This window comes from Manis javanica, chromosome 1 (genome assembly GCF_040802235.1).
Source record: "Manis javanica isolate MJ-LG chromosome 1, MJ_LKY, whole genome shotgun sequence".
NCBI classification, from domain to species: Eukaryota; Metazoa; Chordata; class Mammalia; order Pholidota; family Manidae; genus Manis; species Manis javanica.
Genome location: NC_133156.1, coordinates 150,545,216 through 150,600,676, shown reverse-complemented (window position 1 = coordinate 150,600,676; position 55,461 = coordinate 150,545,216). Strand labels below are relative to the sequence as shown.

At 55.8% G+C, this 55,461-nt stretch overlaps 1 protein-coding gene across 3 annotated transcripts; it reads right to left on the bottom strand.

Annotated features, from left to right (window-relative positions):
• Positions 1-6,514: 6,514 nt before the first annotated feature.
• LPCAT1 (lysophosphatidylcholine acyltransferase 1) lies at positions 6,515-45,757 on the bottom strand. Of its 3 annotated transcripts, none has more exons than XR_012132053.1 (14): positions 45,503-45,756; positions 31,729-31,871; positions 25,185-25,399; positions 23,613-23,725; positions 22,405-22,465; positions 22,047-22,105; positions 20,381-20,415; positions 19,138-19,192; positions 18,120-18,202; positions 14,690-14,815; positions 13,923-14,076; positions 11,777-11,915; positions 10,134-10,275; positions 6,515-8,747 (listed from the first exon to the last, which is right to left on the bottom strand). XR_012132053.1 is itself a non-coding variant. In XM_037015510.2 (14 exons), exons 1-14 carry the CDS (start codon positions 45,647-45,649, stop codon positions 8,563-8,565), a joined length of 1,617 nt encoding a protein of 538 aa, XP_036871405.1. In that variant the 5' UTR covers positions 45,650-45,754; the 3' UTR covers positions 6,515-8,562. The 3 variants fall into 3 exon arrangements, 2 of the variants coding, with proteins under 2 accessions (XP_036871405.1, XP_036871406.1); XM_037015510.2 differs by having other exon boundaries at positions 11,777-11,875; positions 45,503-45,754; XM_037015511.2 differs by lacking the exons at positions 6,515-8,747; positions 10,134-10,275; positions 11,777-11,915 and adding an exon at positions 11,928-13,616 and having other exon boundaries at positions 45,503-45,757.
• Positions 45,758-55,461: the final 9,704 nt, after the last annotated feature.

Below are 55,461 nucleotides of genomic sequence, written 5' to 3'. Positions count from 1 at the left end.
GTCCATCAGCATAGTAAGATGCCACAGAGTCCCTATTTGTCCCCTCTGAGCCACACTGACCCCCCCTGACTCCACACACACCATGTGCACCAGTCATGTTACCCCATAATCCCCTTCTCCCTCCCTCCCTACTTGTCCTCCCCCACCCCTCCCCTTTGGTAACCACTAGTCTCTTTTTGGAGTCTGTGAGGCTGCTGCTATTTGTTCCTTCAGTTTTGCTTCATTGTTATACTCCACAAATGAGGAAAACTATTTGGTATTTGTCTTTCTCCGCCTGACTTATTTCACTGAGCATAACATCCTCTAGCTCCATCCATGTTGTTGCAAATGGTAGGATTTGTTTTCTTCTTATGGCTGAATAATATTCCATTGTGTATATGTACCACCTCTTCTTTATCCATTCATCTACTGATGGACACTTAGGTTGCTTCCATATCTTGGCTATTGTAAATAGTGCTGTGATAAACATAAGGGTGCATATGTCTTTTTGAATCTGGGATCTTGTTTTCTTTGGGTAAATTCCTAGGAATGGAATTCCTGGGTCAAATGGTATTTCTATTTTTAGTTTTTTGAGGAACCTCCATATTGCTTTCCACAATGGTTGAACTAGTTTACATTCCCACCAGCAGTGTAGGAGGATTCCCCTTTCTCCGCATCCTCGCCAGCATTTGTTGTTCCTAGTCTTTTCTATGCTGGCCGTCCTAACTGGTGTGAGGTGATAACTCATTGTGGTTTTAATTTCTTATTTCTTGATGATTAGTGATGTGGAGCATCTTTTCATGTGCCTGTTGGCCATCTGAGTTTCTTCTTTGGAGAAATGTCTGTTCATATTGGTTCTTTGCATTTTTATATGAATTTTAGAACAAGCTTTCCAATTTCTATAGAAAAGCTTGCTTGGATTTCTTTAGATGGACGCCACACTGTCTTTGATTTCTGACCTTCATTCTTTTCTAATGTAGGCATTCAGTGCTATAAATTCCTTTCTATAGCCTACCTTCATTGAGTTTCATGTTTGATATGTTGCTTTTATTTTAATTCTGTTCAAAATATTTTCCAATTTCCCTTTTTATTTCTTATTTGACCCACTGTTATTTATGTGTGTAATTAGTTCCCATATACTTGAGGATTTTCTGGATATAGTTCTTTATTCCTTTCTGGATATAGTTCTTATATTGACATCTAATTTGTTTCCCTTCTTATTAGAAGGGATAAAAACCATTTCACACTACTTGGCACGCTCACTGTATGGTGCAGAATATGGTTGGGCCTGGTTAGATTTTCACATGTATTTGAAAAGAGCACTCTGCTATCACAAGGTGAGGTAGTGCACAAACATCAACTAGGTCAAGTGATTCACACTGTTTTCCAGTCTTCTGTATCCTCACAAAGTCTTTGTACTCTCATCCCATCAGTTGTTTGGAGAGAGGCACTGAAACGCCCCACGTAGCGTGTGGACCGCCTGCTTCACCAGGCCTCATTTATGTTGAAGCTGAGTTGTCAGATGCACACAAAGTTGTCATGGCCTCCTGGGGAACTGGGCCCTGGGCCTGAAATGACCTGTTTGGACCTGCTAATATCTCTGCTCTGGAATCAACTTCGGTATGAAGACAACAGTCCACCTTTCTTTTGGTTGGAGTTAGCACCCATTCTCTTCCTTCTGACCCATTTGTGTCTTGGCATTGAAAGTGTGTTTCTCATGGCATCATATTATTTCTTGCTCTCTTGTCCAATGTGACAGTTTCTGTTGTTTCTTGCAGGGTGTCCAGATCATTTATATTTAATGTAATATCAAGATGGTTGGATTTAGAGCTATCATCTGCTATTTATTTTCTATTTTTCCAATGTGTTCTCTCCTTCCTTTTTGCTTCTTTTCTGCCTTCCTTTGGGTTCAGTAGGTTTTCAAGAAACATTCCGTTTCCCTCCTTCATTGGGTCATGAGCTACACCCCCCTGAGGTCATTCCGGAGGCTGCTCCTCCCAGCATCCATCTGCCTTCGGGTGACACCACTTGTGCACACGCAGTGTGAGGACATTGGTGCCCCTTCTGTCAAGCAGCGTGCCTGTTCATGTCCTGAGCCCAAGGTCACATGATCAGTTTTGTTTAGTCGTCCATCTTTTAAAGAGATTTAAATAATGAGGAAAAACATGTTTATATTTACCCACAACATTACCATATCTGGTCCTCACTCCTTGTGCAGACCCAGATGTCAAGATGGTATCGTTTTCCTTCTGCTCTAAGGACAGCATTTCTCGCAGTGAGGATCTGCCACTGATGAATTCTTTTAGCTTCTGTTTCGAAACAGCCTGATTTCTGCTTTGAAAGATATTTCTCCTGAGTAAAGAATTGTAGACTGGCTGTTTTCTTTTTGTTCCCGACTTGGTAGATGTTGCACCCCTGCACTCTGGTTTGTATTGTTTTTAACAAGAAACCTGCCCTCCTGCATATCTTTGGCCCTCGGTATGAAGTGTGTCTTTTTTCCCCTCTAGCTGCTGATTTTCTTGTTGTCGTTTGTTTTAAGCATTTGGTTCTAATCCTCCCAGTGTGGTTTCCATTTTGCTTCTTGTTCATGGAGCTCCTTGGATCTGTGGTTTATTGTTTATAACAAAATTGGAAAATTTTATTTTCAATTTTTTTGTTGTTTGCTCTTTCCCTTGGGGATACCAATGGCATGCACAATAGGGGGTGCTCAGTTCAAATTTGTTTTTTTTCTCATTTGTCTTTATTCTGTTTTGAATAGCTCGCACTGTGCTACCTCAAGTTCAGTTGCTGTCTCTTCTGTGATGTCAGATCCCCCCTTGCTCCCAAACAGTCTTCTGCATCTCAAGCATTGTGATTTTCACCTCTAGAATTTAGATTTGTGTCTTTAAAAAGGTTCCTTTCATGTCTCTACCAAGTACAGTCTACCTTACGTCCAGGTAGCTTTTTGAGTGAGCTGATGTGGTGATATGTCATAGTGATTGTCACTATGTAGCTCCCGTCTAATTCCAACACCTGAGTCATTGCTGGGTCTGCTTTTGTTGACTATAGACCAGCTTTTCCTGCTGCTCTGCATCCTGGTAATCTGTGATTGGATGCCAGACACTAAATTTTACCCTGCTGATTGCTGGATAATATTGTATTCCTGCAAATATTCTGGAATGTTGTTCTGTGGGGTGGGTGAGCTACTTATGAACAGCTTAGTCATTCTTCCAGGTCTTGCTTTTTAAGCTTTGTTTGGCTGGACCAGAGCAGTACTTCACCTGGGGTTAATGTTTCCTCAAGGCTGAGGCAAAACCCACTGGAGTTTTCACCTGGCCACCTGTGTCAGGAGGAAGGTAAAGCCGGTCTCTGTACCGGCATTTTGACCAGCAGCAAAATTGTAGGCTCATTAACTTTTATTAAGTTTAAAAGAATTAGTCGGGACCTAAGCAGCTCTTGACTATTTATGGCAGCGACTGACCCTTCCCATCTTGTGGTGCCTTTGCTGTGTCCTCAACAGACCTCTCGGCTCCCAGGCAAGGAGGTGGGCTCAAGCTCAGTCCTGCCCTGGGAACAGGGGCAGAATTCACATGCTTGAGCCTCACTGGGATGAGGGAAACGTACTCTGTAAATTTAAACATTCTGACATTTATTGACATTTACTCTCCAGCCCAACATATAGTCTATTTAGTCAGTCACTTCATGTGTACTTGAAACAGCAATTAAGTCGATTTGGTGAATGTAGTTGTTTAAATTTTCTATGTAATTACACTTCTTTCCCTAGTGGTGCATTGATTACTGAGAGAATTGTGTTACCATCTTCAGCTGTTTGCTGATTTATTTCTCCTTTTAATTCTGTCAGTGTTTGCTTAATATCTTTCATGCCATCATTGTGTAAAACACCTTTTGGATTCCTGTGTCTCCAGTCGCACCACTGAGCCTTGGTCGGCTTGCAGTGTCTGACACAGGTAATTCTCCTCGTCTTAAAGGTCATTCAGTGTGATGCTAATCTTGCCTGTCAACTTTCTTACAGTTTTGTTTGCATGTTAGTATTCCTTTCAGCCAGCTTTGCTCTTTGACCTGGGCCTCCTGGGGACTATACCCTGCCACGTGCACAGGCTCGCTGGTGTTTGCTTCCCCATGTCTGTCCCCGTTGCCCCATGCAGGGTACGGCACACATGCTGGATGCCGGCGGTCAGCAGAGTGCATACTTCACAAACTCACATGCAGGGGCCCTGGGAGGAGGGACAGCGTGGGCCGTGGGGTGTCCCTGGGTCCCACTAGTGGGGAGGGAGCAGGTCCGGTGCTCAGCCCCTTTGATGCAGCTTGGTCCCAGGCACCCTCCCCTCACGGGGCAGGTGATTTGTCCTCGTTTACTGCCCTTGCTGAGACTGGATTTGTCTTCCAGCGCCATCTGCGGAGTCACTGGCACTATTCCCCACCGCCTGCTCCACTGTGGAGGGATTTGCCTTAGCCAGGGACTCAGGGCTGCAGGCATACCCTCATTCTGCTTAACAAGCTCTTGGCAGCGACACCACCGGCCAGTGATGGAGGAGGAACTCTGTGGCCTCACTGGTGCCACTGCATGGCCCCTGTGTGGGTGCTGTCCCGGTGGTGGGGGGGAACATTCCAGGAAGGAGGTCTTTGAGCCATGGACCAGTACCTGGTGCTGCCCCACGCAGCAGGACACGTCTGTGACTGGGCCTGGGGGTGGCTCCTGTCACCCTCACCCCTGGGGCATTGCTGTCGGTGGCCGGGTTCTGGGCTGTCCCTGGCAGTGGGACCCCTCTTCTGCAGGGCAGGTGTCCCTGCTTATGGAGTTCAGCTGCCCCAGGGTCACTCTGGCCAATGAGATGGGGGTGGGGCTGATGGGTGTTTGCAAATGATTCACACTTAGCGCGGGTCCATCCGCTCCATCTTCCCAGGCCATTCATCAGGCCGCGTGCCGGAGAGGCTGTGCAGTCGGGTGGATGGCGAGGCAATGCCGGGCAGAGCAGCAGGTGACCTGCCTGGGACAGGTGACGAGCACACACCTTTGCTGACCCTGAGCCTGTGTCTCACCCTTGTCACCCAACCTGTGCCTGAGCCTGTCCGCACATCTGCAACTTCGCACTCTGCTGCCTTCAAGGTCTTGGGGGTCCCAGGACAGAGCGCCCCGCCCTGAGACACAGTTGGCCCAGTGCCGCACGCGCAGGTGGTCGGGCTCTCTGGGGCTCCCCTACCCCCAGGATGAGGCGGGCTGCCCATGCTAATGAAATGTGGAAGGGGGTAGAAGCTGAGCATGGGCTGCGGCCTCTCACCTGCTGCGGTGGGGCGGGGGACCTGCCCCCTGCCTGGAGCGTGTGTGCAGAGGGCACGCACATAAACTGCTTACTGTCTCCCGCTTCTCGGCCTCCCCCATTATTTTATCTAGGGGACATTTGTGAAGTTTGTGACGTAGGTCTTTCAGGTTAGAGAATGACACTCAGGTAGCTGGAATCAGCATCGCCTGGGGATGGACGTGAAGGCCGTGGGCTGCCACTTCATGGAGGACATAAGGGTCTGGGTGAGTGACTGCCCCATGCCGCTGGGAGGAGGCACACATGCCCAGAGCTCACACACTGGCACAGAGCTCAGAGGGCAGTGCTGGCTGCCCAGCCCACGGGCTCTCAGCGCCCACCTCCGGCTGGGGCTTCCCTGACGCAGTGTCTGGTTGGGCTGGTGGGGGTGCAGTGGGAGCCCGGCAGAGGAGGGCTGGTGGCTTCTGGGGCACCTTCGCTTCCCCGGCTTGCTTGGCACAGCCTGCTTCCTATCCAGAATGCGGCGGGTGTCCCTGCAAAGCCACTCCTCCCGCTGCCCAGCGCAGCGGGTCCTTCTGTCTGGGAAGCTGGGTCCAGCTCTGAGCATGAAACACCCAGATCCTCTCTGCTTTAGCCTTTTACATGAAATACTTAAATTTAGCCAACTTCAAAGGCAATACCCATTTATTATGTTAAAAGGGCAACCATCACGGAAGCACAAAGAAATTGAAAACCTGTTTCATGAAAATGTCATTTTGGTTCCCACCCTTCCCTCCCACTGGGGGCGTCAGACCACCCTCGCCCCGTGGGTCCCTGCCTGGTGTGGTGGACAATCATCACCTACCATTTGACCCTCGGAGCCAATGGCTACATAACCTAGACTTTTTCATTGCAGTTTTTGGTATGGTAATACATCAGCTGTTTCTTTTATTTCTATTTCTAAATCTTTCACTGACTTTAACAGGACTGAACGCAAGATCCGTCTCTCTCTGCTTGACGAGGCTTGTGTGTGGTGTATGTGTCTGAGAGGAAAACAGAAATCAGGATGCCAGGCAGGCAAACGGCCACACGAGTTTGCGTTCTGCACAATGCCAGGCACTGTCCATGTGACCCTGAACACCCCAGGCCTCCTCTGCAGTCCAGAAAGCTTTTCCTACAGAATTCCAGTTAATTTTCCAGGTGCACTAGAAAAGCACAAAGGGAAATCTCTTGATTGGCTCCCTTTATCAGCCCAAGAAATGCCTCTTGAATAAAACACACACAGCAGCCACACCCTGGAGTGCTGAGACTTTACATTTATTCATTCCACTGCAAAGCCAGAGTTGTCTGGGGAGCAGACACCACCGCTTGGCCCTCCCTTCCCTGCAGGGCCGCGTCCTGCACCTCACACAAGAGGGATTTAACTCCGGAACTATATACATTCACAGTTCTGAATGCCCGCTCACTCTAAGGTACTGTCAGAAAGAGAATCAGGAGAAACAAACGTCATCAAAGTCTGTTCATCAGGGACTTTCTCCTGAGAATGCACAGAGGCATCTCATTCAAAAGCCCCTTCATCCACAGACATGGAGGCCGGGAGCCCCCACCCAGGCCCCGCCCCCCAAATATCTTAGTCTGTTCACCTCCTTCATTGGCCATTTGTAGGTTTTTCTCTTCAAAATGCTCACACGCATTTTACAATCATGAGATTGGTCACCCTTAGCTCCTGAGCTGCCTCTGCCCGTGCTGGGTGTCCATGAGCCGGGAGCCTGGGAACCACCTGCAGCGGCCCCCATGAGCGGCGTGGCCGCACTGTGCACGCTGGGACAGGTTGGAATGTTCAGAGCTGACGTTAAGGGGTTTCTTTTGCTAAAATGTCTGTGGGTAGAAATGCACACCATGGATACCTCAGGAAGTCAGTGAACTTTTTCCCTGGTGGTCATGTTCTATGGAGATGCCCCAGATAGAAATCCCAATTCACCTTAGAAATTAAAAACAAAATTTTTCCCAAACAAATCCAGAGGCTGAGCCTGTGGTTACTGTGCTTTAAGGACAGCCTCATCATGTCCCATGGAAATGGTGAGGCAGCACAATCATACATACAGGTGACACCAAAATGCTTCCCGTGCCGGGGGCAGTGACCCCGCCCAACTCTGACAGGGACCCCACTGCACATTCTCCTTCCCATGGCGGAATGGATGCAGCGACGCGGGAGGCCACACTAGGCGGGGGCTGTCTGCACAAAGCTGTCACTGGACACCCTCGCTGTCCGCTCGCCTCCACAGGCTTCCCTCACAGCAGCTCCTCTGGCCTGGGGGCAGGTCCCCACACCTCGGCGCACGGAGTGGGCAGCGGCCTCCACCAGGACCTGCCTGCTCCGAGTTCTGCAGCCTGCTCGAGGCGCAGGAGCAAACGCTCAGCAAGAGGCCAGGGGCTTGCAGGCTGCCACCACCCAGCCCACCCCACCGGCCTTCGGCGCTTCAGTTGGCATTTATGCTACAGTGAAGTAGACCGTGTCACATTCAACAGAAATACGAAGCTGGTAATGCTTATAAAAAAGAGAGCAGGATTTGAAAAGCATTAAGGAAGCAGAAAAAGTGGTTCTGGGCTGTGTGCTTGTGATGGGCCCAAACAGGAGAAGGCCTAGTAGGGAGAGGCTGGGGAGAAATTTAAGTTAAAGCTCCAAACAGCCTCAGTCTATCAAAAAAAAGGGCCTATAAATAAATATCCTCTGACCCTCAAAGGAAAACTGAAGTAGAAAACGATTTTCTTTTTCTTAAAAAAATGCTGAATGTTTCCTGAAGTATCTAAATGAAGTTTATAAAATACTCATGAATTCCCACAAATATAGAAACATTTAAAAGTCACGGCTCTGCCAGGCTGTGACCTGAGGTCGGCAGTGGCTCTGTGCTGTGATCAAGGCAGACGACACGCCCATTTGTCACGCGGACGCCCCCCACCGTGAGGTGCCGAGAACTGACCACAAGGGGGATGTCAAGAAAAACTGTAATGGAAACTCAAAATCAAGATTCTCTGGGTGAAAACAAAGCAGTGCCTGGCACCCACCCAGGCTCTGGGTGGCAGGCCGCTCCTCAGAACCGGCCATGGGGAGGCCAGGCATGGGGTGGGCCCACGGGTGCCACTCCAGGCGCTCTGCACAGGGTGCCCCCCACGCTGGGCTCCTCACACAGGGGCGGTGAGGAGCTGTCCAGGTGTCTTAGCCCACGGCCTGGGATGGCAAACAACAGCCCACGGGGGCGCATGGCCAGACACGGTCCCAGCAACAGACTCAGCGCGGGGAGGCCCCAGAGCCGGTAGGGGCCTCCGCTCCCTGGGACCTTCCGTTCTAGTCCAGTTTCTTGCAAAAAGGCTTCCTCACGGTGTCTGGATTCTCAGGGCTGAAGTCAGCACAGAAGCCGTTGGGGCTCGGAGCTGGGGGAATCTGTGCGCAGCTCTCAGAGCGTGTGTGGTGGGGGTACAGATACTCCTCTGCGAAGTTGGGGCACATTTCCACAAACCTGTCGAAGTCGGCTGGAAAGACAAAGGCATCTGGGTCACAGGGCCCCTACCCGAGGCCTGCATAGGTGGCGACCTCGCTCCTGCCCGGGAGTCGGGGGCGCCCCAGGTTCCCTCTGTCGCACGTGACCGCTGTGAAGGCGAAGGGCAGGCGACCAAGCACTCTCAGCCCACTTTGCTTTGGGGAGACCCGTGGACATGTATTTGAACGCAAACTGGACAACACCTTTGATGTCCAGCATGTGTGAGGGACGTGCTGCCCACAAAAAGGAGCTGGTTTAGGGGTGGGATGGAGGGTCTACACGATGGCTGGGTGCTCCACCAGGTGCTACCGATGGACACATCTGTGCTGGGGACACCAGGCACGCATGGAGGGTCACCCTCTGCGTGGGTCATGGGGCCAGAGTGGCTTTGTGCCCGTGCATCCCCAGGTGGCCCTCGGACATGGTGCCAGACTGGAGTGCACCCTTGGGTTCCCGCTCAGGGTGCCTGAGGGCCTGGTGGTGCTCCGAGGCCCTGGTGCAGAGTGCACACTGGCGGCTGTGGGAAGATGGCCAGTGTCCCCAGGGGAGGTGGGGGTGGCTTTCCTGGGCAAGCTGCACCTGCCAGTGCTCACCACGCCTTCAACACCGGACTCCCTCTGGGATGCACTGCCTCTGTTAATGCGGGGATGCCTCCAAACCAACACCCCTCAACCGACACACACACCCCTAAACACACACACACCCAAACCAATACACCCCCAATCAACACACACACCTTAACACCCCCCCACCACATACTTGCTCATGTCTGACATTTGGATGCAGTTAAAAAAAAACATCCCAGTGAGACTTAGCCAGTAACCTTCCTGAGCAAACGCCTATGCTTTTCAGTGAGCAGAGGGGTGTTGCCCCGGGGTCCTGCTGGCCGTGGCCCTCCTCCTCGGCCTGTGCACGGGCGTTAGGTCTGCCTAAGGGGCTTGGCCAGCCCACACAGTGTGGCTACAAGTGACAGAGCCAAAGCTCCCAGGAGAGGAGACCCCCCCATGGTCAGTCCTGACGGGAGGCCCAGATACACGACTCCCCTGGGGTCCCCCGTTACAGACCCCAGGCTGCTGCAGCCCAGCCTCAGCGCATGCCGCCTGCATCCCTGGGTCAGCATCTATCACAGGGCTCCGAGCTTTACAGCCAGGCTTGAAATGTGGGGTCATTAATTGTCTGCAGAAATCAGATTTGAAAGCTCCAAGTCCATGTTTGCCAGGTTTCAGAAAGAGCCTTTCTCTGGAGAATTCTGTGCGGCACAGGATGATGGGAGCCTGCGGAGCCCAGGTGGGCAAGGCTCCGTCTGTGTCCCCCAACCTCCACACTGTGCACACACTCTTGTACAACTCGGCCACCCCCTGCTCCTGGGGCCACTCACCAAATGTGATCCTCCCCTTCTCCTCCTGGTCGATCACCTTGAAGAGGTCAGTCACGGGAAGTTCTGCCACCCCTAGGGCAGTCTTGAGGATGCTGGACAGGGCACCCTCATCGATGCTGCTGTCCTCCTGAGACCCATACATCTGCAGGGCAGGGGTGGCATCACCCACGTGCTCCCCGCCCCTGCCAGCCTGGGCGGCTTGCGGCATTCCCGGGTCTCTGGCAAGCCCTGACCTGAGGCTCCAGAGCCCCAGTGCCGGAACTCAGCCGCCAGCCATGCATGCGGAGCATAGAGCCTCCTGAGTGGGCACCCGCCCTCCCACCGGAGGCAGGACATTCGTCTGCCTGGGCGGGGATGGTGCCTGGGGCGTTGCCTGGCACACAGGGGGCATTCACAGCAAATGCTCAGCGACAGGAATGAGCTGCCACCTTGCTTGGCCTTTGGGGTGACCTGCTGGCCATGCCACTGTCCACGGCCTCTGCTGGTTTCTCTCAGGCGGCCGAGTGGTCACTGCAGGGGCAGTGGGTACTGCTAGTGAGAGCATGAGCCCTGGAGGGGGCTGTCTGTGAGACACTGGCAATGCGCACCCCGCCCCTTGAGGTGGGACCAGCAGTATGCATGGGGGCCCCACCCTGGCCCTGGTGCCCCTCCTTCTCGGCCTGGTTCACCTGCCCCTTGGGCCGGGGCATTGGCAGGCCGCCCAGCAGCACAATCCGTGCTCTGACATACAAGCCACGGGCCTCCTGCCATCACAGACTCTGCCAGGTGCCGTCAGAGGAGCTGCTGGGGGCCGATGAGAACAGGGCGCCGAAGGCAGAGCCCGCCAGGGGGCCGTGAGCCCTCAGGGCCTGGCCAGATGTGGGCAGGAGGAGGCCTCCCTAGACTGGGGCTACCGAGTGTTGACATTACCCAGCTAGTTCCCGGGGGGTGACCCACGTAAGCCACCTTGACCTGAGGGGTTTCCCAGCATTGTTGAGGAGAGGGCCTGTTGGGGTAGTGAGAAAAGGGGGTTCTCCAAGAAGTGAGAGGAAAGCAGCTTCCTGACTTATACATCAGGCTCCAGTGAGTCTGGCTAATGTGAGCTGTGGGAAGCGCCCCCTCGGAGACCCTGACACAGCTATGTCTCCAGGTGGGCGAAGTGGCCCAGCTCCTCCCCAGGTGACAGTGCCCTGGCGAAGCTCGGATTGAGGGTAGCCAGGTGACCCTGCAGGTGAGCTGGGACCCCACTGTGGGCCTTCCCCCACTCCCAGAATCCCTGCACCGGTACAGCCCAGCCCAGCTCTGGCTCTTCCTGTGGTCAACAGGCTGGCGCAGAGGCAGGGTTAGGAGAGCTGATGAGGCGTGGGGCGGGCAGACATGCCGCAGGACCTGGCACGTGGCGCTCACCAGCGCCGTCCAAGTGCCCTGGGACTCCCAGAGACCCTACTCCATGGCCTTCCTATGGATGTGGACTTCTGACTGTAGGAGGAAATTAATTCAGGGAGGTTTGGGGGCATTTTTACAAACAATGGCAAGTATAAGGTAATGTGCAAATAGCAGGCAAACGATAACTTACAGTATAATGAAACCGGAAAACCCACCACAGATCTGACCCGACTCATCTCCCTGTCCCTACAAACAACTCATGTGACTCCACGACTTGCCTTGAACGCCAGCTGGACGGTGTCTAGAGTCCGGGCCGGCCGGCAGACGACAGACAAGGCCACGACATACTCCCGCAGGTCTATCCTGCCACCTCCGCTCTGTGGAAGAGACGCTCTCAGGACGAGGCTCAGCAGTTTCCTGAGTGGGCGCAGGGTGGGTTTAATCCTGGCCTTTACAAGGGCTTTCAGTCTGTAAGACGTCATGTGACGTGTATCAAGAAGGCACATGACCTGACAACTGTCACCTGCTTTCCTTTCAGGAAAGCAAACCGGCCAATGGCAGGGCTCCAACGCGGCTGAGAACCTGGTCTGCTCAGCAGGGCAGTGGACTCAGCTGAGACGTGGTGCCGTTCACCCAGCTCCAGGCAGTGTGGACGCTGCTGGGCGCCTCAGGCAGGCTGGGGGTGCATGGGACAGGGTGCAAGCAGGCCACTGAGAGGGAGGGGCCAGTGGGCAGAGAGGAGCTGGGTGCAGGCAGGACTCCTGTCCAAGAGGAGGCGAGGGGGTGGGCGGAGGGAGGACTCTGGGTCATGGGGGTGACTCAGGGGAGGGATTTCTGGTGCACTGTCTGTCCCACCTGGGTGTCCTTTGAGGGGAAATGGCAGCCTTCCCTGCAATAGCCCCTGGCCCCAGGGGCGGGCCTGGGGGTTCCCCAGGGTGAGGAGGGGCCGGGGGGTTCCCCTGGGTGAGGTGGGGGCAGGAGGGGTCCACAGGGTGAGGCATGGGGTTTCCCCAGGGTGTGGCGGGGGCAGGGGGGGTTCCCCAGGGTGAGGCATGGGGGGAGATACCAGGGTGCAGGGTGAGGCAGGGGGATCCCCAGGGTGCATTAGGGGGCAGAGGGTACCCCAGGGTGAGGCACAGGGTCGACTGGGGGTCCAGGAGGGTGCTCAGGCCCAGGCAGCTGGGTTCACACAGGTGGTGCCTACAAGTTCCCGGTGTGGGAATGTGCCCGGCCCAGGGTGAGAAGCCCTCCCTGTGAGTGCAGGCCCCTCCCCAACCCCCCACCTGGTGTGCACGTGAATCAGCGGGACATGGAAACCAGCCACCCGCTCGCTGGGTGAGACATGTGGTGCTCAGCCAACACCTGCCAGTCATGCGTGGCCACAGGGCGCCCCGCCGTCCACATTCCCTGGCTCCTGTTCAAACCCCTGCTGCCCAAGCACCCAAGCAGCTGCAGCACAGCGGGGGCTGCACTGGCAGAAGGTGCAGGTCGACGCCACTGGGCCAGGGGTCTGGCTTCCCAACTGGGTGCGAGAGTGCAGGGACCAGCACAAGCACTGGCACGGGTGCCGCCAAGCAACGATCACATGACCCATGCGGAGGCCCTCAGGCGCCTGTTGCTTCCCCGCCACTCGCCTGACCCCTGATTCCTGGTTCTACAACAGGCAGACCGTGGTGCCCCTCGCTGCACACAGAGCACACTGCGGTGTCCATGGAACGTGCTGTGCTGTCCACACATTCACACTGTTCACATGGAACATGCTGTGTCTGCACAGAACACTGTGATTTACATAGAGCATGCCATACGTTCACACGGAACATGCTATCTGTCTGCACAGAACATGCCTGGCTGGAGCAGCCTTTCTCACACAGCTGCCGTTGGCCCAGCTTCTATGCACCGGGTCTGTTTTGGGATGCAGACACCAAGGCAGGCCAGGTGTGGCAGCCTGCCCCCGCACGCACTCTCCCACCCCAAGTCCCCCACACGCAGGGCTGCAGCAGTGTGAGGGCTGATCCCCACGCGGCCAGGCCATGCGTGCTGGTGGAGGGGTGGGGTGCTGTCCCGGGGCGCAGTCCTCACACACCACACAGAGGGCCGACAGCCATGGAGAAAGAGCCCCTGTGGAGAAAGACCAGCCAAGTGGGGTCTCTGGGGAAGGGGACACTGATACCAGCAGGCCTGTGAGCAGTCGCACTACAATTGTGTGATTATCAGCCACTGTTAACTTTAATGTCAGGTTTCTGTGTGTATCTGAAAGCATGAGAGACAGTACGCCCCATGGTGGGGGGTGGACTGCAGGATAGGCAGTGAGGGGGTTCCTTCTCTCCCCCAAAGCTGTCTCAGGAATGTTTACATTGCAGTGAAGACAGTTACTCCGAGGTCAGAGGTGGCACCACCAAGCCTCCCACCCAGAGCGGCGCTCACCTCATCGAACAGGGAGAACATGTCTCCCAGTGTGTCTGAAAGGGGGACTTCCAGGTAGGCCGCGAACTCCGGGAGGTCGATGGCATCCCCGTTCTTCCGTCTAGCACTTTCTGAGTATTTGTCCAGATCTTTTTTAAGTTTTTCTGGTTTTAGACTAAAAAAAGAGGGAAGGAATTTTTTCAGTAGAATTCCAGAATGCTAAAAATATCACTGATATTTACTGTTGTATTTAAGGACTCAAGAAAATATTAAAGTTATTTATATAGCAGGCAGTAAATCAGTTTTCAAGAAAAGGTGTTCTAATAATCTGAAGGCACACAAGGTACTCTGCTGAAGTGTCTACACGGGCATTTGTACCCCTGTAGATGTGTGGACCTGCACCCTCGGGTGGGCCAGTCTGTCAGCTGGGGAGGCACCCGTAGATGGCTGCTTCTGACTTTGAAGGGTTGGAAGACACTTCCATGAAGAATGAAGCTGACATTTGAAAAAAAAAAAAGCCCCACAAAAACCTGAGAACCAGCACGGTTTTCTCCTTGGTCTCCGGCTGGCCTTGGAGCTGGCTGCGCCCTCCAGGTGGGTCACAACAGTGCTCATGGGGACTCCGGGCCCGCGGGCAGCAGCTATGCAGGCTCCGCCAACCTTCCCCGCATCCGTGAGGGCCGTACTTGCCCTGCCACGTGCGCCAGGGCACTGATGCCCATCTGTGACGGCTTCGGGGGAGCATCATTTCTGGCCACCCACCCAAACAAGAAAATATAGGAACTCACCCCAGGCCCCTCACCAGCCTGGCAAATTCTAGAAGGCAGGTGTCCGTGGGGAGACGAAGCTGTCCTTCTGCCAGGGCCAGCTGGCAGTCCTCAAATGTGTAGTCGGTTATAGAGACACCTAGGGCGCTGCAGGAGAGAGGCAGGCACCCCCCGTCAGCCTGCCCCGCGTGGCTGCCCTACCGGCGGAGCTGCAGTGCTGGAGGGACACTCGGAGTGATGGCAGGCGTCGGCACGTGGCCTTAATAATAAGAGGCTCTGCAGGGCCCCTGCCTCGTGGACTCTACAGAACCAGCTTTGACGGCAGAAATCCACACGGCAGAGCCACCTGCCGACTCACATGCCCGTCTAGCTCAGACCGTGGTGGCATCCACACGGCACAGTGACTTGTCCATGAGAATGTGTACATTTGAAACGGTGACCCCTCCCACTGTGGGATGTAAGACCTCTACCTGCCTGGTAAATGATACATCTGCTGACATTTCCAGTTCGAATTCTGCACCCCCATAAAACTTACTTTAAACATTGAAAGGAGAAACTGGAAGAGAAAGTCATGAAAAGCACATTTTCCTAGAGTGGAATCGCCCATGGGGCACCACAGGAGGGGCAGTGGGGACCAAGCAGCTCTGCCTGGAAAAGCCCCCAGTGTGCCTGCTGGCACTCAGCCTGAGAAAGAACTTGAAGCAGCTACACGAGCTGTCGGATCACGAGAGCCGACGTCTAACATCCGAGAGCCGGACTAAGGACACGGTGCGTGAGGATGCCTGACGGGCGGGCAAATCCCTCCCACCCCCATTTTTCAGGACTCGTGTCCAGCTGTGAGTCGCCCCTCCGTCCCTTCGGCTCCTGTTGGCACAGCTGAGGCGGTCTCCGGCGATTGCAAAGGCGGGAGGCTGGGTGGTGGAAGCAGTGCCCTGAAGTCCGCCTTCCTGTGGGTAGACCTGGGGAGGGCCTAGGTGCAGGGTCACGCTGTAGACCCTGGCTGAACCCCTCTACACTCCCGCTGGGCCAAGAGCACTGGCGGAGGGAAGCTGGCCAGCCACGCTGCCAAGCCAGGAAAGCCATTCCCCCTGAGCAGAGGCCGGGAGGCCTGCCCCTGCCCCTGCCAGAGCTGGGGGTCTCCTGCCTGAGGGCTGTCGGGCCTGAGCAGGGTGAACGATGTGGAGGAAGGAGGGAGAGGAGACGGGCTTCCAGCAGCAGAGGTGTGGGCTCCTTGCCCTACCCTTAACCCGGGGCACCCTCCCCTGAGCCCTGTGGGTTGGGGGGGCATAGTTCTCATGCGCACCCACAGAATGCGGCCCCAGCATGCAGCAGCCTTAAGTGGAGCCACTGGGGGGGGGGCAAGTACTCGGAATGCAGGTGCACAGAAGGGTGATGTTTAAAGTCCATACTGAGCATGAAATATACACGCTGAACAGCGGACCACAAATTTCAATTATTGGCCTCACTGCCCATCTCCATAGGGCAACCGGATGCAAGCTCCCCCAGGCTTCTCAGTTAGCTCAGCATTATCGTGGTCTCTACCCTGCCAGGAAGCGAGCATGCGTGTGGTGCCTGAAACAAGAGGGCAAGGCCCCGTGGGGACTTAGTTCAGAAGTTCCACCTGTCCTTACAGATGGCCAGGAGTCGCTTTTAAAGTTGGCACCTCCCTCAAGTCAGTGGGGAAGTCAGGACTCAGAACTCAGCCAGATTTCAGGATGGATCACCTCTTCCTAAAGAGAATGTGGGGCAGCCACTGTGCAAGTACAGACACTCCCCTCCTTCCCCAACCCCACACACACTGGCTGGGCTTCTCATTTTGACAGTGGTTCCCCGTTGCCATGGTGATATTATGTCAATCCCCCAGGAGGGAAACAGTGACTTTTCGGACTTTCGTCCAGGCTGGTGAATTCCCTTGCAAACTGAGTGACAGTTCTTGGGGACAGAAGCCGAAACTGAAGAGGAGCATCTCCGACTATTCCACAGCGGGGATGGGGCCAGCTCGGGGCTGCCTGCCACACGCATGGGGGTCCTGGACATTCTCAGATGGGGCTGAGGACCGGGGAGGTGACGACCCCCTTCCGTGTCTCCCCACTTCTCCTGTACCTGGTGGGCCACGGCGGTGCCCTGGGGGTTACCTGCCCTTTTCTGGTTAACCCCCAGGGTGCCGTCTTGGCCCAGCAGGTACAGGAACATGTGAGGCTTCTCCATTAATATGGAGAGTTTCTTTAGGATGTACATTTAAAAAATTTTTAGTAGCTAATTTATTTGACGATGTACTAAAAAAATACACTAACTCACTGAGGCTGCAATTCTGTGGCTATTATTTATCAAGCGGTTTTATGGGTCACCAAGGGTACTGATTTCCCAGAAGTTGACAGTCCAGTGCATCCTGATGGCTGACTGCCCCATATGTGTCCTGGCATGTGATTCAGAGAGGGAGAAGGAATCTGAGGTGGGTGCCAGAGAGGAGACAGGGATTGTGCACTGGACCCTGTGCCCTGCACCTGGCCCCTGGAGGAGCATGTGGGCAAAACCAGAGCACACCGTTGAGTCTTAATTTACATTTGTGGAGGTCAGGTGTGTGACCGCTGTGCACAGTCACAGATGGCACAAGGCGGGGCCTGGGGTGTACACGGTGAGCAGAATGTGCAAAGCAGGGCCTTGGTGTACATAGGGAGGAGACCCACTTGACCTCAGAAGCCTGTCACAGCCCTCAAAGCCCTCCCAGCCCTGCAGGCCTCCCCACAGGTGACATGCTCTGTTAGAGCTGCTCCTGGCATCTCAGTGGCCAAACTCAGAGGCAGCCTGGGTTGGAGCCAGATGAGAGAAGAGAGAGGGAATGGGACGTGGAGGGAGGGAGGCAGGCAGGGGGGCAGGTGTGGGCCCCCTGGGGAATTATATGAAAGTAGGAGGGAAGACTGTCCCTAACAGCATGCATGCTCGTCCTGCAAGCAGCACAGTCATCTTAGAGGAGGACACGTATAAAGCCATGCTTAGCTCAGTGAGAGGAATAAAAGCAGTAATAAACATGCATGTGTTCACCGACAAGTGAGGCTTCAAGGATACCCCACATGGGTCCTGAAGTCTGCCAGGCCTCAATGCCTGTCTCCATTGGGGTGCCCGGACGCAGCACCCGGCAACTGAGGGCTACGGGCACACTCAAAATTTGTAAAATTATGTGATGGTTAACCATTTTCTAAATGTTGAATAAGTGGGAGTATCACCAAACAAGAACAGGAGACATGAGGCGAGCAGCCTGCACACCGTCACCTCGTCCTCACTGGCTTTGTAAAAACCCATTTTTCTAATGCTACAGGCTGTTTTCTCTGAGCAGTACTAAGGTGGAAGCCAGCAGGTGGAAAACAACAGTGGTGACACTTGGGGAACTGAAGGGGACCAGCGCCCCAGCGGACACCCCCAGATAGTCCCGGGAGGAGGGGCGCCCACTCACTCGGCCATCACGCGCCGCACGTTGCTGGCGTACAGCGCAGGGTCCTTCCTCTCCTCCTCGGAAGGGCTGTACACGGGCAGGAACTGAGCACACAGATAGGCGGTGTTACTTGTACAGTACCACGAGACACTCACCCTGCCTGCACCATCTTAAGTGACGGTCACAAGTGTGATCTGTCAATGCATCTCCCACTAGGACCATCACACAACTTTCACGTGGGCACACACACACACATGTGCAAAAACTCCACCTACTACCATTCCTTACCCAGAGTGTCTGTGCCCCCACCTGAGATGGAAGCTCCTGCTCGCTGGGGCATTTCTGTATTTCTAACTTTCCACAGTGGGAGTTTTTACATACAAAAGAATTAGTTGATCTTTGAACAACTTGGGGGTTAGGGGCACTGACATGCCCCATAGTAAAAAGCCACAAGTAACTTCTGACTCCCCCTAAAACTTTACTAATAGCCCACTATTGACCAGAAGCCTTACTGATACATAAATACTTGATAACACATATTAACACATATTTTGAACATGTGTTATATAAATCATACTCTTACATAAGCTAGAGAAAAAAAAAAGGCTTTTCAAATGTTGCAAATCTCCAAAAAATTTCCAATATATTTACTGAAAAAAGTCTGCATGTAAGTGGACCACACAAAGTTGAGTTGTTCAAAGGTCAACTGTACAACAGGGTATCTGTACAGACCCCAAAATAATATTGTATAATGTGGTGCCTGTGAAAACACAACACTGTCTGTGTAGGCAATGTAACACTGTAGAAAGCCCACAACTTTGTATCATATAGACAACAATGTACTGTTATACAACATTGTATCCATGCAAACAACAGAACATTTTATAACACTACATCTAAACAGACAATCCAGTGCTGTACACACTCTATCTGTCCAGACTCCAATGGACGCTGTACAACATGGCATCTACACAGACCCCGATCAACACCGAATTTACTTAGACCCCAGATGACATTGTATAACACTATCTATACAAACCTCAATTTCCACTTGATTGTGAAACTGACACAGCGTGAGCCACAGGATCTCCAGTCTTAAAAACAAAACACATCGATAGCACTGGTTAACAGATTCTCAGTTCATTTCAGTTAAATCACTTTCAGTTCTGGGACACAATCTCTGGACCCCCTTTCCCTGAAGAGGGCACTACTGGGAAGTTAATTCTCTTTCAGGAAGGGAGCTAAGCCTTCCTCTTCCTCAGCCTGACTCAGATCAGAACATAGCGACACGTGAGAAGGCTACCTCCACTAGGCAGTGGTCGGCACTGCTCCTATTAAGCACACCTATGCCTGCCGCTTGGATCTGCCCTGCAAGCCACCATTTCCCAAGTTTGTCCTCTAGCTTAGGAAACCTTGGTCAGCCTGACCCCAACTCCGCCTGGCCACCCCCTAGGCCCAGAGTGACACTGTCGCCACACCTGGCCCCCAGGTCCCTGGTGCCAGAACCAAACAGCCACTCTTGTGTTGCCGGAGCTGGAAACAGGGAGCCATGTGGAATCCCCTGCCCGTGGGCCCTTGCTCGTCCACCATGAATTGCCCTCTTCTCTCTCTGGATGTGCCCCACTTCTGTGTCATGGCCAGCCCCAAGTCCAGGCCTCTAGGACCCTGGAGGAGCCACTCCCCTGCCCTGCCCCCAGCTTCCACCTTGCCCCTTGCCACTGGCACTTCCCAGTCTGGCCTCAGCAATGCCAGTGCCACCATGTGGACTTGCAGCCCCTCATGGCACCTCTCAACACCGTGGCCAGGCCTGGAGAGGCCTGGAGGTCCTGGGAGGGCTCTGCCTGGCCTCACCACCCACTGGCCTCCAAACACCAGCTCAAACATCGGCACCCTGCAGGACTGTGTCCAGGAGCCTCCGTGCCTCCCCCTCACGGCCATGCCCAAGGAGGGCGGCCCCAGAATTCCCCTTTCTTTTCCAGGGGCCACCAGGCAGATGACTTGACGGGAACCCCAGAGCGGACAGGCTCAAGGCAGGTTCTGAAGTTCTCTGCCACCTTCCTGCTGGGGCTGGAGATGGTTAGTGCAGCCCCAGAGCCCGGGGGGCCAGAGCAGGCCAGCTGTGCACGTCTCGTCGTCACAGTGGGCTGAGCCCAAGGGCGCAGGCCCCTCACATGGGCTGTGGGCCAGTCTCTAATGTGCAGAAGTAATGGGCATGCAGGGCAGTCCCGAGAGTGGCCCTGGGCTCTCTGGGAGGACAGGGCAAAGCGGACGGTCTGACTTACGCTCCAGGTCCCTGCCACGTCCACGTGATAGTGTCCTGGGGGCAGGAGAGGCGCAGAATGAGTCAGGACTGCAGGCTGCGGGCCAGGAATCCCTGCGGGCACCCTGAAGACCCTTCCCCCCCACTGCCAGCCTGGCTGCCGGGCCCACCTTGACCAGGGGATGCGGACCTTCCTCCCAGGTCCCTTTGGGGGCAGGGGCCGGTGCTCACGGCCTGTAGGACCCCCAGACATGCTCACCTCTCCGCCCACAGCTCCGAGGCCATCAGTTCCAATGTCCACCTGAGATGCAGCCCCTGGCCCCTCCCCTTCCTGCTCCCCTTCCCCCAGTGTCCCTGGGGACTTCAGTCTGTGACATGGGGGCCTGTTCTGCCTCTGCTCTCAGACGTGCTCGAGAGGGCCTTGTGAGCAGGGCCTGTCACCGGCCACACAACGCTGTGCCAGCCTCACTCCACCCCACACACCCACCTCTACCCCACGAGTCCTAGCTGCACCCCCAGAGATGCTCACGGGTCAGCCCGGGGCCCAGGGAGAGCTGAGCAAACAGTGCAGGGGCCTCGCCTCGCCTCTGCTGTGTGCCCAGGGCCCCGGGGTACTGACGACTTCCATCCTCACTCCATAACACTGCCACCAAGTGGGGGACTCAGGTGACACACACCCTGTCTCCATCCTGACACCGGCCCCCATGTGGGCTTCCTCCTCCTGCAGTCCTTCCCCCCCAACACACTCTTCCTGGGAATTCTGGAAAGCCACCTGCCAGGGCACCCCCATCTTGCTGCCCCTTCTGTGCACATCTGTACCGGAACCCGGGAGCAAAGGAGTTCTCCTGTGACCATGCAGCTGACAGGCACAGAGCAGAGACCTCCTGCCTCCCTGCCAGGGGTGCCAGATGCCCGGGGAGCCCAGTAAAGGCACCTTGCTTCCAGTAAGTCTACAGAACTGAAAGAATGGAAAGCCTAGGATTTACACCAGCAGATCCTTATTTTCAGAAACTGCTGAGGAGCACCCTCTCCGGTTTCGGGTGTGTATTCTAAGGACAGCGTCTGTCGGCTCGTGCCTTGGCCACACCTGGGTGGCCCCTGTACACTGGTCGCTGACAGCATCCGTCCAGGACACCAGTGCACAGCTGCAGGCACAGGGGCCGGTGGCGAACCCTGGACCCTACAGGCCTGGCCTGGCAGCCGGTGGGCCAGGGGCCCTCCTGCTCCCAGTGGTCACGGTAACCCTGACACCAACAGGTCCAGCCTGTGTCAGGACCTGCAAGTCTCCTCTTTGCCGTTATGCTGACACGTAGTGACAGAGGGAGGTCCATGTACGGAACAATGTCCCCAAGTGTCCCCACCAGACACCCGCTCTGAAGCCTCTCTACTCCTGTCCCCTGAACTGAGGGGGGGTTTGTTTGTCAAGGTCACCTGGTGCTCCAACCCCAAATGCCCCTCCTTTAATTTTGCATTTAGAACTTAACTAGTCATCACTAGACTCCTATCCTGCTGCCTCCGGCCTTCTGGAACTTACATCTTAATTGTAAACTTCCCAGGAAGAGCTGCTGAGGACATGGGGGTGCGGGCCTCACACCAAAACGCCAGGACAGAACATGACAGAGGTCAGCGCCTCAGCGTCCATGAACACGGGGCCTTGTGCGCCAGCACGGGGTGGGGCGGAAACTCACCAGCTTGTTTGGGTACCGCAGCACCACAGGCTGGACAGGGACTCCCGGGATGAATGCCCCTGTGGAGAGAGGGACACGGCGCAGGTGCTCGGCCTGCCCTTGGCTGGCCCTGGAGCAGGACAAGCCTTCCCACCAAGCCTTCCCAGCCAACGGGCGTTTGGGGCCAGGCAGCTCTTCCCAACCTTGGTGTTGGCCCCGGCCTGACCCTGAGAAAACCCAGGGTGCACCGCCCAGCAGGGACCTATGACAGGGTGTCTCCCAGCCGAGAGGCCTTTGGTGGCAAAACTTGGGGGCCCTGGTGGCTGCGAGGGGCTCCCCTGTGCTCCCAAAGAGACAAGGAAACAAGAAAACTACACACCAGGCTTGAAGGTGATCAGGCACGTCCTATTGGTGCACGTTCCTTCTGGAAAGATCATTATCTGGGAATGGAAAAGAAAAGGTCAGCCTTAAGGGGACAAGTCCAGGGTTTACTGGTGCCAATTCTTGGTCTGGTTTCTTTACTGCTGACTTTATTTTGGTGCTTTAACTACGTTCAGTTGAAAATGGTAAGATACATTATAGAAGTGCACATCGAATTCCTAACTATGGATTTTATTAAAATCTGAAAAAAAAGTAACCAGAATGTGAGCAGCGGTGCGGTGCATGCCCCCTTAGACTGCAGGCCCTGTACACGGGTACGTACCTCGCCGCAGCCGCAAGGACGTAATGTGGGCCCAGCACAGGCGTCCCACAAGCCCTTGGGGACAAAGGCACTCGGGGGGGGCGCCCTTGGCTGAGGGAACACAGCCTTGGGCAGGGTGGCGAGGCCCACACGGAGGGCCAGCAACCCAAGACACCCCAGAATCCGCAGGACAGCAGCACCTGCCAGGCCTGCAATCACTCCCACTGACGCCTGGTAAGGAGATGCAAACTGAGCGTCCCCACGTGCTGGAAAATGTGGCCCTGAACAGAGGGGGCGACCTGTGCCTGTGGGGGTGGCAGCCAGGGTAATCTGGGAGTCATAGCCCCCAGGGACTGCCCATGGGCACTGGTGCCTGGATGCCACCCACCCAGGAAGCCCGCTGGGGTTTCCAGCTTCTCAACAAAGAGGACCAGAGTGCAGCAGGAGCCAGACGCCTGCTGATGTCAGGGGGCCACCACCCCACAGCCTGGGCACGCCTTGTCCATGCCGCATGGGCTCCAGATGCAGGCAGGCGGAGCTCAGTCCAGGTGTTCTAGGAGCAGGTGTGTGCACACTCCAGACCGATGGGCTAGCCAGACACGAGGCTGTGCTGCCTGGGGCAGGGGACCCAGCTCTTTCTGAGTTAGAACTCCCTGAAAGGTTCATTTTCAGTAAAGATGATTCGGGAACCTGAGAGGTGTGTGAGAAGTGCTTTACTTGTAAAATTTTGGGACCCAAAGTACCTGCTATTTAGCAGTCCTGGATTCACACACTCATCAGAAACAAAATGAAACAAAACAAATTCAGCCCCAAGAAAGGCAAATCCTGGCCCTTTAGTCCCCCAATCTCCAACCTCCAATTTCACATTTCAAAGTAATGTCCCCACACGGGAACAGGGCTGTCACCTGTGGCCACTTTCCATTTGACTGGGCCCGTCTTCTGATCTCCTCCACCGTCTTCCTGCGGGAGGCTTGGTCTGATCGGGACACGAACACTGGCCGTATGTACTTTATCAGAGCTGGAAGAGAAGGTGCGGCCCTCGTGTGGAGTGCGCTGCTCCTGCCACGGGAGGTGGGCAGGGACTCTGGGCTGTCCCTAGAGGGGCCCCACGGGCGCACCACGGAGTGGGCGGCAAGTCAGTGTCTGACCACGAGGGCACTGGCCAAGCCACCAAAGCTGCCAGTGAACAGAGAGAGCGTGCAGCCCTACACCTCACGGGCCAGCAAAGCTACCGAGTGTCAGAAGTCTGCTGAGTGCCTCCAGTCCCTGTGTTGACAGGGGATGGGGTGGGGGGGGCAGAGGCACAATGTATGAGAGCCTCTCAAATGTGCCACTTATTAGAAAGACAAAACAAAACCCAAGCAATATTCTCTACATAACTGTCGGATGAATGCTTGAACTCACGAGAACTCAGAGAATGTGGACAGAGTGGGGACCCTGGGCCGGTGGACCCCCTCAGCCCCTGCAGCTCACAAGGCTCCAGAAGCCCTGTGGATGTGCAGGGACATGTGCTCAGCATGACACACGGATGGCCAGGAAGGCTCAGACTAAAAGATGGAGAGGCTGGCGGGCCAGCGCGGAGCAGCGGGGCAAGGACTGGGGACAGGTGGGTGGTCCCTGGAGCCACTGGGTGTGAATGGGAGCAGGCAGAGGCCTGAGAGGTGCTCCTGATGGGCCCCACGTGAGCTGGTAGGGCATGGGCAAGAACTGCCACATGCGAAGGGGTCCTGTATGCAGCCCAGATTCCTCATGGGCTCCAGTAATGGCACAGTGGGCTCAGGGCCGCCCAAGAAAGAGTGCCCACATCTTGACCCTGGAACCTACGAATGTGGCCTTATTTGGACAAAGGGTCTGTGCAGACATAATTGGTAAAGGATTTGGAGAGGAGGTCTCGCTAGCGTGTCTGATGACCGGTGTCCTTATTAGACACGTGAGGAGGCCACGTGAGGACGGAGGAGGAGGCTGGAGCATGCCCCCAGGGCCGCCTGCACCCCCAGGAGCCGGATGTGGCAGGAAGGGCTCCCACCTGCCCCTGGGGTCCCCGGGCGCACGGACTTGGGCCCCCAGTATCACACTGCTGGCTCCAGACTGAGACAACATAAAGTTCTGTGGTTTAAGCCTCTGGTTGGCTAATTTGTTATGTGGTCTCGGGACACTTATGCATCTGGGTTGTGGTTCAGTTAACAATGGGTGAGGATGGAGTTAGTGAGCTGTTCCCAGACTTTTAGAACTCCTGCGTGACAAAGGAAATGTATTCTTTTTGGACAAAGCTTGAAGGACCTTGACATGTGATGATAGTTGAGGGCACTTGTGTGCTAATAAAAACAAAATTCACAATTAATGTATGGAGGGAACATCAAAGGAAAAAATCAGGGACACCAGGTGCCTATTTCATGTGGGTATAGCTGCACCAAGCAGCAGGCAGGGGCTCGCCGGGCGGCCTACTCCAGCGCGGGGGAGTGCGGGGGCTTACTCACTTCCCCATATCGGGATGTCTCTGCTTTCTGCCTTCATCACGATGGACGACATCGTCATGGTGACGGGGATGGCATCGAAGTAGGAGGAGTGTGGTGCCAGGGTGAGGATGGTGGCCTCGGTGGGCAGGGCCTGCCGGCCCTTCACAGCCACCCAGTGGAAGCCGCCGGCGAACCACATGATGCGCATGATGGCCTTGAGCAGGAAGTCCACCACCCTGCAGAAGAAGGTGCTGCGGTCAGACCGAGGCCCCATGTCCACCTGTACCTCCTTAGTGCAACACCAGGGTCATGGGGATGGACACTAGAGAGCCAGTGCTGACCTCTGCCAGGACGCTGGGCATGGTCCAGGCCAATCCCTGCTGCATGAGTGTTAATGAGACATGGAGGAGGAGAGAAGAGATGGACAAAAACTGGGGAGATCAAGTAAACATCAGACTAGGTCAACTGCATTTGCTTCCTATTTATAAAATATATATATATGACAATTTAGGTATTTAAATCTACACACTCTCATTCATAGTAATCTGTGACAAGCTACAAAATGGACCATTACTCAACACATCACTGAAACCCACGGAGGGGGTGGAGGGTGCGGTGAATGGCCCAGCAGGTCAACAATGGGCTGCACACACCTTAGTCCACAGGGAGAAGAGACCATTACAAGGGGCCACGTCTCCCTCAGCTACCGGGTCACATCGGAGATCAAATTGGGTGAAGCTGTCACATGAACCCAAGAGGCTAAACCCTACTGGACTTATTGGACTGATTTCCCAAGGGGCTTAAAAACCCTCTCAAGGTAATTCCAGAAGATGAGTCCCGGCAGATCCAAGCAGCAGCCAGTTGTGAGGAGTGCACAGAGCACGAAGCCCCCGAGGAGCCACCCTGAAAAGACCTGTTTGTTGGGAGGAGAACCACTGACAGGTACCATGCTGAGACCTGGGACCAAGTCTGCTGCTCTTTCTAGTGCTGGGTGTGACCATGCAGGCCTGCACTTCTGTTACTTGTTCAACTGCACATTTTTATATGTGCTTTTCTGCATACATGTTATTTTTCACAATAAAAACATGTACAAAAATTAAGGCCAATAATGCCACTAATGAATAAGAAGGAAGAAATAAGGCTCTGGTGGGGTGGGAGAAATGAGGCTGCAGGGGAGGCAGAAATGAGGCTGCAGTGGAGGCTGCCGTAGAAAAGGAACCAGTTTGGGGAAGGCAGGTTCAGAGGCAGGAGGGAGAGGAGGGCTGGGGGAAAGAGGGGATGAATCCCCATCTTTCTTTTGGAAACATGTCCCCCACCCCGAGGTCAGAAGGCAAGTGTACTGGAAGGAAATGCCATACCTGACAATTCTCTACAGCCCTGGGAGGAATTCTCTCCCTGGTCCAGCTACCTAGTGGGAAGGGCCGGCCTGCGGTATGGATGCTGGCCTCCAGCAAAGCCCTGCTCACTGTGCAATGTTGGGCCAACACCACTCGACATGGCAAAGGAGGCCAGCGCCAAGCTAGGTGCTATGGCTTCCCCAGGGAAACTGACTTAGGGGGCAGCTGTACAGACACAGGGAAGGGACCCATCCTTCACCCCACCCTGTGACTGCCATGCAGGTAGATACCTTAGCACTTGAGACATGCAGGCAGGACCTGCCACATAACAGAGAACAAACTGACCCAAGGAGACACCAGGTATAGGTGTCCTTAACATCAGAGAGGTGGCTGAAAGTCTACCCCACCCCCCCCATTTGCTCAGAAGAATGGGGTTCTGAAAGGTACAGAGCACAAGAAAAACAACACACTCTTGGAAATAAAATTCCCTCTGCAGAAATAACCAATTTATAGGAAAGGCTGGAAAGTGGTGGGAAGGAAATTTCCCAGAACACACAGGAAGAATGAGAGGAAGACAGAACTACAAGGTACAAAGAAAACAGTTATTTACAATTGAAGAAAGATAGATCTTTGCACCATGTCAAGGTGCAGAGCAAAATGATTGAAAAACAAGAGACCTATACAATTTCCTCTATGCTTTTTCAAATTTCCAAGGACAAAGAGAAGATTCCAAAACCTCACAAAGAATAGACAGGCCCCTCCAGAACCAACTCCATAGGTGTTACAGGGAGTCACATCTTCAAAGCTCTGAGAACAGCGACTTGGAACCTGCAGTTCTATACCCTGCCAAACTATCTACCCACACTGAGGGACAGATATGAAACGTGTCCGAGTTCTTCTTGCAGGTGCTCTTTCTGATACTCCAAAGTCTAGGACAGAATAAAGGAAAGACAAAAACAAGCAAAACCAGCCCCAGGAAATAAGACGTGCCCAAGGGAGCGGCAGAAAGGCGCTGCGTGCAGCAGAGCCCCACACCATGTGAAGGTGGGGCACCAGTGTGGGGGCTCGGGACCCTCTGGGAAGAGAGTGCAACCTGGGCAGCGGCAGTACGACCACGGGGTGGAGAATTTTGAGACTACACTCAGTTACTCTTCTATTTGTAACAGGCAAAATGAAATGCTGGAATTCTGTAGAAAAGAAAAAAATACAAGGTGATGTTCAAACACAAAGCAGGCTGACAGACACAGAACTTGGAGCACTCCCGGGCGTGAGGAAAGACACTCATGCCATGACATGAGTGCACGCTTCTGCACTGGGTGGCCCTGCCGGGCACACGTGTGCCAAGCACCCGGTCGGGGTCGGTCCACAGCGGACCCAGAGCTGCCCCCTCATTAGGGAGGCCCACGGAGGCAACTGTGGAGAACCTAAAGCCAAAGGCAAGGTGGGAGGAGCAGGGCAGGACCCGGAGGCGGGGCAACAGGTAGACTTGTGCTTAATCTTGATGCGCCTATATTCCTCTGACAAAAACAAGAAACTAAAGGGAAATGCTCATGTGCACCCAGGGTGTACTGAACACTCACTCTGCCCGGCCATGAGCACTGGGAGCATCCGGCAGCCCAGGCAGAAATCCTGCCTGCGTGGAGTCGCCCTCTAGTGGTACAAATAAGAATTAAAAAAAATAGTCAACTACAGGTGTAAATAGGAAAAAGTATTATGACTGAAAATAATAAAAATGGAGGAAGAAAGTAAGAACTGGGGTGGGGGGGCAGCCCCTGAGAAGGTGCCAGGCCCCAAGGCAGGAGCCCGGGTGTGGGCGCAGATGGTGAGGGCATGTGGGCACTGAAGGGACAAGGCTTTGACTCTGGGGACATGGACCTGGGGACTCCCATAGGGCTGAGAGAACAGAGAGCTGTGCTCTGACCCCCCCTTGTGCAGGACCCCTTGACCGCTCTGAGGAGGGAGAGAAAGCAGAACTGGGGACAGGCCACTCCAGGAGCCAGGGCTGTGGTGGCAGCAGGGAACAGGGAAGGGGGCTGGGCGGAGGGGTTCTGCGTGCTGGAGGTGCAGCCACCGCGTCTGCTGGCCTGGAGGGGAGGCATGAGAGAGAGGGACTTGGTGAGACCTGACGGAGTTGCCATCGGCCAGGGCGGGGCTGTGGCTAGAGCAGGTGGGGTGATGGGAGCCAGCTGTCTGTTTGGGCAGGGGGAGTTTGAGACCACCTACGGACAGGTTAAGTTCTGGGGTTTGGCTGGAGGAGAGGTCTGGGAGCTGTCAGCTGGCCTCCTACAACTAGAGCTCACAGGAGAAGCACAAGACACGTGGGGTTGGGGGAGACACAGTGCGGCAGAGGAGGAGGTCGGGGGCCACTGGCATAGGGGTGGCCTGGAAGCTGAGCAGAGGGCATCCAGGCACAGAACCTGGGGAGTGGCTCCTGAGCGGCAGGCGTGTGAGTCCCCCTGTATTTGGACATGAGGTCAAAGGAGGTCAGGAGGGCGGGGCTCTGGTCTGAGAGGACTGGTGTCCCTACCCAAAGGGGAACAGTCACTAGAGGGCACAGTGAGGTGCCTTGGCAAGCCGGGAGGAGGGCCTCACGGGAACCAGGTCTGCAGCTCCCCTTCTCTGACCTGGTGCCTCCGGGACCGACCATGAAGCGTGACTCTCTGTGGTTCCGGCTCCCAGCCTGCGGCCCTGTTTATGGCAGCAGGACAGACTAACACAGTCTCTTCTACACCACGTAAGACAGCCAAAGGGTGATGGGCCGTCCCACCATTACCGCCTGCCCCGGCCTGGCTCAGGTGTCGGCCTGCTGGCCAGGTTTCGCAAGAAGATGCTGTGGCTTTTACAAGACTGTGTTTTGAAAGTCACTCACACTAAGTGTCTTGTGAAGTTGTGCCATTTCCCTTCATTGAAAACCTGAAGTTCTTACTTTCGGAAGGTTCAAATGACCAACTTCTACTGGTCAAAAATCCTTGCAGATCTAACACCAATCTTAGATCTTAGCTGAGACACCACTTAGCTGAGCCGAGTGCAGAACAGCCCACCTGCCACTACACGATGATTCTGCGGCAAAGGTGCACATGCTGGATCCTGCCCTCCCACCTCTGTGCCCCCAGCCTCCAGCCCAACTGCTCTGTCTCCCCCTGAGCACCAGGCCCAGCCAAGGCCCCACACAGAGCTCTCTGTAAACACTGCTGCATGGGGCCTGAGGGCTGTGTGTGAGTGCAGCCAGCTCAGCACACATGTGCACACACATGGGCATGCACATGTATATACATATGCTCACACATGCACACCCCATGCCATGTACACCCACTCACGTATACACACACACGTGTAAACACACATGCTCTCTCATGTGCACACACACACATGGATGACATGCAGTCTCAGGGACCAAGACACCCAGAGCCGCCCTGAAACTTTGGATGTCTGCGAGTCCTCCTGCTGGGCGGCACTCTGGGCCCGACACGAGCATGGGAGGCTGGAGCTGGAGTTTGCTGGGGCCCACTGATCACCATGAGGCCAGTCAGCTGTTCACAGGAGGAGATGCCCAAGGAGCACGCATGGGGTGGGGCAGAAGCAACCTATCTGCTTTGAAGACAACATCTGTCCTGGTGGGAGAACCGAGGATGGAGTGGAGCTGGGCCAGGAGCAGGGAGAAGAAAGGGGATCAAGGTAGAGGAGCTGCGGTGTCACCAGCCTGTCATCACTGACATCCCACACGTGGACTCAAATCACTTGTAATATGTCAAAAACTACTAAATCTTGGCCTTTTAGCTAGGGACTCCCCAGCAAAACTGAAAATCCAATTCCTATTTGGTCTAGACTTATTTCGATGATGCCTGGGATACTAAATTCATACTTTACGGTTAAAACATTACAAAAACCCACCTCAAGCTAGAGCACCTCTTCACAGGGAATCAGAACGGCCACATGGTGGACCCGGCACCTAGGCGCAGGGCAGCAGGCCTGGGCAGGCATGGCTGCTGGGGCGCCTGCCCTCCCTCCCTTGCACACTCCCTCGCTCACCTCCCAGCACCCCCAGGCCAGGTGCTGTGTGGGGACAGTGGGGGGATGGCGACAGCTATCTTTGGGTCTTCTAGGGAGGAGCACAGACTATGCTTCATTTGAAAATGAGCACGGTCTAAGCACATGAGATGCCGTGCAGAAGGGTGTATGCAGACCCCACATGAGTGATACCCCCAGTCACGGCACCCCACATGCCAGCAGCACGGCACCCTGACTGTAACTGGCCATCTCTGCCCTGCATGTGACTGTTGTACGTGACCACCGCCCGCTGGCACCGCCAGGGATGGACCCAGTTTTCACGTGCCTCCCATGGGCATCAGTGCTCTGCAGCTCAGACACTTTCCAGAGCCAATCACTAAACCTGTAAAGGGCCAGGGAGCAGATATCTGGCTTTGTGGCCCTGTAGCCTCTGTAGCTACCCCACTCTGCCCGGAAGTGGTGCTGATGGCATGGAGTGGGTGTGGCTGTGCCAATAAAACATTATTTACAAAAGCAGGCGGAAGCCACGTTTGGCCTGTGGGCCTTTTGCCAATGCCCGCACTACACGAATATTTCTATTTCTTAATAAACATTCAAGGGCCCCTTATGGCTGGTCAGAGGCACCGGAGCACAGAAGGGCTGCCCACACTTTGGCTTCACGGCAGGAATGTGACTTCCGAGACTCTGCAGGCATTTGTCCGAGTCCTTCCAGTACCTGGACATCTTCACCCACTACAGGCACACTTAGGGGCAAAGAACAGCTTTAGGGACTGGAATAAGCCAGAAAATGTGCTTTAAGTTTCTGCGGTCCATGTTGGGTGTTTAGTTAGGATGCATTTGCAATGCGTCCTCCCACAGATAGCTCAATGAGTACAGCAGGGGAGCATTTAAGTCTGTCAGCAAGAAGGGAGGCCAACCCTGTGGAGACCAGCCTTGGGGACAGATGTCAGCTGACACACAGCCTCAGGGCTGGGGACATGGAAACATGGGCATCTCCATGCTGTGGACATGGAAACAGTGGCCACTTGGCTCACAGAGCCCTGGAGGAAGCCTCCGAGTATGACCGTGGCAGGGGTGGAACTAGACCTCCCCAAAGGAGGCGGCAGAAGGCCGGGAGTGTCTGTGCCGGGAAGGGGAAGATGGCCAGGTTCACGCTGGGAGGACAGGAGAAGCCCTGTGACCCCCCATGTCAGAGCTCCTGCAGACAAGGGGCGACTTACTTCCGCCACAAGGCCAGAGGTTGCTCGGGTTCCCGCTCATCGGATCCCAGTGAAGCAAGGAACGCCAGGGGCCAGGCGAGCAGCATCATAAAGGTAGCAAACAGCAGCCGGATGGGGAACAGCGTCACTGTCAGGACTGCAACCTGGGAGGGCAGAGGCAAGGTCATTCTGGAAGTACCTGGCAGGGGAGCCTCTCCTGCAAATGCTGGCTCCAGCGTGCCCCATCGCAGTCCCCCCATGGCTGGGCAGGTGAGCCGTTGGGACGTCCCACGCAGGCCACTGGCCACACTGCTCCTACCTTCCCGCTCTGTCCCTAAGTCCTAGAGGACATGGCCCCTGAGGGCGTGGCTGTGGAATGGGGCTCTAGAGCTCTCCCCAACACCCAGCCGGCTCCCGCCAGGCAGCCGCCTGCCCAAGCCCTTTCCCGGCCCAACTTGCAGCAATTAGCCCCTGCCGTCTTTCTGCCACAGGAAGACGCTTTTGTGGTGCACAGCTGCCAGGAGTGGGGCCGCAGGTACGGGGGCTGGCAAGCTTGGACTGTGGAGGACCAGGGAGTTCAGGGGACTTTCCAGCCCAAGGGAGTCACAGGGTGGGAGCCCAGCAGGGAACAGGGACTGCAGCTCAGCCCAGCTTAACAGAATGGCACCAGGGTGGGGCGTTGAATGCCACCACTGTCTGGCTGGGAGAGCACCGTGGGAGGCAGGGTGGGGCTCCTGGGGAGGGGCAGGCCCTGCAGGTGAGGGCCCAGCTGTAAACACAGGGTGAGGGAGAGGACAGACACCTGGGCTTTACCAGAGCAGCTGAGCCAGGCTGCATCAGGGTGGCCAGACAACTGGGACTAAAATACAAGCACTTTCATGCACCAGTGATGTTCTGTTCTCCACCGGGAGCAGGTGCTCAGGAGCAGTGCCTTCTGATCTAGAACAAACTTACAAAAGCTTTATGATCAACTGATGCAGATTTTGACTGTCTGCATGATACGCTTCAAATACAAAGAGTCTGGTGCACAGGAGACAGCAGACAGGAGACCCATGGGGACATCTCGAGCTCCCTGCCAACCGAGCAGGAAGGGCCCCACCACACTCGCTCTGTAGCCTGCAGCGGGGTGCATGCTGACTTCCATAGCTCCTCTGTAGACTGTGCTGGCCCCTCTAGCAAGACCAGCACCCCCCAGAATGGGAATATGATGCAAGCCAGATGTGTGGCCACATTAAAAAAATATAAAGGTGATGAAGTTGATTTAATATTTATAGTTTATACACATTTGTATGTGAAACATTATCATTTGGCATGTGCTCAATACAGAAGTTATGAGCGAGCCATGTCCCACTTTCCCAGTTGGTCTTGGAAGTTCATGTGCCCTCCACGTGGCCAGTGGTCCATGAAGCCTGCAGTTGCCTGTTGGGCAGTGTGGACGCGGATCTGCATAACGTTTGCAGATGATGTTAACTCATAGCGGCCCCTCCCTCCCTCCCTATTTCCGGGGGTGGGTACTGCCCACCAGACCACCCGCTTTCATGAGGCCAGGCACAGCAGCGATGAGGCTGTGTGTGGTTGGACTGGTGACAATTCCTATTCAACAGGTGCCTGCCCAGGTGCCAGTGTCCTTACGGGATAAGCGAGCCTTTCCGCCTGTCTTTCTGAGCTGTGCTTTGGGTGAGTGTGAATTTTATCAAAGGTCTTGCCGTGTCTAGTGGGGTAACGACGAGTCTGTACCCATCCACCTGTTAATGGGAGGCCTTCACGGCTTTTCCGACGTGGACACCTTGCTGCGGTCCTTCGGGTCCGTCTGCTCACAGGTCTGGGGCTGGGTCATGGCCAGCTCACACAGCCTGCCCCACAGCCCCTCCCCTGCTTGCTTCCTCCCACGGACCCTGCCTGCGAGCCGCCTCACTGCAGGTGTTTATGAGATTTCTGGCTGCTGTTTCAATGTTTCCTTATTATTTACCTAAATTTCACTTTCTCTTGAGTCCGCCTCGGTGCTCCTGTCAGTGAGGAAGGTTTCCTCCCTGGGTCCCCGGCAGAGCTTCCTCCCCACCCAAGCTGCCCACTGCAGATTCTCCTGACTCGCCCGGCCTGGGGTCATGGTTCACTGTTAATATTGGGCTTCTAAAGCTTCTCAGCCTGTGCGGACAGACACTCTTCTGACCTATTAATCTGCTACAGGCCCAGCTTTGGATGTACTTGTTGGCAGCCTTGAGCTGTTCGATCCGTGCTTCCGGCTCTTACAAGTCTCTTTCTTGGTGTCACTCCCACGTTCCCCTTAACATCTCGAGGGAAAGGCCTGGGCATCACCTCCAGGAAGCCTTACTTCCCAGTATCTGTGTGAACAGCACACAGCTTTTTCTAAATACCACTCTGATTTAACTCCACAGGTTTGAAATGTAGCCTTATCCTTCGTTTTTTTAAATTTAGGTTAAAGATTCTGTCCTTTTCCTGCCTTTGTTATGTTATAATATTTTTGGGAGGGAAAAGAGGACGCAGTCTGTAGAGGAAGCCTTCTTGCTACCCACAGGTGCACCCACTCTGCACCCCAAGTCCTTTCCACCCGCAGGCGTGCTCACTTCTGTACCCCAAGCCCTTCCCGCTTGCAGGTGCACCCACTCTGCACTGCAAGTCCTTCCCACCCGCAGGTGTGCTCACTTCTGTACCCCAAGCCATTCCTGCCTGCAGGTGCACCAGCCTCTGCACCCCAAGTCCTTCCCACCAGCAGGTGTGCCAGCCTCTGTACCCCAAGTCCTTCCTGCCCACAGGTACGCTCACTTTTGTACCCCAAGCACTTCCCACCTGCAGGCACACCAGCCTCTGCACCCCAAGTCCCTCCCGCCTGCAGGTACGTTCATCTCCACACCCTGTTGAGTGACCACAACAGGCTTCACCCCTTGGCACACAGACAAGCCTCCTAAGAGATGAGGGGTGGGTGCAGAAGAAATGCAGCCTGAGAGTGAGCATCACCCACTGGGACTGTCCGGCTCCGCCTGCAGATGGGGAGAGAGCGGTTCTGCTGGCGCGGTCCATGGGGTGCTGTGCAGCCTGCCTGGGCGGCCAGGTACCTTCGGGGGTCATGTGGCAGGGGCCTGGCTCCAGGGCTAAGAGCCCACGTGCTTTCATGGCTGCTTCCGGGGTCCCCACAGCACTGCCATCACCGTGCCCAGCCATTGGACCTGTGTGCTGTCTGCCGGGCTCAGCCCTGCCCCCGAGGAGGCAGAAACCATCTCAGGAGTAGAAGAAATTGGAAAGCCTCTGTGGCTCCTTCCAGAACCTTCTGTGGGCTCTGGCCACTTGTCCTGAGCTCTCATGCCCCTGGTGGGACCCTCCTGACCTCCTGCCCCTTCTAGTCTGTCCTCCCCACAGGCTCTATCACCTCAGTCTATCCCTGGCCCAGCCACCAGCCTCTTGCACCCTCACCATCCACCCACATCCTGGTGCAAACCCAAGTGCCTCAACCTGTCAGAGCTGATGCAGGGCTTCCCAGCATGGGCAAGATGGCTGAGCGGCCACACCAGCCGTGCCAGGCATGCCAGCCACGGTGGACATTCTCAACTCCAGTGGGACTGGGAAGAGACAGGTGCCACACAGCAAAGCCGTACTTAGAAAATCCTGGCCAGACCAGAGCGCAGACAGAACGAAGGGCATCTAACAGGAAGGGAGCTGGTCGTGCCATGTCCAGGCAGTCTGGCGGGACACGGGGACGCACTGTCATGGGTGAGCAGGCTGCACACGGCGGCTCCTTCCCGCAAGCAGCTGTGGGCACCTCTGCGTGCTGCTGCTTTCCTGTGCGGGCCCAGAGGGTTAGCCTGCAGATTTATGGAGTCCAAGTATTTCACTCTCTTTTGAGAGCACAAAAGGAGGTAGAGGGGCCCTGGGAGAGGGCGGGTCTCCAGCCCCCACACCCCAAAGAAGGCCCAGCTCTGTGTAGACACTGACTCAGCCCGGCTCAGGGACGTGGCAGGGGAGGGGTGCTCGGGGCTTGGTCCCACTGCAGCCCCTCTCAGAGCAGCCATTCTCCCCAAGAAGTGGGGCACACCGGGCAGAGGATACCTGTGTGGGCGGCAGGTGGGCCCGAAAGAGCCAGGTGGGGTGCGGATGGGGAGGGCAGGCCTGGAGAGGGCGCAACAATGGGGCGGGTGCAGTGCGGTCTGCAGACCCAGATCAGCACAAGAAAACGCAGGTCTTGCTCCCAGGTGACGACTGGCTGGGGCCACAGGAGGAGGAGGCAGCATCCGGGGACCCAGAGGGAAACGCTGCGAATGCACTCCCCCAGAAACTGCGGACAGCCGCAGCCCTTTCACCTCGTCGGCAGCCCTGGCCACCCTCAGACATGCTGGGTCAAATAACTAAGGGGTCACCCTGCTTCTGAGCTAAAGGAGGCTCACAGCATTTCTGTGAAGAGCTACGTTTAGAATCCCTAGCTGAGTCTTTTTGAAAGTTGGCCACAATACCCCATCCAGTTAAGAAGAGGTTTAAGTGTCCATGCGCTCCTGAGGCTCTGGGAACAAGCACAGCTCGGGGCTGTCTCCTGGGTAGGTCCCCCGCTGAGCCCCGTGAGGCCCGGGCTGGGGCCTCGGGCAATAGGTGACCACACGGGCAGGCAGAGCCTCTGCGTGCACTGGGCTGGCCCCACGGGGAGCTGGGTGTGCGGCGCTCGGGGAGACTGCCCATCACAGCGCTACTGGTGGCAGCAGAGCTGGATGCCATCCAGGGGTGCCATCAGGGCACAGGGGAGCTGAAGGTCACCTGCATGGCAGACATCAGGGGACAGCCAGAGGGAGGAGCCATGTGTTCCCTGGGGATTGGGGGCAGGTCCTGAGCTGACAAGGGGCATAAAGGGTAAGGGACTCACACCCTTGCCATTTTGCTCTACGACATCTGAGTGGAGGGGGTTCAAGGGTGGCAGACCTGGGTGAGCCCATGAGGGGGACAAACCACTAATGGGGGTGGGGTCGGGGTGCAGCAGAGCCTGGCCTAATGAGGGTGCTGCCAGCACAGGGGCCTCTGGGGGCCCTATCAAGGGTGCTCCGACACCAAGTGTGAAGGACAAACCTTATTCTCACCTGTGGGCCTCCTAATACCCATGAGGAAGCGACCCAGGGCACAGAGGTGCTGCCAACCTGCCCAGCGCGAGGGGATGTGTCAGAGGCTAGGGGGCTCCGCACAGCACCCAGCCCAGAAACCCAAGGCAGAGTGGGCAGAGGGAGCCCACAGGAACTGCTCACCGCTCAAGGGACACCTCTTGGAGTGACAGCCCTGGGAAGCCCAGGGACACGGTTCCAGGAAGAACACAACTCATGTCTCAACTATCCCAGTTAACCCCCAAGAGGGCATGTGCACAGTGTGCCAGAGCCGGCTTGAGCAATGTGCAGATAGAAAGATCGGCTGCCAGCCGGCACGCAGACACCAGTGCAAAGACATCCTGCCAGGGCATGCAGGGTGTAGTCCACGCCGTAGGGGAACACCCACAGTGGACAGGCTTGGGAAGGGGGCAGCGGAGAGTCAGAGAGGAGGCAGGTGACTTCCCAAGGTCAGCTGGCTGCTCAGAGGAAAAGCTGAGGTTTAGGGGCAGCCAGGACAAGAGGGTTCTGGGCTGGGGAGGGTACGCATCTCCATGGACACACATGGACACCCTGGCCGGACCAGACCTTAGCCTGGTACAGGCTGGAAGGGGCTCCATGGGGCCCCAGGAAATGATTCTGGTCAATGGGCCACTTTCTCCTTATGCAGCAAGAGAAACCAGACACAGCTGATGCTGTTTTTTTCTTCATTTTAAAGAAAGAATGACATAGAAACAGTATTTCTTGCAGGAGTCCCACCAGCTGGCGTAATCAGGGACCTTCACTAGAAAACTCCATGCAGCCCCAGAACCTCTGAGCGGATAGCTGGACAGGGCTTCCTAAAGCTTCAGCTCTGGACCGCATGCTTCACAGAAACCCAGCAGACTGACCTCTCTGCTTCCCCAGTCAGCAAACACCTATACTAAATGTACATCACCTCGTGGTCCCAAGCACACACGGCACTCCCATATGGACGGACAGTCCTTTCCACAACTAATTCGAACAGTCAAAATACTTGGAAACAAAAGTGAAACAGAAAAAGCTGCCATCTAAACTGTCACTATTAGCTTTCTTGTCACGCACACAGCTGGTTTTAGGAAAAGACAAGATGCAAAGTGTGGCTAGAAATCCAGGGTGTGGCCAACGAGGTGGGTACAGTGGCTGCTGGGAGGGCGGGTCACACCCAAAGGGGCAGCTTCACGTCACCCAGGCATCTGGGCTTCTTTGGTGTTATTTCCTCACCCGTGCAAGTCCTGCACCTGAATTCACACTGGACTTGTGTCTGTTTCTTACTAACGTGTGACTGTCTTTCACCTGCCCACTGTATCCCCCCTGAGGCTCTGTGTCCACCTGGGTGATCTGGAGGCTGTCCTGTGCTCTGTTAGGAAGACTCACCTTCTGTGGCCATGCTCACCACTATGTGTGAGCTATTTCCTCTTGGCTCTCCCACTCACATCTAAAATTAAATACAGCTTTCCTAAAACAGCTATTTTTTCCTCTCAAACCCTCAGACAGCCCAAACCTCCCCAGTCCCTGTCATCTCTATTCAAGAGCTTTCAACTCAAGCCGCAGTGGGTATCACCCAATTGGGAGCTTCTGCAAGATGAGGGTGTCTTTCAATAATTCACTCGGAATTTACAAATCCACCCTGCAACCCAGTGGTAGAGCGGTTTTCCTAGACAACCACGGCTGCCATTTTCAGCGCACCTCAGCCGACAGAGTGGGCTCCACGCAGTTAGTTCCTTACGGGATCAGAACCACTCCAGTCTAAGGGGACCTGAAACACACACCCTTTAGCCAGGGGAACCACACAAGGAACGCCCCAACATCTACCTGCCTTCTAGCCGCATCTGAGGGCTCTGCCAGGAGGGTTGGAGCCTTCTCGGTGGCCCATCCCACCAGGCCCTGCCACTCGGCACTGGTGGTCTCTAGGCCAGCATGCGGTGGCCCCTGGTGCTGGAACCATGGACAGCCCGATGCAGGGTGCAGATCAGACCCTGGGGATGGGGGAGGCGGGTATGCGAATGAGCAGACAACTGGTGTCCAGCTGAGGATGGCCTGTCTGGGGGTGCAGGCCCAGGTGGGGGACACCTTCCCTTCAGGAAGGAAAGTCTCTAATACCTGGTATGATTGAAGCAAAGGGGTTCAGGGAGCACTTCCACGTGCAAAGGCCCATGCCAAGGAGCAAGCAGGGAGGCCACGAGTGGTGCCTGCAGCTGACGCCCACCTTTGCTCCTGTGCTGCTTGACCCCAAAACCTCCTCCTACTTGCTCAGCTTCCTACAACCTCATCTCCTTGGACCCTCGGCTAGAGACCAGAGCTTTGTTCCCCATGATCCCCACCTCTCCTCCTGCAGTGTTTGTACATGAAATTCCACAATCAACCAAACTGCAGGCCAAGCCCCTTCCACCATGGCTGCCCAGTCACCTGGAGAGCTCTGCCTGGCACAGCCTGGCACGGCAGGTGTTCAGGAGAAGGAAGGGCATGGGGAGCGGAGACACGCTGGAGGGCGTAAGCTGTCAGGGCTGGACCTTCCACTCTGGGGACGAGGCTCCTCCTGAAGCAGGGTGGACTCTCAATCCCCATTTGGAGGCTGTGGGAGCTCAACAACACCTGACCTACTTCCACAGGCATGTCACCTGTGGGGCCAGGTGCACTGTAATTACAGGGTGGTGGGAGGGAGGCTCTATGGCCCCAAGCTCCTGCCTGCAGGAATGGACGCCGGCGGCCAAGGCCCCCCACACGGCGGAGCGGCTCAGCTCCAAGCATGGTGGACTGGGCAGCCAAGGGGTGCAAAGCCCACAGCACAAGCAGCCTGCTGAGGGGCCAGGCCAAGAGGGCCGCCCCTGGTGAGCCTCTGCTGATGGTGGTCAGGAGCTGTGGGCGGGGTGTGGACGCTTGAGGCGGGGATGAAGGAGACCAAGACCCCAACAGTAAAAGCCCACCTGCACAGACAGGCGGAGGACCCTGCCCTCCTGGCTGCAGTGGGACCCTTTCCACCCCAACCCCAGTTCAGCTCAGCATGTGCCCAGGAGACAGACCCACCCTGGCTTTGTGGCAGAGGAGATCCCTTATCTCCAGGGGCCTGACCACATGGTCTGAACAGAAGAATCTTGAAATTCAGGAGCTGTAGCATTTCCAGCTATTTCCACTGGTTTAGCAAACATCTGCAGAGAGCCAGCAGGGGCCCAGGGGGAGTACATCCTGAGCTCCCTGCTGTGGCAGCCCTCACCACAGCAGTCCTGCTCCCCAGTGGTGGGGAGAAGCCCTTCAGCTGCAGGCAGCCCCCGACCTGAACACCTCCTATCCCTTCCCACCCTCAGATATACAGAACACCCTAGAACATCCTGGCTGAAACTTCACCCCCAAATTCTGAATGCCCCTCACTGAAATTCTAGTTTCAGCCCTGCATCTGTCGGGAGCCCCAAGGGAATGTCCTAGCCCCCTGCCTCCAGTGGTAAGGAGACCCCAAAACATACCCTGACTCTAACAGCAGCTGTGGGAGACCCTCTCCAGCTGCAAGGAGACCCAAAGACACATTCTGTGCCCCCACCTGCAGGGACCTCCCCAGAACATCCCATTCTGCATCCCCCACTGCTGCAGGGACCCCAGAACACCCTGTTCTGCCCCCTCCCCACCCCACTGCAGGGAGCTCTGCCCCCCAAGCTGCCCCTGGGACAGGAGGCCAGTTTGCGACCACTGTACCTCGGGGAGGTGGGGCGGGCAGCAGAAGTGGCCTTGACTGTTCTAGGGTGAGGGTGGTCATGGGCCACTGACCATCAGAACGAAGGGAGCCAGATGCAGGGGTGGGGACTAGGAGTCTGGCCTGCGACGGGCTGAGTTGAGGGACCCTGTAAGGTAGGGTAATGAGTCACCCAGCACAGAAGTGGCCACAGCCAGTTCCTATTGGGGAAAACATACACCACAGAAAGGGGGTTCTAGTGTTTGCTCTGAACATGGACAGTCACCTCTGCCCCAGGGGGAGCTGGGCAAGTAAAGGGACCCTGGATATAAAAGACCCCCACCTGGGGTCTCTGAGCAGTACCTGCTCTGAGCTGGGCCCTCAGCCCATGGGCATTCCAGCCGCATTGAGCTCACGACTGGCGTGCAGCTGGGCTCCACTGGGTGGCCAACTCTGTTCCTCACTGCCTGGACCTCAGAGGCCATGCGGGACACGGAACAGGGGGTCCAGCCCCACTGTCCCCAGCTCAGAGATCTGAAATACTACAGTGGTAAAAGATGCTTTTCAAAAAGCTTTTATGTGGTGAGTAACATTTCAGGGAAAATAAATCACTCTTCTGGCCCTAAGACAGAAGTAAGAGTTAGCAAGCTGCAGTCTCCAGGCCCCGTGGCACAGCCCTGCACCAGCACAGGGAGGCCGCCAGACGCAGCAGAGCCCAGGAAACTGTGGCTGATGGGGCCTGGGAAGCCAGCTGCACGTTTAGGACACCTTAGCTCACCAGGCGGGAACAGGGGTGAACCCCAAGGACATGGCAACTGTCCAGAGCCACTAAGGGCTACATGGGGGAGGACAAGGGGGGGGGTCACGTTTAAATGTGTTATTTCCAAACACACACTTCCCTCTTGGCTCATTTTGAAAATAATTCACAACTAGACTCACACTTTACAGGATGCTAGAAATGTCAGAAACACGAGCCCAGGAAAGGCAAATTCGCCCCAACGCACCGCAGCAAAACCCAAGAACTCAGTGAGCACCTGCTTGGCCTTTGGCCCCCATGGGCACAGTGCCACTTTGTCCTGGTCGTGTCAGGTGAACCCCAGGAGCAGGAAGATGAAGTGGTGCAGCAGCAGGCAGGGCGCAGGCGGTGGACACAGCCCAGTGGAGGCCTTGCTCAGAGCCACCCGAGCAGAGAGGCCCTGGTCACCTGCGCTGAAGGTCGCTGTCGGGGCGTCCCCACCAGAGGTCCTGATGCCAGTGAGGTGGGCTGGGCGGGCGGGGCACCAGCTCTGGCAGTGGGGCTCTGGAGTGGCTGCTTGCAGTGACAAATCCTGATTTTGAGGAAACTGACAATGCTTTGCTCAGTACTGAGAAATTAAAGAGGTTATGGAACAAACCCATGAGTGTGTGTATACACCTGTGTGTGTACATGTTTATGTGTGCACATTCATGTGTGTATTGATGTGTGTGTATACACACTGTTTCAAGAGCACAGAAAACAGAAAGTCAAGTCTTCGTCCTTGCACCCTTCCCACTGCTCATCATCTCAGCATTAGCCCCAGGAAGTTGGACATGAGCGCCCTCCCAGAGACAGGGGTCACAGACTAGGACGCAGAGCCTGCTCCCTGAGGGCAGGGCTCCTGGGAGGCCGGGCCAATCGTCCCCACTGAGCCAGCCCACGATGTCCCGCAGTCCGGGGACAGCACAGGACGAGGGCTCAGTCTCTTCACCTGTGACCGGGGACACAGCACCTACATCTCTGCCTGCCTGCCTCCAAGGCCTGCGCTGAGAGTGACCATCAGCAAGGGCACTGGGAACCAGCCCTGAACCTCACGGGGCTACAAACGCACAACAGGGGGCACTGTCAGGCTCCCAGGTCATCAGCAGGTGGCAGAGACCAGGGGCCTGGCATCTGCTCTGGGGTCTCAGCTAACCAGGCATGCAGGGGGTGCCGATGCCGCAGCCAACCTTCTCTGTCCTCCCTGGTAAACACGCTCTCGGAAATTCCTCCATCCCTATGTTCCCTGGGCTCCTATTACCACCAGCCTCACAAGAACTCCAGCTCTGGGACAGGCCACCTCCCCGTTTACCCACCCCTCCACACCCCTGGCAGGGCTGCTGGAGGGGCTACAGAGATGTGCTCATCATGAAGTCTCATGCGCAGAGCACCAGATACAAGGGGCAACTGGAGTGGGCAGGGTGGCTGGGGCTGGAGCAGGGGCTGGAACCTGACAGGTCAGAGGAGCAGGAGGGATGCTGCTGGGCCTGGTCTGCGTGCACAGGGTGGGGAGGTGGCACTGGGGCCAGTGGGCAGTGCCCACACCTTGATGCAAACAGCGGCTTCCCCACGAGTGCACAGGGCATCGATTCCCTGCTCCAGAATGGCCAGACCCTCTGTGGGTTCCAGGCTGAGACTAGGGGCACCTGCTGCTGCTTTTTCATCAAAGCTCAGGCATATGGGTAAGAGCTTGGAGAAAAAAATAGCCACTTTTGGATAATTAAACTCTGCACAGACCGCCACAGAAGTTGGGTGGACGAGTCTGTGCCTGGACTCTGCCCTCATGGCAATCCCCTCCTGGGTGACCAGGGAGGTGGTGCTCAGCAGCCTGCCTGACCAAGGACAGTCCCAGGGTGTACGGGAAGCCAATCCGCTTTCAGGAAGTACGTTTTCTCTGGTGCGGGTTACAGAGCGTTCAGCAACGGGAAACATCTGAGGCGGCATGTGCTCACAGCTGTGGCTTCCAAGTGGAGCACCAACCCCCGGTATGAGCCATGCATGACTTCAAAAGCAACAAATTAAAATGTGACTATTCAGTGTTACAGTTACTTTCTGTTGGAAGAGATGCTTAAGCTCCTTCTAAGTCTGCAGTTAAATGGCAGATGGACTGGTCATTAATCTGAGCCACATGGCAGCCCTTCCCTGGCGGTGTGTGCTGACAGTGAGCATGAGCTCCCGTATGGGTTTATCTTCACCTGCAATCAGGTGAGTTTCTGGGAAGCCCTCAGGCATCTCAGTCGCTGCTTGATCCGCTTATATACTGACCCGGGGAGGCAGACTTTCCTTGCTTGGGACTGGCTAGTCGCTCTGGAAACTTTATCCCAGTACAGTGCATGGAGGTAAAAAGCTTTGCAGAGCATCACTTGATAAAGAGCCAAATGGTTTTGCAGAGCAGGACTTGGAACCTGGTGAGTATTTACAAGCCACCTGCCTCTGCCACACACTGCAGACATCTGGGCAGGGTTCGATACACAAGCAGATACACAAACCCTCGTGACTGTTCTGACCCGGGCCCCTGGAGCACGGCAACAAGGCATGTGCAAAGCATCCCTCCCTTTCCGGGAGGCTAAGCACCCCACCGACCTGCTCTAATGTCATCCAGATATTGGGGGCTGACATCTGAAATCAGGATCTCCACCTCACCTAGCAGCGGCTTCCCTGAACAGCAGCCCACAGGAACTGCTCCAAACCTCCAATTTACAGTCTTGTGACTGGGGCCTGCGGGAACTGGGGTTTCTGACTTGATCAACTAGCAGAGCTCCTGCAGTGATCCCATCCAGTTTGAGGTGGGACAGACCTGCCCCTGGCCCCTGCATCCACAGTAACAGAAGTGGGGTGGGAGAGGGGGCGCTGCAAATGTGACACGGGTGCAAGGTGGTCCTCCGGGGACCTCCAGGGAGGAGGGGGCTTCTTCCTGGAAATGATATTTTACCCAAGACCTGAGGAAGGAGCAGAGGCCTGCAGAGTGGGCCAGGGCAGGAAGAGACAGCCAGGCAGCAGCTATGCGCCAAGGTGACAAGCCTGGAGAGGGGCAGGGCCTGGAGGGGCCTCGGAAACCACCTGCAGGAGTTACCCTGGGTGGGCTCTGAGCAGCAGAGATGTGGGCCACAGGGGTAATGGGGTGGCGGGTCGCTGGGGCCCACTTAGGAGCCCAGGAGAAACGGCCATGCGTCCCAACGCCCTCACAACCCGGGCTTAGCACTTGGAGGGTGGCAGGTGTGCGTGAAGGAGGGAGGCACACAGGCCACACAGGAGGACACGCTGGGGTCTGGTTCAGACCTGCAGAGACAGGGGACAAGGCCCAGAAGCCACCTGTGGGCAGCCCTGCCTCTTCTTGTCAGTAGAAGGGGTGTCACCCTCGCCACTCTCCACCCAATGATCTGCCCACAGCTCCTTCCATTGGCAATAAGCAAACCCACCTAAAAAGTGCTCTGAGAAGCTAGCGGCCGGGAACATGATACCCTTTAGCTAGACCTCAAGAACTTTTCACTAAAATGTCATTTTGGATGAATTACTTTACACATTAAAAACACTCAGCCTCCCCCCAAAAAGTTTTCTCACAGTTGGAAATATTTATCTCAGCAACTGAGAAACCGCTTCAGCCCCAAACTGTGCCTGCTTCTGTGTAGTTTTGGGGCCAAAAGAAAGGCCCATCCTTGTGAGCAATCTCACAGAAATGCAAACACCACACAGCGGGGGAGTCGGGGGGCCGACTGCCGGACAGAACAGCCGGGGAATGTGCCGGAGCCCAGGACTCAGCCCCTGGGCCAGAAGCCTCGGGGAAAGGCGGCAAGGGTGAAGGCCCCTCGGCAAGCCCGGAGGACTGCACACACTGAACGCGCTGGCAGGGGGCCGCACACTGCACGCCCCACCCCCATTTGGAACCGGGTTGTCTCTAAGATTGATTCTGGTTTCGGATCAGCCCCAAGGGGCTTCCCCCGCGAGTTTCCCAGAAAACAGCTTGCAGACCGAGATGCGGAAATCCTCCCGCCGCTCCTCTCCAGGGAACCCCACGGCCAGAACCCCACCGTCCCCGGCACGCACTCCAGTGACCGACGAGGTCCCCACACGCGAGGCCATCAGTGACCAAGTCACATCCCGGGGGCCGCTCCGGGACCAGGCGAGGCCTGCGCGCGGCCGGAGCGGACGCAGGGCCGGGGGACCGGCGGCGCGGGCCCGGGGTGGAGCGCCGCGCGCGGGGAGCGGGGCGAGGGCCAGGGATGGCGAGGCGTGGGGACTTGGCCGCGGCCGCCGCCAGGCACCCACCTGGGCCTTCCGCAGGGCGCCGAGGCGCAGCTCGTGCACGAACGGGTTCCTCCCCGGGGGCGCCAGCCGCCGCGCGTCGCCGGCCCCCGCGCTGGAGGCGAAACCGGAGGCGGGGGCGTCCCGGGGGCCGCGCGCCCGCAGCCTCATGGCCGCGCCACCCACCGCGGGAGCGGGGCGCAAACGGGCGCGGAGCGGGGCGCCGGGCTGGGCGCGGGCCGAGGATGCGCGGCGGCTCGGAGGGCGGGCGGCGGGCGCGCAGGCGCGGGCGGCGCGCGTGACGCGGCGGGAGGGGCGGGCCAGTGGGCGGGGCCGGGAGTCCGCGCAGCCCCGCCTCTGCCCCCGCGGCTGAGCCCGGGGGCTGCTGTCGGGCTCGGGGTCTCGGCGCAGCGCCTCCCGTGGTGGCCGGGCCGCAGCGTCTCTCTGGCCGTGCTGGGTGCCCTAAGAAGGGGAGCTCGCGTTCCCGCGCGGGGGGGGTGGGGGCGCGCCACGCCGCCGCCTTCCTTCGGGAGTGGCCAGCACCGCCCCACGCGGGGACAGGGGAAGGGGCTGTGGGTGGGGAGCCCAGGCCCCAGGGGACTCGAGGAGCGGGGCTTGGCCAGGCAGCGCGCGCGCGGGGTTCTGCCAGGAGCCGCCCCAGACCCAGCGCTCGCTGCGCGTCTTCCCCCACCTGTCCAGCTGGGACCTGCCCTGCTGGCGAGGCGGGCGGTCCGCGCCAGTCCTGGCTGTGCGCTGCCCATGGGCCCCTGGGAGCCGGCCTCCTCCCCGAGCATGGGGTCCACTCAGGCCACGGGGCCGCCCACATGGTGGGTCCAGGTGGGAGGCACCCCCTGAGGCGTCTGCTGACTGGGACCCCGTAGTTTGAGGAGGGCTGATGTGGATTAAATGACTCCCATCCCCTAATTGCTCTAGATGAAGGGTCCCTAATTTGTGGTGCGGTATTAACTCAGGCAAAAGGAAAATACTCCCACATCAAAATGTATATAAACGTCAGAAATTCACCACAAACCCTTCGTTACTGTCTCCCTGTGGCCCTCCCCAGGCAGGAGCAGGCAGCAGCCAGTGGAGAGGCAGGACGGCCGGACACTGACCGCCACCCCTGGTTCACACACGATCACGTGAAATCACCAGGAAGGCGCCGGAGCGTGTCCTGCATTGCTCTGGGGTGTGGGGAGGGCCAGCAGCCCTGCTGGCCCTCCTTCCAAAGACCTGGGCTCCTGGGGACATCTGTGTTGTGGGAGGCTCTCTGCTTCATCCCTGCCTGGGCGGGGGTCAGGGAGTGGTCCGCCCTCTGTCTACCAGCTGACTGACGCAGGGAGGCATCCATGCTGAGGGCCTCCTGGTGTTTGATGGAGAGGCCAATGGCTCTGCTGCACTCTGTGGTGCTGCAAGAAATAGAAAGGTTAGGGATGGCCCCAAATGCTTCCAGCCTCACGCTGACCTGGACTATGACTTGGAACCCTGATTACTCCACATCTCCTGGGCATTCAGCTGGCAATTGCTCTGATGGTGGACACGCAGCTGGCTGGGACAGCTGGAAGGTCTCTGCGGGGTGAAGGGGTCCAGAAGGAGTGGGAAGGGTGGGTGTCCCATTCCTCAGCAGAGTGGGGTGCCCAGAGTGGGGGTGTCCATGGAGATGAACCCTGGGGAGGAAAGACCTGGAAGGCAGTCCAGTGGTAGTGGCCAGCAGTGGAGACCACCCTGCAGTGGGCCTAGAGTGGACAGGCAGTGAGAGATACAAAAGCCTCTTTCCAGAAAGGGAGGAGGAACATGGGAGAGAACAGAGGGGAGTTAGGGTCCAGCACAGCCGCTCTAGTCCAGGGATGGGCCTGTCCTTAGGTGAAGGCCAGGTGAGAGCCCCTGGAGCTCCATCACCTCTGGAAGGACCAGAGCTCAGGGGGGGATGGGCTGGCTCAGGGCGGGATGGGCTGGCCCAAGACGGGCACCCCTCCCGTCCCCAGGGAAGGAGGGCTGGTCAGCAGGCTGCCCCCTTGGGGTCCTCTGTGTGCAAGGGGTCAGTCTTCTCTTGGGGTGTGTGGGTGGGGGTTGTGGGGAGAGTGGTGCAGACTCAGAAGACAAGCTGGGTAGTTCATTGGCTCAAGCTGCTCATTCACACTTAGGCTTCAATTTTAATATTGGGCTGGAATGTTCTAGAAGTCCCAGAGAGTTCTGGAGGCTTGATTCTGAGAAGTTGGCCTTAGGCAAGGGTTTCTAAGCAGTTTTTCTAGTAGCAGGGAAAGACTGCAATTCATCTTTGGGACTTAGGTTCTTGGTTTTGGGAAACCACCAGATGGGCCCTTTAAGTACCCATGCAAGTCCCAGGTTCTGAGGAAGCTTTAGGAAGGCAGCTGGAGCACAGAGCTGCAGGGAGTCCTGCCCTCCTGCTCTTGCTCTGCGTCTGTTTAGGAAGGCAGAGTTAGAGGAAGTGTTTCCTGCTCCCAGTGGGCTTATAAGGCAGGGTCCCCGCCTGCTCCTGTGCGGCTGGGTATTTCTGTTGGTTTGTTTGCTGAATTTTAGAGTAGTTTATAGGCAGGAGGAGACATTCTCCCTTGGTTTCTTCTGATATTAGTTTCTAGTTCTGCCTTCACAATTGTTTTTAATCTGAAGACATTTTCTTCTCTATGTGGTAACCCAGTATGCTTAGTACCATTTATCCATCTCCCTCCCTACACTACATCAGCAGAAACAGAAGGTTCTATAAAGTTGTGTGGGATGCTCTGTTTTACTCCATCGGCCTGTTCCTGGGCGGGTGCCGCACTGTCCTAACCCCTATACATTTGGAATAATGTTTCTGGTACCAGAAGGAATTCCTGTCGGTACTTCATTTCAGGAGTCTCAGTGACTCATAGAACTTTATTTTTCTGTCCAAATTAGAGAATGAGTTGGTCTGGTTGTAAAAATTCCCACTGGAAGTTTTGTTTCAAATTGCATTCAGTGTGTAGGTGACTTCGGTAAGAATGTGCTGAAGGGTACCAGGGATTGTTTTAGTCCAGTTTGGCAAAACACGCCGACATGGCATGGCTGTCATGAAGATTTATTCACAGCTTCCTAGAAACAGAGGCCATGGCATGCTGCAGGGGTTGGGGCACACGGGGGGCACCAGGGCTGGGCGGGGCAGAGGGAGCTGGATAAATGCAGCAGCGCTGGTGGGGCAGACTGGCTTCTCCTTCAGCGGTGACGTCCACCCCTCAGTGGGAGACCAGGCCCCACGAAAGCTCCCCTAGCCCCCGGTCAGGTGGCCTCAGGTTGCTGCCCTTCCCTCTGCCTGGCCACCTGCATTTCTGCCTCCTCACTTCCTTTAGGCCTTGACCCAGAAGTCTGGCTGGGGAGGCCTGGGCCCTGCAGCCCTCAGCTCTGGGGCCCATGGCCCTCTTGTACCCATGTATTCTACATGCGTTTCATGTGAGCTTAGGGTGGATTGTGATGAAAGAGTTTCCAAACAGCATGTGTGGGAGAAGTGGGGCCATTTTACAGGTAGGAAAGTTAAGGCAGGAGAGACGGCGACTGAGATCATAGTCAGGACCCACAAAGGCTGCGGCCTCATCTCCAGGGGTCAGCCTTTCTGGCCACATGTCGGGACTCCCTGATGGACCTGGCCCCGGGGTCATCCATTTCTGCAGGTGGCCTTCCAGATAGAGATCCTGTTTTTACAACACTTGGATTCCAGATAAAACCATTTTCTTCAAATACACAGACATTTGACATCAAACAAGGCTCTAGACACTTGACATTACTTTATACTTTATTTGCAAAATTTGACTATCATTTAATATTTATTTAAGCACTGAAAACAGGCAGGGTGGCAATGTTGACAGCAAAACCAGCCACCTGAAGCTAATTCCATGGAAATCAGGTTCAGAGGGCCCCTTGGAATTAAAAACTCATGACTAACACAGTGTCCCCTAAGCTGTACCATCTTTCATTTTTCCCTGACATTAAAAAAATGATGCTCAGTATAAAATATGAGCTGATAGTCTTCTCTATAAGTTGTTATCAAACTAAAATGTTTTTGAAATTCAGAGGCACAGAAGCATTTTTTAGTATTAGAGCACATCTTTCTTCACACTTTGGGTTTGCAGAACAAATGTTTGCACATATTTTGCTTTCTAAAATGTCAAAGAAATAAAGAACAAATGTGTAAGCAATTGTTCTCAAAGGAGCAATCTTTTCTGAAAATATCAATTATGGTAATTCTTTCCAGCTGGCTGTGAAAAATGCTGTATCAAATTATTTTTTACAAATGTGCAAAGACAGAGATCTTGTTTAGTTGGGAGAAGGGCAAGTTCACGAACGAAGAGACTCGCCACAAGGAGGGGCAGTGGCCGGGCCCTGGTGAGCCTGCTGGCTCTGCCCACGCCTGCCCTTCATGACAGGGCTGCTTGTTCAGTGGATCAGGTAGGGTGCAGGCTGGCTTCCTCAGCCTGCCTGGCAGCTGTGGTCATGTGCCTGTGCTCTGGCTACTAATGGGCACAAACACAGGGTTTGTGGGCTCTTGGGGGTGGGTGCCTTCCTGCTGGCTGGAAGGTGAATACAATGGTTGGAGCCAGAGCATCTAAGCTGGCCCTGAAACAACTTTGGGGATGGAAGCTGCGGTAGCAGAGGACCAGGGAGAAGGAGCCTGAGCCCCAGCCCTGGACCAGTGGCAATGTGTGGCTTTGCACACCTTGCGCACACCAGTGCAGGTCTGGGATAGCTCTTTGCACAGGTGCAGATTCAATGCTGACCCTTGCACGTGACGTAGGATTGGAAAGCCCTGTGGATGGGCCTGTGTGCTGCCTCCCCCTCGGCCCCAGTGCCTGCAGGGTCTTTGTCCTGGCCTCTCCGCCCTTCCCACACCACCTCACCCCCCGAAGTACACCCTGCTCTCCCTCTGGGAGGCCCCCTGCTCCCTCAGCGGTCTGACACCCCCAGAAGCTCACAGTCATCTCCTTGGTGGTTCGGGAGCCCAGCAGAGCTCTAGGACACAGTAGGGACATTTTCTCACCACCTGTGGCTCCAAGCCCCTGAGATATTTTGGGTGATAGTATTCATGTCTGAATAAAGAAAGAGAATAGACTCATTTGGGGACTCAAAACATACTCATGTATGTATGTGGCATACATCCTCATATTTGTGGTCTACCTAACCCTGAGCACGTCCTAAGCTCTGGCCGGGAGGGGGCACATCAGGGTGGACAGGTGGGTTCTGCCCTCAGTGGGGAACAATGCCCTCCTTGCCTCAGGGGGGCCCAGCAGGGGCCAATGGGGTGTGTCTTGCAAAATCCCAGAGCTCCCCGCCCTCACATCTCCCCTGGGGACACTGTGTCCCCTGCATACACCTGTATGCACAACTGAGCCCATGCCAGCGCTCTTCACTCAGCCCTTGTGTGAGCCGATGGCCAGGCTGCCATGGCCCGGGTTGTGTGCTCTGGACAAGTAGTTCTTGCAAACAGGGACGTCATCCTGAGTGAGGCCACTTGGTCTCTGACAGCAGGTGCTGAGAACCCTCTCGTCTGGCTCCTCAGCTTTGGGATGTTGGTCCTAAGAGGATCCTTGTACATATTTTCAGCTCTTGAGTGGATGCGGCCAGGGCATCTTACTGGATCAGAGCCTTTTATAAGCCACTTGATTTTACAGACGCAGTGGGTTTCGTGTCTCTTAAAACAAGTTTCGGGAAATCAGCATTTGTGTTTGAGGAAGGACTTGGTGAGCACGGCTCGGTGTAAGTCCTCAGCTCCAGGAAGTCTGTGTAATCAGAACTGAAATGGCATACGCTTCACTCCACTGTGTGTTTGTAGAATGGTTCCCATTCAGAACAGGCACTGATGCCCCCAAATGGGCTGCATTGCTCCTTCAGGGGTGCCCTTCAGACTTAAAAGTGGGTATTTCATCGTCCTGTTCAGCATGCCGATCCACTCTGACGCACACACGTCTGACTTCACTGTGGCCAAGTTTTTCTTTCACACGAAACTGTGTGTAGGCAGCCTCGTTTTCTGACAGTGTTTTTGGCAATTCTCTTTCCTCCATGCTCAGGATTAAGGAATATTCTAGAAATTCATCTGTAACCAACAGCGACCCTGCCAATGGGACAAGTGAGCAAAAGTCTGTTTTTTATCATGAGAGTTACCTCCTCGATGGGAAAAGGCAATAGGGTGGGCATTCCGAGTGTGGGTCCCACTGTGACCCAGGGGGTGGCTCAGTTTCTCTCTGCCTCCTTTGCTGTCTCATCTGTAAAACAGGGATAAGGTTGAGTTCATCTTGAGGGGCTTGTGAAGTGTAGAGGGTGGGTGCAGTCAGGTGCCCAGAGCAGAGTCTGGCCCCAGCAGGGCTCACGGGGCGCTGGCTCACCCACCAAGGTCTGGCCCACATCTTCCTGAATCAGCAGCCGTTTCACCAACAGCAGAGGCTTTGGGGTGGGCAAGAGCTCATCTCCAAATTCCTGCTGCTCGATGGAGGATGGCTGAGCAAACATGATGCATGGACTCCTTCATGAAGGCTGGGGAATCAGGCACACTGCTTTGAGTGGGACCCCAGTTGCAAATGGGGTTTTGTGAAGAACTGGATGTGATTTCCGCCACCAACTAGACTGCTGAGGAAAAGCACTGCCAGCCTGGCACCTTTCAGCAGAACCCCCGGCTTGAATGCTGCTGTTCCGGGTATCCAGTACCTCCTCCTCACACCATGATCCCTTCCATGCTCACCGATGGCCGTGTGGGGCCAACCACGATCACTTGTCCTGTGTTCTTCATTTTGACACTGTTTCTACTTGAAGTACCATGAATTTCTCTGAATAGACACCCCTAGGATTTGCTCACAGTCACACAGCATAAATGAGTGAGTGTGTGGACAGAGGCGTTAGACCTGGGCTGTGCCCTTGGCCCTCCGGGTGGCTGCCTGGTGCTGGGATTTGGGGCCCTCATCCACCACAGGGGAGCATGGGGCGAGTCGCTCCCACTCTGAGCCTCAGTTTCCTCACCTGGAGAAAGGGGCTGATGAGGTGACCCTTTTCCGGGTTACTGCAAACACTGTCTTCATGTTGAGGACAAGCACAAGGCTGGGCTTGCTGGAAGGTCTTGACAAACCACAGCTGTTAGTGTCGGCAGGAAAACCCTGAGCCACCGCCTGTCACCCAAACATAAAATGCTGGTGTGGTCCACTCATGGTGCCTGCCACCCTATGGTCCTTCTTCTGCTTCTTCCCCATGAAGGGCAAAATGCTGGCCTTTCCTTGCCTGGGGAGTCTGCTCAGTGTGGCCCATGCAGTATGCCTCTCGGGACTGACTGGGCTGGTGTTCTGGTTCTTTTCATGTTACTATGGTTCTAAGTCAGCGAAGATGTCAATGTCCAGTCCCATGTCTCCAAAGGTGATGCTTGCTCACCCTCACTAGCAAATGTCAGCTGCCACCCTGATGCTGCGCTTCCCTGGAAAGATGGTCCATCAGGCGCTAACGTGGGACTCAGTTCTCATTCTGAATTCTGGTTCTGTCCCTCCCACTGCATGCCTGTGGGAGGCACTGCCTGCAGAGCTCGGTCTTCTGTGGTCATTGTCAAAAGGGGTCAGCGGAGACAGTCACTGAGCAAATGGTCCAAACGCTGGCTTGGCCTGTAGCAGGGGCAGGCAGCCTGGGCTTGGGGGCTGTGAGCCTCCAAAAAAGGCCAGAGCGACCAGGCCAGCCCACAGCAAATCTGACTTCAGTAGCCGATGAATCTAAGGCAATCTGTTTTCTCATTTTTTAAGGAGAAACCTGTGGAACTGCTGGATATAGCAAAAAACAATGTAATTTGAGGGGAATACAGAAAATACTTAACATTTTTGTTCAATACTGTTACTATGGCTCATGAAGTTCGTCCCATAAAATGGTGTTAGGAGCATTTCCTCATTGCAGGCATCCAGGGGTGTCTTTGGGGTTGGGGGGCCATCTCAGACACCCCTCACATCACCTTTCACAAAAAGCCCATGCCAGTTCCCAGCGGGTGGGGAGGGGGTGACAAGATGCCAGATTCCCTGAAGCAGGTGTGGCTGTGCCACATGAACCGTGTGCCTCCAGCACCAGTTCCGTTACCCCAACAGCCCAGGCTGTACTTAACAGGCACAAAATGTGAATATGGGGCTCCTGGTGGAGAGGCCATGCAAGGAAACTGGACAGACCCCAAAAGGGTGTCAAGTGAGTTTACATGCCAGGGATGGAAAGCAGCTCCACTCCTGTCCTGCTGCTGGGTTTGGCTGCTGGGGCTTGGAGAGGACGGATTTGCCTGCAGGGTTAAGACTCGGAGAGGATGGGGCACTGCAGGGCCTGGTGGCAGGAAGATCACCCCACCTGATCAGATGGCCTTCGTGGGATCCTTAGGGCTGCATGAGATCTTCTCTATCACCTGCATCACCTCCAGTCAAATGCAAGGATACACTGTGCCAGAGAGGTGGGTGGCCCAACACTCCTGGAAGCACGCCCACAAACGAGTGTCTTCCTTAGAGTGAATTCTGCCTCAGAATTGTGTGAAGCTCCCCGTGGGGTCTGTGGGCAGCGTGGACTTGCATGTGTGTGGTTGTAAGTGTGGTCAGTCTCTAGCCGTATGTAAGAAGCTTTTTATGCTCCAAATTAAACACTTTTATCTGATCCCTTCAACTTGTTTACATTCAGCCATAAGGAAGTCTCTGTGCACAGAAGACCCAGTAAGAGGCAGGCTCTGGGCGTGCCGTCGCTGGCATTGCATGTTCCTGCCTGACCGACCTCTGAACCGCCCAGAGCATCTCTGGGACCCACGATGTTCGCATGTGTTGGGGTCTTAGTCACGCCTGCGTCGTCACCCACCTGGGCTGGTACTGAGGGGACACTAGGATTTACGTCTGCAGAGGCCCCTTCCAGATCCTCACAGTTAACAGCTAACTCATTCTCCATCCACCAGGCACGTGGGGACATTGCCCAGGAATGCCCATCCAGGGGGCAGCTCATGAGAGAAAGCAGGAGAGGCACCAGACCCTCAGGGATAAGCGGGGTCGCCCACAACAGGCTGCAGATGCAGGACCGCGGAGTCATTCTCCTGGGGAGCTGAGTTCAAGGGGATGCAGGGAGAGGAAAGGCGAGCCTCTGCTCGTGGTGGGGTGGGCACAGGGGACTGAGCCCGGATGATGGTGAGGACCCGGTCAGGGGCCCTGGCACAATCTTAGCAGGGATGTCTCAGGGTCAGAGGGCTGTCACCAGGCCAGGCACCTGAAGCCTGCCCACCTGTGTTCAAATTTATGCAGAGAGAACAGCGTCCTGTCCTACGTCTCAGCCTGCAGGCCATCCTTGGGGAGGCCGTGACCCGCACCCACCGCTTTCCCAGGCCCGGCCTGCAGTTGCAGTGTCCATGGGGCGGGGCTGCTGACAGCCTCATTCTGGAAGCCCTCCTGTCATTACCATAGATGGACCCAGGGAGCAGCGACACCCCATCCTCACCCAGAGTCCCAAGGCGCTGTCACCCTTGAATGCTGGGGCCCCCCACTTCCCTGGCCCTTCCTGGAAGTTCTCAGGGATTTGGAGCAAAGGTGGCAGCCCTATCCTGGTATAGGAGGCCTTGGGGGAACCTTTTTGGGCGAGGTCCTGGGCTACAGGCAGGAGCTGTAGGTTGCCCAAGCCTCCATACCCCCCAGACCCCAGGGCTCACTGTCCACATGGACCTCTGGAACGCCAAGCAGAAAGAGCCATGCATGGTACTGTCTGCTGCCCACCTGGGGCACCCAGGACCTGGCTGAGAGGCTCAAAGGCGGGGGCAGGGAAAGAGGAACCTTCCCAGTGAGGTCAAAGGGCAGGACTTCTAGGGTGCCTCCTCCCGACCCCCATCTCAGGCCCAGGGCGAACTAGCTGCAAAGCAGGAACTTCCCTAAACTGCTGGTAAATGTTGCCCAATGCCCAGAGGCCAGGCTGGGCCATGCAGGAGCCCTGTCTTTCATCCTGGGTGAGCAGGGGCCCAGGGCCTCTGTGCCTGGCGTTCTGTGCATCCTTCT

Coding starts and splice junctions, on each gene's coding strand:
- LPCAT1 (XM_037015510.2), bottom strand. CDS start 45,649: ATGAGGCTGCGGGCGCGCGGCCCCCGGGACGCCCCCGCCTCCGGTTTC. Junction 19,193..20,380: donor ACGTGGCAGGGACCTGGAGC/GTAAGTCAGACC, acceptor TTTGTTTTTAAG/ACTGGAGATCCTGTGGCTCA. Junction 11,876..13,922: donor TGTTCTCCCTGTTCGATGAG/GTGAGCGCCGCT, acceptor TCTCTTCCACAG/AGCGGAGGTGGCAGGATAGA.